Raw genomic sequence first — 72,089 nt, 5'->3', positions numbered from 1 at the left:
CTGTGTGCAACTTGTTACAATTTGTTAATCTCAGCCAGCGGCCGGTTGGTGACTCTTCTACTCTGGTGGTAGTGATTCCTTTCTCGTCCTGGGCGCTTTAAGCACGGTATTCTGGGGACGTAGTGCAGACCGCCGATTCCGGCTTTGGCTTATTGTTGCATCGCTGCATTTGGTTTATCGGACGTCAGGTAGCTTCAGCAACATTATCGTTAGTCATTCGTTAGGCTGCCACTAGTCTGAGTTACCATCTTGTGAAGTGAATGCAAGTTTTGGTAGCCTATTTCATCGCACGCGAAAGTGTTTTCTGCTGGACCTTCTCAGAGGTCGATTCCTGGAGCACCGTCTGTGATCCCATTGGTTCTCGTAAGACATATGTGTTCTAAAACGAGGTCGGATGAGAAGTAGTTCAGTGTAACGCTCCTTCAGTTCACGCTTCTGCTGTTTAATTTGACTCAGTACTCTTTAGGGGACTTACGTACTGGTCCTTGTGTTTTATTATTGTATTATTTATTACAATACCTTGTAATGCCTACATTAAGGATTATATATGTCTAGTTAATAGTTCTGGTCGCCTTCGGGAATAAATCTAGCAGTGTAGTGTTCAGTGGCTGTTAAAGGTTGTGTTACAAAGTTTACCATTATCTTATTTCACCCACTTGGTTATCAGTTGCTTTTTTTTTTTTTTTTTTCAAATTAACCTTTGCTATTGTATTGCTGTTTTACAGCACGTTTCTACATTTTTATATTATTCCCGTTCCTGGCGTGTAAGGCCTTCAGCCGTAATTGTGGTCGCTTGCCTTAAAATTCTAATTTGGTATTTGTATTTATCAGTAAGCCTTCAAAATCTTATTTACTGATATTGCTGATGTCCGATGCCTTCTGCTGTGCTTGTGGCGACTTGCCTCTAATATTTCAATACCTGTAAGTTGTGAACTGCAGCGAGTTTTAAACAGTTCTTAATTTATTGCCATTCCTGGCGTGTGACGCCTTCTGCCCAGATCACAGAGGCTTGGTTTTAAAACATTAGCTGCTGTGTCTGTATTTAATGGTGATTTGCTAAATTGTAACTCACTGAAAACACTATTTTCTACACAGCTGTTTATTACTCCATTAATAATGTGTGGTACTTTTTATTTTTTGTTGAGTCTGGAATTACCGATTTAAAATATATTGTGTGTAACTGTAAAAGGCAACCAGTAGTAGCTGGTTACGGCCCCGTCCACAATCGTAACCGAATCCTGCCTCCTTTGACTACCAGGTTTCATGTAGTCTTTTGTTTGTCTGTGCTTGTACATCACATGTACCGGTTTTCGTCCCATTCGGATAATTCCTTCGTCGTGCGTCTCTTTTCCTTTTTGGGACTCCCGTTGTGATTTCTCCCCAGTTATTAAAATTTCTACCTTTCCAGTATTGTTTGAATTATTCACCACAACGTTTTGCATTGTTTCTGTTAAGTATGATTCAGACGAACTATGCATAAAGCCACCATTTTGGTGAAATGTAGGGTTTTCTAAATGTGTAAGATGATCTACAGAATCAGGCGCCTTGGAATGATCATAAAAAACACCAACTGGTAACATTTTATTATAAAGTGTAACTTGCACACCGGGTGCGATACTGTCTGGCTACATGGTCTGTCAGGGCAGGGACATTATTGCTGCCAGAGATGGCACCCAGCATAAAATCAATCATGTGGTTTTCGCACAGTCTTGTACACGGAAAAGAAATAAAACTTAATTATTTTGTCGGCCGGTGTGGCCGAGCGGTTCTAGGCGCTTCAGTCTGGAACCGCGCGACCGCTACGGTCGCAGGTTCGAGTCCTGCCTCGGGCATGGTTGTGTGTGATGTCCTTAGGTTAGTTAGGTTTAAGTAGTTCTAAGTTATAGGGGACTGATGACCTCAGATGTTAAGTCCGATAGTGCTCAGAGCCATTTGAACCATTTTTCAATTATTTGCTATAGTTTCTGCTGTGACAGTTTTAATGATCAGCACTGTATTTATGAAAAATGACAGTATTTATGAAAAATGACACGTGTCAAGAATCCGCAAACTTGCACTTTACTCATGGTTAGAGCGTGTTGTATTAATGATGTATGGTTCAGTGGAGCATCTAAATTTAACTACCACAGTGCCCCTGCCGTCGGCGCAACCCGACACCCCGATGATATCCGGACACGAAAAACTTGCAGCCTCGCTTTTCTGTGCTCGTCGGGTATTTCTGAGATGGCTGGCGGCAGTCTGTTGCAGAGTCCCTCCGGTTACGACTCTGGCTGCTATTACACGCTACTGGCTGAGGGGGGGCTGAAGAGTCCGTGACGGCTTTTGGCACAAGAAGTGCCGAGTCAGCGCGATGCGCCGCGACGTTGAAATTTGCGAGAGCTCACGCACACACACACACACACACACACACACACACACACACACACAGCGCAGTGCAGGGCGGGGCCGCTAATTCCGGGCTTTGACGGAGAGCAGCAACTTGGGATCGCTGGCAGGCGTGACGTCACACAGTACTTCTCGCTTCATTAACTCCCGCCGGTGATTTCCCCAGCCAGAGAGCGGATCGAGGGTAGCGAGTTAGGCGGTTTACGGTGCTGACGAGTCGATGTGTGCGTCAGTGTAGCTGCGAAACCTCCGCAACTATCCTGGCATGACCCGCCGCAGTGCGAAAAGACTCGTTGGGAGTTTCGATATTGCATACCTGTAACAGGATGCGTATTTGCTGCGAGTTACCTACATCTGCAACTACAATCCGTAAGCTATCGTAAGTTCATGACAGAAGGTACTTTCTGCCATTACTAGCCATTCCTTCTCCCTTTTGACTCACAAGTTCAGAGAGGGAAAAACGACCGATTATATGACTCTGTACGAGGCCCAATTTCTCTTATTCTGTCCTCGCGGTCCCACAAATGTCGGTTCTCCAAATCTGAGTCCCTCCAGGGACGAAGTACTTCTATGACACTCTCGTTCTGATGGAACCTGCCAGTAACAAATCTAGTACCAAGCGACTTCGATGTCTTTGTTTAATCCACCATGGTGGGTGGGGTGTGGACCCTAAGAACACACCTAAATTACAATAAAAATCAGTTGTAGTTGCCACACACTTCTTTATTATCCATTGCTCATAATACATTCACAGTAACCATAATTACACCAAAGCTTGTCTTACAGAACACAAAAATCTTTTAAGATATCTTCCACATATCGTTTTCTTTCAGCCACTTACATTAATTTAAACCATGTCCATGGACATGTAATTAATTCAATATGACTGACAAATGTCACCTACTTCATCACTTACATGGAAACTCTTTTATCTATATTTTCATCACATCCAAATTCGGAATTCAACAGACAGTAATGTTTCAAGGATTCTTTGGCCAACTTTACATAATTTAAAAACAGTATTCATAAAAGTATGCTCGTAAAATATGATTAACATTATTACTCTAGTTAAGAGTTCTGAGTTCAAAAGAGTTTTGAGGTTTACTCGGCCAACTTGTCACTAACTAATACCATGTTCATAGAATCCTGATTCATAAAATACGACTAACATGACTAACTCACATCAAGTTCTGAGCTCAACAAGTCCCAAAGTTTTTTAAAGTTTACTCGGCCAACTTCAGATTAGTTAGAACAATACCACTTGCATATACCAGGTTCGTATGATTTCAGTACCTGAATATAACAAGATCTTCCCAAGAAAACAGGGGTCGCTTCCACTCTACATGAGAATTAGTGATGGTCGAGAGCACACCAAAAGATTTTAACCAATACAAAAAATCCACGAGACAGGAAATGAAATAAAACGGTACTCAACTTTGCACTGCGATTGAGCTTCAGAAACCATAAATCTCCACCAAAAGGATGGAAGTACAGGACAGTAACAACATAACCTGAGATGTGGGGGAGGGGCAGGGCCTTAAATATCACTCTGCCACCGTGGTAGTCCGATTCCAATTTGCTCGTGTCAACCACAGCCAATTATCTGCAACACAAAAGACATCAGCGGAAGACTATATTCTGAGGCATGAGATACACAATCCTAACTGCACAACTAGTTATCAGTATCATTGAATGATATATTCCGCAAATGAAACCAACAGAATTAACTTCCGCGACTTACTTGGGCAGTCGCGGCTCTTCAAATTTGGTTAGCCAATCCCTTAAAACCATCACTAAAATAATGGCATAAAAGTTAGAATAGCAAGAATAATCTCGGTGCACATTTAAAGGCCAAACTAAAATAATGACATAACAGGCAAAATGGGAAAAATATTTCAGCGCAGCCTGGAGCGCTAAACACAGAGTTACGCACTACTTACAAGGGAACCTCCCCATCGCTCCCCCCTCAGATTTAGTTATAAGTTGGCACAGTGGATAGGCCTTGAAAAACTGAACACAGATCAATCGAGAAAACAGGAAGAAGTTGTGTGGAACTATGAAAAAATAAGCAAAATATACAAACTGAGTAGTCCATGTGCAAGATATGCAACATCAAGGATAATGTGGGCTCAGGAGCGCCGTGATCCCGTGGTTAGCGTGAGCAGCTGCGAAACGAGAGGTCCTTGGTTCAAGTCTTCCCTCGAGCGAAGAGATTAATTTTTTATCTTCAGACAATTATTACCTGTCATGTGACGCACATGCCGTCACCAGTGTCGTATAGAATATATCAGACGTGTTTTCCTGTGGAGAAATCGGTTGACCTATGACCTTGCGATCAAATGTTTTCGGTTCCCATTGGAGAGGCACGACCTTTCGTCTACTAATCGCACGGTTTTACGGTGCGGTCGCAAAACACAGACACTACACTTATTACAGTGAACAGAGACGTCAATGAACGAACGGACACATCATAACTTTACGAAAATAAAGAAAGTAAAATTTTCACTCAAGGGTATACTTGAACCAAGGACCTCTCACTCCGCAGCTGCTCACGCTAACCACAGGACCTCCTGTGCTTATACTATCCTTGATGTTGCATACTCAGTTTGTATATTTTGCTTATTATTTTCATAGTTCCATACAACTTCTTCCTGTTTTCTTGATTGATCTGTGTTCAGTTTTTCAAGGCCTATGCGCTGTGCCAACTTATAACTAAATCTGAGGGGGGTGCGATGGGGAGGTTCCCTTGTTAGTCAAACTTGTGGCTACGTGTTTAGCCATTTTTCGTGTCTGTCTTGTGGGCGTCGTTACACTTCCTTAACTGCCGTCTTGGTATGAAATGACGACACCAGATTCAGTGATAAGCTACTGGAACAATTACAAATGGTTTTTAGTACACTGGAATATTTAGTTAATATGAACACCACCCAACAAAGCAACTCGACGACTCCATTCGACCTGTGTAACTCGTAACCAACTCGGCAGAACTTGTCCTTCCAAATTACCCAGTGCTATTCAGAGACGTACAGTACAAGACAATGGAGCAGTACCGGTAGATTTTCGCAGCACTCACTGACATGCACCTTGTGTGTGGGGAAGTACGCTGTAATGCTCTCGTTGTTGAAAGGCTGTACAGAGAACGATTTACTAACAGGCATCATCCGTCACGACGAGTGTTTATTCCTCTCGATCGACGAATGCGGGAGACTGTTTCGTTGGAAAGAAGAAACGAGGGATTTGGCCTCACTTCATTGTGGATGCCCGCAACCATCTCAGTGCTGTATTTCCTGGTCGCTTGGTTGGTGGGGAGATCCTATTCCATGGCCCGAATCCAAATCATTATTTCCTATGGGAGTATGTAAAGTCACTTGTGAATGAGAGCCCAGTGGATACGGAGATGGAATTAGTTGCCAGAATCGTGATTAGAAAGATACCAGAGATCTTAGTCAGGGTGCATTAGAATCATGTTCGCCCATGTCATGCTTGCATTGAGGTTGATGGCCATCAGTTTCAGCACATTTTATAAGATACAGTACAAATGATACGTTGGCCCGCATCTCGTGGTCGTGTGGTAGCGTTCTCGCTTCTCACGCCCGGGTTCTCGGGTTCGATTCCCGGCGGGGTCAGGGATTTTCTCTGCCTCGTGATGGCTGGGTGTTGTGTGATGTCCTTAGGTTAGTTAGGTCTAAGTAGTTCTAAGTTCTAGGGGACTGATGACCATAGATGTTAAGTCCCATAGCGCTCAGAGCCATTTGAACCATTTGAAATGATACGTTGATTGTGTCGTGATGGTATCTGCATTTAAGTTAACAAATGTAGATTTTATTCCTGTTATCTGCTTAAGCTGGCCTCTCCGACTCCAGGTTGCCCGCCTGAAATTTTCATTGGAGCATCCTCTATGTCGTTTTAAATTTTTGCAACGGAAACACCCTCTATAAAAGTACTACCAATGGCATCTACGCAGAAATCAATTTGCATATCCAAACATTCGTTTTATACTGCCTGCTTTATCGTGTATCTACGCTAGAGATTTGATTCGCTCAGTGTAGCACAGATCCGTAATATTTCGTGATATGTTGTAGCATTTCTGTCTCTTGGAGGCCTTACAGTGTTAGGCGCGTTATGGGGCATCTTAGGGACGTCTGACAAGAAGGGGAAGAAAGCCAATGTGCACTCCGTGTGCATACCACGTCGAGTCATTCCAGAAATGGAACGTGTCTTTTCATATGTCGCGAAGAGCACAGGGTGCAGCAAACTGCAGGCGGTGGCTCACGCCGGTACCAATGATGTGTGTCACTTTGGATCGGAAGAGATTCTCTCTGGTTTCGAGCGGTTAACAGAAGTGGTAAAGGCTGCTAGATTTGTGTGCGAGATGAAAGCAGAGCTCACTATTTGCAGCGTAGTCGATAGGACCGATTGCGGATCTCTGGTACAGAGCCGAATGGAGGGTCTGAATCAGAGGCTCAGACGCTTCTGCGGCCGTGTAGACTGCAGATTATTCTACTTGCGCCAAAGGGTGGTTGGGCTGGGTTCCGCTGAATAGGTCACGTGTCCACAATACGCAGGAGGCGGCTACACGGATAGCAGGGGCTGTGTGCCGTGGACTGGATGTATTTTTTTAGGTTGGAGGTTCACGGGAAAACAAAAAGCTGACTTAAGTCATGAAGGGTGCGGACGACGAACGTAGATACAGGAGCCGTCGGTATAACAGTTGTAAATTGTCGTATCTGCGTTGGGAAACTGCCAGAGCTCCAAGTGCTAATAGAAAGCACTGATGCTCAAATCGCTATAGGCACTCAAAGCTGGCTAAAGCCGGAGATCAGTTCAGCCGAAATTTTTGCGAAGAACCTAACGGTGTTCTGCAAGGATAGGCTAAACACGGTTGGCGGAGGCGTGTTTGTTGCTGTCAGAAGTAGTTTCTCTTGTCGCGAAATTGAAGTAGATAGTTCCTGTGAGTTATTAAGGGCAGAGGTCATGCTTGGCAGCCGGCCGCGGTGGTCTAGCGGTTCTAGGCGCGCAGTCCGGAACCGCGCGACTGCTACGGTCGCAGGTTCGAATCCTGCCTCGGGCATGGATGTGTGTGATGTCCTTAGGTTAGTTACGTTTAAGTAGTTCTAAGTTCTAGGGGACTGATGACCACAGATGTTAAGTCCCATAGTGCTCCGAACCATTTGAACCATGCTTGGCAACCGGTACAAAGTAATAACTGGATCCTTTTACCGACCTCCCAATTCATATGATACAGTTGCTGAAAAATTCAAAGATAATTGGACTTTGATTTCAAACACGTACCCGACTCATACGATTACAGTTGGTGGGGACTTTATTTTACCCTCGATATGTTGGAGAAAATACATGTTTAGTTCCGGAGGTACGCGTAAAACTCATCAGAAATTCTGCTAAACACGTTCTCTCAAAATTATTTCGAGCAGTTAGTTCATGAGCCCACTCGAATAGTAAACGCTTGTGAAAACATACTTGTCGTCTTAGCAACAAATAATCCTAAGCTAATAACGAGCATCAAAACGGATGCGAGATTGCATACTGTAACCCCCAAATGCAACAAAAATAAACGAAAAATATACCTTTTCAAAAAAGCAGATAAAAATTCACTTGACGCCTTCCTGAGAGACACCCTCCACTCCTTTGAAATTAACAATGTAAGTATAGACCATACGTGGCTTTGTTTCAAAGAAATACTATCGGCAGCAGTTGAGAATTTATACCAAATAAATTAACAAAAGATGGAGCTGGTCCTCCTTGGTAGACAAAACGGGTCAGAAAACTGTTGCAGAAACAACTGCCAAAGCAGAATTACAGAACACAAACTTCCGAAATTCCTTCACCAAAGAAGACGAAGTGAATGTTCCAGAATTCGAATCGAGAACAGCTGCCAACACAAATACCATAGAAGCAGATATCCTCGGAGTAGTGAAGCAACTTAAGTCACTTACTAAAAGCAAGCCTTCCAGTCCAGACTCTATACAAGTCATGTTCCTTTCAGAATGTGCTGATGCATTAGCTCCACACTTCACTTAGATATACAATCATTCGGTCGAAGAAAGATCCGTACCCAAAGACTGGAAAGTAACACGGGTCATACCAATATTCAACGAAGGTAGTAGGAGTAATCCACTAAATTATAGGCCCATATCATTAACGTCGATATGCAAAAGGATTTTGGAACTTATATTGTCTTCGAACATTATGAATTATCTTGAAGAAAACGGTCTATTGATACACAGTCAACACAGATTTGGAAAACATCGTTTTTGTGAAACACCACTAGGTCTTTACTCGCACGAAGTGTGGAGTGTTATTGATAAGGGATTTCAAGTTGATTTCGTATTTCTAGATTTCCATAAGATAATATCTGGTGTGACTGTTTTTACTACATTTCATGTGAAATTTATACGTCATAATAACGTTGACATAAGTTGAGATCCAAAGATACGATACACATACTTGAGACACCTAAGATACAATCACCTCTGACCATAATCTGTTACTATGTAAATATAAATGATCTATGGTGTGAACTGCAAAAAAATTACAGGAAATATTTACAATATTATATCAAAACGGTTACACGATAAATAAGTCTAATCTAAAAGCCGTAAATTCAACTAAATACTAGGTATTACAATTAAGAATAACTTAAATTGGAAGGAACACATAGAAAATGTTGTGGGGGAAGGCTAACCAAAGACTGCGTTCTATTGGCAGGTCACTTAGAAAACGTAACAGACCTACTAAGCAGACTGCCTACACTATGCTTGTCCGTCCTCTCTTAGAATACTGCTGCGCGGTGTCGTGGTGGTGATGGTTAGTGTTTAACGTCCCGTCGACAACGAGGTCATTAGAGACGGAGCGCAAGCTCGGGTTAGGGAAGGATTGGGAAGGAAATCGGCCGTGCCCTTTCAAAGGAACCATCTCGGCATTCGCCTGAAACGATTTAGGGAAATCACGGGAAACCTAACTCAGGATGGCCGGAGACGGGATTGAACCGTCGTCCTCCCGAATGCGAGTCCAGTGTGCTAACCACTGCGCCACCTCGCTCGGTGCGCGGTGTGGGATCCTTACCAGACAGTGTTGAGGGAGTACATCGAAAAAGGTCAAAGAAAGGGAGCACGTTTTGTATTATCGCGAAATATGGGATAGAGTTGTCAGAGAAATGATACAGGATTTGGGCTGGACGTCATTAAAAGAAAGGCGTTTTTCGTTGCGACGGAATTTTCTCACAAAATTCTAATCACCAACTTTCGCCGGCCGGGGTGACCGAGAGATTCTAGGCGCTACAGTCTGGAACCACGCGACCACTACGGTCGCAGGTTCGAATCCTACCGCGGGCATGGATGTGTGTGGTGTCCTTGGGTAAGTTAGGTTCAAGTAAATCTAAGTTCTAGGGGACTGATGACCTCAGATGTTAAGTCCCATAGTGCTCAGAGCCATTTGAACCAACTTTCTCCTCCAAATGCGAAAATATTTTATTGACTCCGACCTACATAGGGAGGAACGATCACCATGATAAAATAAGGGAAATCAGAGCTCGTACGGAAAGATATATTAATTAAGTCGAAATTACTATAGAACTACAGCACATTGTAATGTTCGGACTTTATATACGCTGATCCTTGAAAATGGAAATGTTTCGAAACAGATGTCGTGATAGTCAATAAATGTTTTAAATGTCCACCCCCTGTAGCTCAGTGGTCAGTGCGACAGAATGTCAATCCTAACGCCCTGGGTTCGATTCCCGGCTGGGTCGGAGATTTTCCCCGCTCAGGGACTGGGTGATGTGTTGTCATAACCATCATCATTTCATCCCCATCGACGGGCAAGTCACCGAAGTGGCATCAAATAGGAAGACTTGCACCCGGCGAACGGTCACACGACCTTGAATGATTTAAATAGTGGTACTGGTAACTTATTTACAATGTTGTTTCAAGATGTATAATTCACTGCAGGCCCAATCATCAAGGAAAGGTTTGGGTTTGGCAAATGGCTGGAGAACGTTACGTGCCATCATGAAGGAGGTAATGTTGTTAGTGAGGGGGGTGTTTCTCGCTAGTGTGGTTTGCACTTAAAGAGAACGCTGATTGCTGAAGCATACAAACACACTTCACTTTGCTGTGCAGTGTGTACAGCAAAGGAGCAGGCCGGAGACGGCGCTTCTTCTTTTCAGCATGACAAAGCACCAAGTTATAAATGACCATCTGTGAGGCAATGTTTTGTGGACAATACCGTTCCTGAAGTATCTGTCCAGAACCGCCCCCTGGACTCGATGGCCGCCCGGAGTGGCCGTGTGGTTCTAGGTGGTACAGTCTGGAACCGAGCGACCGCTACGGTCGCAGGTTCAAATCCTGCCTCGGGCATGGATGTGTGTGATGTCCTTAGGTTAGTTAGGCTTAAGTAGTTCTAAGTTCTAGAGGACTGATGACCTCAGAAGTTAAGTCGCATAGTGCTCAGAGACATTTTAGCCGTTTGAGGACTCAATGGAACGCTAACGGAATGAAACAGAACGTCGATTTCACTGTAGAGCGCAGCGTCCAATATCAGTAACTCTCGTTTTGGCTCTTGAAGAAGAAAGGACTGTCATTCCATTTCTAACAGCCCTACCACACCAAAGGTCAAAAATTAATTATGATTGTAGCGTTGCTCCCGCTGCTAAATATTGCATTTTCGGGAAACAACATAGTTATATTATGTGGCAGGTGTCATTAAAGCACAGTTAATAACGTCATTTCTTGAAATAATGGATAAAGTAAGCACTCATCTTTTCGTGTTTCCCACGCTGGTCTCGTTGTGAACTCATGGCTCAATGGTCGAAAATCTAGGTGGTGGTGATTCCAAACTTGGATGCAAAGAGGCCTAGGTGTTATTCTGCGATATTCAAAAGTTTTATAGATGTGTTTCACAAACCATTCTTGAAGATTAAACTTTTGCAAGTTAGGACAATGGTGATGTAAAAAAGTAATCAGCACTCCTAATTTAAGTTACACTTCTTTTTTTAATTACTTTTGTTGCAATATCACGTAACTCGCTCCAAAACATCACTTCACAATATAAAACATACTTGAAAATATCTTCCTCACTGTTAAAGTTCGCATTTCATAAACTGACTACAATTTGCGTCTTTTTAACATGACGACCAAAGCTGGACTCTCTAATAAACGCTTACGCGCCCAAAAAATCAGAGTTACAAGTGCGTCAAAGATCATAGTGACAAAAGAAAGAATACACATAAGAATAATATCATTGCAAAATATACATATCGATGTATCGAAGTACCTCTACATTAATGAAATCAAATCTGAATGTTGTCACAGAAATATGTTAACTATTTTACAGAAACACAGTAGAATATTGATGGTATCGAGAGGTCGAGGTGAGGTGCCGTAATGGTTACGTAATTCAAGTACCATTACACACTCCATTAAGGCAACCCAGCGAGAGTGTCCTCAGCAGTGTCCAAGTCGTCATAAAGGCGAAGGCTGGGGACACCCGATACTAATGGCGACTAACATGTCTCCGGGTACTATACGGATCACACACTCCGTGCAGTGGTAGAAGTTGTGCTACGGTTCCGCCGTATTGTTTCTCGGTTCCCGCGCTGGCGCCGGCTGCGCACCCGGGACCGCATAAAGAGGAACTTTGCGGCCGGCATCAGATGCAGCCTTCCTCCCTCCCTCCCTCCCTCCTCCCACTCATCGATATGCGTCCCCCCCTTCCCTCCCCCGCGGCGGTCCTTCCGCCACCGCAGATCCCTGCAAAGCCCGCGACCGCAACTTCGCTTTCAGCCGCGCGCCGTGTGTGACATTAAGATTCCCCACTGACTGCGCCGCTCCTCGCAGACTTCTGCAGCCTCCGCGGAAACTTTCCCTCTCCTCCAAAAAGAGAGTCCTCCTCTATTCGGGCGCTCCCTGGCTGCTTCCCCGTGGTATCAGCAGCTGTCGGCGCTTCTGTTCTGACGCATGTGATAAAATGTAACTTTATTATATTGTAACCAGTTTCGGTGATCAGTACAGGATCTTCAGGCCTTAACTGACTTTGAAAGGGTTAACTCAAATCTCGGCTGAAGCATTACGTGCCATGCATATTACTCGGCACACTTCGCCGCTTCACTGACGCAAGTTGTAATCCTCTGCCGCTAGAGGGCACCGAATTGCAGCTTGTAACATGGCGATGTGTAACGTCCCGGGTTCGATTCCCGGCCGGGTCAGGGATTTTCTCTGCCTCGTGATGACTGGGTGTTGTGTGATGTCCTTAGGTTAGTTAGGTTTAAGTAGTTCTAAGTTCTAGGGGACTGATGACCATGATGTTAAGTCCCAAAGTGCTCAGAGCCATTTGAACCATTTTTTTATGTGTAACGTAACTACGAGGGTGAGTCAAATGAAAACCTTAAATTTGTAATAACATTTCGAAATTTCGCGCCGTTATCCAGTAAATTGGTAAGGGTGCTACAAACAGCGTGCAGAATGGCCTGTAGGTGTCAGCGTAGTGCAGGTGCACACATACCGTCGCACTATCAGTATAAAGATGGCCGCCCCACTTGCTACTTGCGCCAGGGAAGAAGGGCGTTCTGTTATTCGGTTTTTGCGTAGTGAAGGTGTGAAACCTACTGAAATTCGTCGACGAATGAAGGTTCAGTACCCTGATGCATGTTTGTCGGAGCAGCAAGTCTACGAATAGAGTAGTAAGTTCGCAAATGGTGTCACTTCAGTGGAAGATGCTCCTCGTCCAGGTCAGGCGCAACGAATTGTGTCTCCACAGAATGCAGCAGTTGAAGCCATGGTGAAGGAAAATCGCCGTGTGACACTGAATGACATTGCAGCATGTTTATAGATTAGTCGTGGGTCAGCACACCACATTGTGCATGATGTGCAACAACCACAGACCTGCATTCTGAGTTTCTTCGTCATCCACCATACTCACCAGACCTTGCCCCAAGTGATTTCCAAATGTTTGGACCACTCAAAGACGCAATGGGAGGAAAGAAGTTCCGTTCTGCTGAAGAGGTACGCCACGCGGCGCATGAGTGGTTGCGCCGACTACAAAAATAATTTTTTTGTAGAGGAATTTATGCACTTAGTAAGCGCTGGAGGACTTACATTGAGCGTGGTGGAGATTATGTTGAAAAGTGATACAGCACAATTAATAATATTTAAAATACACTCCTGGAAATTGAAATAAGAACACCGTGAATTCATTGTCCCAGGAAGGGGAAACTTTATTGACACATTCCTGGGGTCTGATACATCACATGATCACACTGACAGAACCACAGGCACATAGACACGGGCAACAGAGCATGCAGAATGTCGGCACTAGTACAGTGTATATCCACCTTTCGCAGCAATGCAGGCTGCTATTCTCCCATGGAGACGATCGTAGAGATGCTGGATGTAGTCCTGTGGAACCGCTTGCCATGCCATTTCCACCTGGCGCCTCAGTTGGACCAGCGTTCAGTGCTGGACGTGCAGACCGCGTGAGACGACACTTCATCCAGTCCCAAACATGCTCAATGGGGGACAGATCCGGAGATCTTGCTGGCCAGGGTAGTTGACTTACACCTTCTAGAGCACGTTGGGTGGCACGGGATACATGCGGACGTGCATTGTCCTGTTGGAACAGCAAGTTCCCTTGCCGGTCTAGGAATGGTAGAACGATGGGTTCGATGACGGTTTGGATGTTCCGTGCACTATTCAGTGTCCTCTCGACGATCACCAGTGGTGTACGGCCAGTGTAGGAGATCGCTCCCCACACCATGATGCCGGGTGTTGGCCCTGTGTGCCTCGGTCGTATGCAGTACTGATTGTGGCGCTCACCTGCACGGCGCCAAACACGCATACGACCATCATTGGCACCAAGGCAGAAGCGACTCTCATCGCTGAAGACGACACGTCTCCATTCGTCCCTCCATTCACGCCTGTCGCGACACCACTGGAGGCGGGCTGCACGATGTTGGGGCGTGAGCGGAAGACGGTCTAACGGTGTGCGGGACCGTATCCCAGCTTCATGGAGACGGTTGCGAATGGTCCTCGCCGATACCCCAGGAGCAACAGTGTCCCTAATTTGCTGGGAAGTGGCGGTGCGGTCCCCTACGGCACTGCGTAGAATCCTACGGTCTTGGCGTGCATCCGTGCGTCGCTGCGGTCCCGTCCCAGGTCGACGGGCACGTGCACCTTCCGCCGACCACTGGCGACAACATCGATGTACTGTGGAGACCTCACGCCCCACGTGTTGAGCAATTCGGCGGTACGTCCACCCGGCCTCCCGCATGCCCACTATACGTCCTCGCTCAAAGTCCGTCAACTGCACATACGGTTCACGTCCACGCTGTCGCGACATGCTACCAGTGTTAAAGACTGCGATGGAGCTCCGTATGCCACGGCAAACTGGCTGACACTGACGGCGGCGGTGCACAAATGCTGCGCAGCTAGCGCCATTCGACGGCCAACACCGCGGTTCCTGGTGTGTCCGCTGTGCCGTGCATGTGATCATTGCTTGTACAGCCCTCTCGCAGTGTCCGGAGCAAGTATGGTGGGTCTGACACACCGGTGTCAATGTGTTCTTTTTTCCATTTCCAGGAGTGTATATTTAAGGTTTTCATTTGAGTGTCCCTCGTAAATGGCTAACATCTGTTGTAGTGTTCTGACATAGGTGTGAGAGGGAGAAAACGGGTTACTGGCCAGTCTGCGCTCCCGAGCGGTACAGAGCACAAGGCAGGAGGACAATTCACAGTGAAGGCACTTGATTTTCTTCTGTCTGAGCCAACAACACTGGTACAGGCATTTACTAGAAATGCAGGTGGTGAGACTCGGTAGGAAACTCTTGGACAAACAGGTTTTTGAAATAGTTGTTTATTACAGACAGGACTAACTAATACACCGGAGCCTAGTTCAAGAGTTAGAAACAGCATGAATGACACTGTTACAACAGAAACCAGTGTAGAAGTCCCAGGACTGGATGCTAACACAGTAGCAAACACTAGCAGCATCTTAAGGCAACAACTTAGTTGCAAAACAAAACATACTGAATGTGACACTATTTACTGAGGCACTCCATGCGAGAGAGCAGCCTTAGATGGAGCTGCACCGAGGCTGGAGTCGATGGGCGCGGATTCGGCGCCCAGATCGTCTGACTCAGATCTCCGCCAAAATGCGGAATCTAGGGGTTTTTAAAGAGTCGCGGGGGGGGGGCGATGTTTTTGCCACTTGAAGCCACCCAGCCAGTCGCGCAGGTCTCTTGCAGGTGCCTGCCAATCACGATTCAATTAGGTCCCCTCTACTACTCCTAAGGCGGGGATGCTAATGCAGTTGCACTAACTAAGTCCGTTTTTGGTATCATTATTGTTCAGCTGAATAAGGCTTGCAACGTTATTGTTATACGTCATTTAGCCCCGACCCTCGGGCTCCCCGGAGTATGGACTGCTAGGCCAACAGTTTTTTTGGCGTGTTTGCTCTTTCTAACCGTTGTGGGCCTACTGATGTTGCTCTTCTCAGGGCTGGTATCAAGCTGGCTTTATACGCTAGTACGTGCCTGTTGGTTACGAAGTTCTACGGTGGCAACCTACCACAGCGTCTAGACGACATATGAAGTTACATTTTAACTCCTTGAAGAGTAACTAGCGTCCTGGGACCGCGTCTGGGGGCGTCTGCATTTTCGCAACGCTCTCCCCTTACGGTTTACTGCATGTAACAATATCTCTCCTAGTTTCGTCTGCCCTCAGCATCGTCTCTGCTTCCGCGCCTTGGAGCGTCTGTCCTCCTTTCTCACAGCTTCAAGATAACACTACAATAGCAAGGAATAATCAATATATTACACTATGAATATTGTAAGAATAAGCGAGACCTACAGCCGTCATTATGTTGTCATTTATCTGTGGCAACCAGTTTCGGCCCTTCAGTGAACCATCTTCAGGCCTTAATTGATGCTGAAGGGATTATCACGATCCATATATACGATGCATCAGTAGCCAACATTGCTGGTTTACTCAGACTGCAACTGTGACGCTGTCTCTCCAACCATTAACCATCAACTGTCAACATTTGACAATTGCTGGTTGGAGAGACGCGATCACAGTTACGGGCTGCGTAAACCAGGTATGTTGACCACTGAAGCATCGTATATATGGATCGTGATGACCCTTTCAGCATCAACTAAGGCCTGAAGATGGTGCACTGAAGCGCCCAAACTGGTAGCCATACAATAAATGAAAACTCTATGAATGTCGGTGGTTGCAGACACAATGCCGCTTTTACAGTATTCTACGGAAGCCGGCTCATAGATACTGACCACTGATGGGACTATGTACACGACTGCAGCTCACCCCCTCAGCATCAGTTCAGGCCTTAAGATGGTGTACTCAGTCACCGAAACTGGTTGCGGTATAGTTATGTGTCATCAAAACGACGGTTGCAGGTATTTCATTACGTAAGTGAATAGATGATGTCCCTGAGACCATCAATCACATACATGGACATGAAAAAACATTTGTTCTGACATGCGAGCGAAGAATGCTGAGAAAGGTGTTACATACACTTCTTATCAAAATTGTACGGACTTTTATTTGAGACAGGTAATGGGTTTCTCCACTCTCTGCCTTAATGCTGGCTTGAACCCTGCCGGAGACAGTTTGAAATGTTTATGGAAGAATGACAGCCCACGCTTCCTCAAGATTCAAAACCAGAGCAAGTAGACATGTTGGACGCTGGAGCCTGGAGCAAAGTCGACGTTCTGAGTCATCCCAGAGTTACTGCATTAGGTTCAGGTCGGGAACCTGGGAGCCGAGTCCATTTCAGGAATGTTATCGAGCACAACCCGTTTCTTTCCAGACGCTGATCTATGACAGGAGGCGTTGTTATGCTGGAACAGTCATCGCCTCCGTGCTGTTGCTGTACTCTAAGCAGTACACAATGCGGAAAATGTGTCCACATCATTTCCCACTTAGCATTTTCTAAAGCGCAAATGGAGGGCCATACCCTACCCTAACACAAAGTCCTCTGTACTTCACTTTCGCACTATCCCTGAAGTCAAATGGTTCAAATGGCTCTGAGCACTATGGGACTTAACATCTGAGGTCATCAGTCCTCTACAACTTAGAACTACTTAAACCTAACTAACCTAACGGCATCACACACATCCACGCTCGAGGCAGGTTTCGAATCTGCGACCGTAGCGGTCACGCGATTCCAGACTGCAGCTCCTAGAACCGCTCGGCCATATCAGCCGGCACGCCTGAAGACAGGTAAGGTTTGAAAGTACAGTGTAATAGCTTCTAAACTCTGTTTATACGAGCGTCGTTCAAAAGTGATGCCCTACATTTTTTTTCTCAGAACACATTTGTTGTTAAGAGTCCGAACACCAACATGTCTTGTCCATGTCCAATTTTTCTACGTTGTCTCCATCACGTTCTATGCCCGTACGCCAACGTTGCGGAAGAGCACGTAGTCCCTGCTGGTAGAACTCTTGTCCTGTACGCATAGCCATGTTTTCACTTCATGACTGACACTATCGTCATCTTCAAAGTGTGTTCCCCGTAAAGAAGCTTTAGGCTCCAACAATTCACATGAAATGGCCTTTCTTTGAATGTTGTTGTCCGCTGTGAGCATTCGTGGAACACCTCTTAGAGTATCTGAGAGTCTCGATCATTGCAGACGCACTTCCAATGCTGACCGACAACTGTAGAGCCAATTGTGGAGTTGTGATGCCCCGGTCGACACGAATAATGGCATTTGCGAGATTCAGTATGTCTGGAGCAGTGGCTGTGACAGGACGTCCCGAGCATGGCTGATAATGGAGCTCTGTTTCTGCATTTCCCGAGGCTGTAACTTTCTTTACCCATCGCCCAACTATACTCTTATCAACTGCAGCATCGCCATACATTGTACACAAATGTTTATGGATGTTCATCACGGTTTCTTTTTTTGCACACAAGAATTCAATAGCTGCTGTCTGAGGAATCGGTAAAACCTATTTTGACATTGAAATAATACATCAGTTCCCTTGCGAGAGAGAAACCCGTTTTCAATGAAATTTACGTATGCTGTTCGACTGAAATACAAATGACTGATGGCCCTGAGTGTTGTCAATCTTTATCTTTAGTCTTGCAAACAATGACTGTACCAGCGATGTTAATTTAATTGCAGAGAAAATGGATATATAAATGAACGAGTCTGATTCTTATAAAACTGCTTCAAATCTCACTTCCCTGAAATCTTTTACTGGTATTAAGCCTCTGAACTGATACTGATATTATTTTCACAAATACATCTTGCCAATCACTGTTCCCTACAGTGGACATGAACTTCGATAGTAATTAAATTCATCGGCCTACCTGTGAGCGTGAAACGCTCCTCTGTTCTGCAGCCTGTTACTATTAAGGTAACGACCAGACTGTCAAAAATCAAATGTCATTTACCGAACTTAAAATGTGCAATGCGGGACAGTATCTCATCAATTTTTACAAAACTGCTTCGACAGCAGATAACTTGCGACGTGCAGTGCGAATGTGCAAAACACATGCAGAAAGGTAAAGAATGAAAAATGGGGAATAAATGAGAATAAAGACTCCAACTACAACTATGCTTCATTAAGCCAGAACAGCAATTCACGCTTTCATAAAGTTCTCGCAACTAGACAAATCAGCAAAAATATTTCTTAGTAATTTTCCTGTGTACAATTACTTTCCTGGCTCAATGGCTCTGAGCACTATGGGACTCAACTGCTGAGGTCATTAGTCCCCAATTACTTTCCTGGACACTTGTTTTAATTATAAGACAAAACCAAATGCTGCATTATAATATTTCTACAATAAACTTTAACCATACACACTGGTTTAACAATAAGAAACTACACAATTACGAATGCATAAAAAAGCTAGATTATCTTAGAAGACTTCTCTTCTGACATTCTTGAATTCATATCATCTCAGTTCCACAAACTTTTTCCTCAGAGTGTATTAAGACAAAATCCTTTTTGAATAATGCTCTTTGCACTACATGGCAGACCAGCTTCCATCCTTTTCATACCAAGTCCGTTGGTAGACTAACACACACTACACACTGCTATTCTGACAGAGTAAAACTAACTTCTCTGACCAAGATCCGTGGTCTCAGGAGGAGACTTCCAAAGAATATGGCTATATCGTTACTACAGAGGTTGAGCGCATTTATCAAATTGGCAGCTTCATTCACATTTATGGCCAAAACTATGTGAAAATCGTAATGGCAATTTGAGAGTCCCCTTTCAGGATCTTCGGGAATTTAGCAAACCCTTATATCGGATTGCCTCGTACGGTACGACTCATCACTCCAGATCACTCGTTACATCCACTATCCTGTGGCGTAGGTCTTTACACACCCTCTAGCATTCCTTAGAACTGGATAAGGAAGTGCGTGGCTTGTGGAAAGCTGCTGTACGTTGTACAACCGACACATGGCCACTGTGTTAGGTGGACTGCTCATAGCGCTTTGGAGCTTGCGAGTGATTCTTTCCACTAATTTGATGCAAATTTTAGAACTACCACCCGCAGTTCACGACTCTCCCTGTTCGTCAGGATAGGTCTCAGTTTTGCTGTGGCTGCCCCTTCGTGTGTCTGCTCACAGTTGCCAACAGTCACTTTGGGCAGCTTGAGAAGAGATAAAATGTCATTCACCAATTAGTTACTCGGGTGACATCCAATGACCAGTCCTCGTTCGGTGTCACAGAGCTCATGTCACAGACCCGTTCAGCTGTTGCCGCTTCTCCGCTGACCAACCGTCTCCTTCTGTAGTAGCGGGTTCCATGTACGCCCCTAGTTGCGTCTCGTGGTCGGTTGCGCATTATATAGACTTACGTGCATGCTTTTGGTCAGTTGGTGCATATACAGCCAGTACCAGGAGATATTTCTGTAATGTGAACGTATGGGCTAATGCGTATAAAACATTCCACGTATCATGTGTCCAACTTTTATTGGTTAAGGGGAGCAGGAGGTACCTATGCTGCCCATGTTAAAATCACTAAGTTTGAGGAACATTTATGAATAAACTACCAAATAGAAAAATTTGAATTTTTTTTTACATATAGAGTGGTTTAGTATTGCAGTTATGACAGAGGGATTTTGGAGTATCTTTTCTAGTTTCCTTCCAATTATTTTTTTTATTAATGACCCAATTTTTTTTACAAATAATTGCTTTATAATTAAACTGAAATGAAACTACTGAACATATTGCCAAATGGCTGTGTTACAATGTAAGTTTGACCACTAGGAGTGCTTTATAAAAATTTCATCTCTCTAGCTTGAGTGGATTTTGAGAAAATGTTGCTTATATTCGAAAAACTCTAATTTGCGGGAAATGGCTATCAGAGTTTCTCAATACATTCCTGCACTATAGGATGGATTATCAGGGTCTTCTTCTTCATTCTCCGAAAGCTTCCTCTTCTGTCTTCTTTTCTGGCCTGTTGTTCCATCATACTTCATATGCCTTTCTCTTCTTTCTGCTCCTCTTATTCTTTCTCTGTCAATATTTCTTAGTGCTCGTACAGTGTTCACCCCAGCTGTAAATCCTAATGCCTTCAGAACTTCACACTTCACACTGTTCCCTTGGTTGTAGGTTGCTATTGTATCACAAATGCCAAAGTGCAGTGTTTTTATGCTTACAAACACCCTTTTAGGAATCACTTTCCAAATCAAATTGTTTATGCTCTCATTAGGATTCTGCGTCTTTCCTTGTAGACGTTTGTGTAACAATTCTGGCTGTGCTAAGTCATGAAAAATGGGTTTTATTGTTCCCTCCTGATTCTTGTACATACTGCATATTACCCGCTTTACACAAGAAGTATAATACTACCAACAACAGGCGCAACACTGAACTAATTCGAAACGGTAAACAGCAAAGAGACGATGTTCCGCGCTCTTATTCATTGTAGTATCGCAACTTGGTATAAGTGTTAATTTTCTTTTCCCTACGTTCTTCCTCTTCTTATATACACGGTTACTAAAACGTGGCATCGTAACCAGAACAAAAGTGTACGACAATATTAAATGGAGCAAGATGTTAGAAATTCTGAGGAAAATAGGAGTAAGCTGTAAGGAAATACGGGTAATATTGGCCACAGAAAACAATGTAGCCAACCCTTGCACACTCGCTGTATGCGTAACATAAGGCGCTATATGCGTAACAGGCCGAGAAAATCCCAAACAGTTCGCCAGGAAGTCACGAGAGGGTGTTAGATTCATTCAGCGGCCGCCCATTTCCTCTGCAGGCGTGGGCGAGTAGAACAATAATTCAAAGTTTACATTAAAGAGGAATGTTCCAATTAATTTTCGGTAGCAAAAAAAATTGTAATTTTTTGGCTTTGACCACCTCCGGCTCCCCTTAAAGAGATACAACTGTTAAAATGTAAGCCAAAAGTAGTGTCAAGCAAAGGCGGTTGAGTAGGTTCAAAGTTTATTCCATGAAGCTTCGGGATTGCAGCCGGGTTACGTCGGCGTCTTACCACAGAATTTCGGCAGGTAACATTTCAGCCATCTTTATGAGAGCATTTTGCATTGGACTTTGCTAGCTCACTTTATACCGAAAGATGGTGGGGAGACGCATGCGCGAAGGCAGCCGCTACATGAGCTACCTCTGCCGAGTTTCGTTCCCTCTTCGCGCAGGCGGGCCTGATGTGCTGCAGGCGCGCTCTCTGTCGGAACGCGCACTCGCGGAGTTAAAATTCAGATGTCACAGTTAATAAAACTAAATGTCGCTAATCATGCCGTTACTGATAAAATGTTTTCTTTCTGAAGAAGTTAAATAAGTCCCCAGGTCCCAAGCCTTATCCAGTTGAAAGCTTCTATCACGATCTTCAACCAAACGTATTTCAACCGATTCCTTAATAACTGAATCCCAGAAGGATCTTGTCAAGGGTGAGACTTTTGTGACAGAGTAGTCAAGGAGTGTCCTGAGGAGAGACAATGCTCGGCTATCGGAGACGTACTGGGCTGCGAAAGGCGAGTGTGGCGGTCGTGCTCAACGCACGTTTCACGTACTGTGCGTGTCGTTTGAACAATGTAGGCTTGGCCACACTGGTAAGGTATTCTGTAGGTTCCAGCTTTCCGAAATCGTTCTTTGCCGAACCGAGAAGACCACAAGTCTTTGTAGCTGGGTGGAAGATTACTTCGACAAAATGTTTCCTTAAGATTCTGCCTAATTTCGACGAAATATTGCCGACATATGGGAGGAACGCCTGGACTTTAAACCCTCTTTGTCCCCTTGATTTTCTAGGGCGCTGCAGTCATGGACTGTGCGGCTGGTCCCGGCGGAGGTGCGAGTCCTCCCTCGGGCACGAATGTGTGTGGTTGTCCTTCGGATAATTTAGGTTAAGTAGTGTGTAAGCTTAGGGACTGATGACCTTAGGAGTTAAGTTCCATAAGATTTCACACACATTTGAACATTTTTTTTCCTCTTGATTTCGTGAGTGGTCACGTTTCTTCCTCCTTAAAGCTGTGCTGCTCTTACGTGGGGAATATCCATTATCTTTGAAAGCAGATTGTAGGTGTTCCAGCTCCTTTTCAAGGCTGTCTCCCTCAGACACAATATGTGCCTGGTGAACCAGCATTCGAAGACTGCCTATAGTTTGTGAAGGGTAGCGGCAGCTAGACTACTGCAAATACAGGTTTGTATGTGTGGGCTTAAAGTAGACGGAATGCCTCAAGGATCCATCCACGTTCCGATTTACTAAGACGTCCAGACACGGTAGACAGCTGCCCTTCTCCGCTTCATGTAAAATATTCCCGTGGATACGATTCATATGCTGCAAAAATTATGACATTTCTTCTTCACCGTGGGGCCACACTATAAAAGTATCATCTATGAGGGGCGTTTGAAAAAATAAAAACTACTTACGTGTTTGGGGTAAACCTTTTATTTTTCGACATAGTCTCCCTTTAGACTTATACACTTTGTCCAACGCTGCTGTAATTTGTTGATCCCTTCCAAATAATAGGAATTGTCCAAGTCTCCTAAACAGCTATTAGTTGCTGCAATCGAATAAAATCTTTGTCCCGCCACCCATTTGTTCAAATTGGGGAACAAATAGTATTCCGAGGGAGCCAAGTCTGGAGAATAGGGGGGATGTGAAACGAGTTGGAATCCTATTTCCATTAACTTTGTGACCACAACTGCTGATACGAGGTGTGTGCTGGTGCATTGTCGTGATGGAAAAGGACTTTTTTGCTGTCCAGTCGCCGGCGTTTTTCTTGCAGCTCGGTTTTCAAACGGTCCAGTAACGATGAATAATATGCACCTGTAATAGTTTTACCATTTACCAGATAGTCGATGAGGTTTATCCCTTCTGAATCCCAAAAGACAGTCGCCATAACCATCCCGGCTGAAGGAATGGTCTTCGTCTCTTTTAGTGTCGGAAGTTCCATGCGGCTTTTCGCGGATGATGCTGTAGTATACAGAGAAGTTGCAGCACTAGAAAATTGCAGCGAAATGCAGGAAGATCTGCAGCGGATAGGCACTTGGTGCAGGGAGTGGCAACTGACCCTTAACATAGACAAATGTAATGTATTGCGAATACATAGAAAGAAGGATCCTTTATTGTACACTCCTGGAAATTGAAATAAGAACATCGTGAATTCATTGTCCCAGGAAGGGGAAACTTTATTGACACATTCCTGGGGTCAGATACATCACATGATCACACTGACAGAACCACAGGCATACAGACACAGGCAACAGAGCATGCACAATGTCGGCACTAGTACAGTGTATATCCACCTTTCGCAGCAATGCAGGCTGCTATTCTCCCATGGAGACGATCGTAGAGATGCTGGATGTAGTCCTGTAGAACGGCTTGCCATGCCATGTCCACCTGGCGCCTCAATTGGACCAGCGTTCGTGCTGGACGTGCAGACCGCGTGAGACGACGCTTCATCCAGTCCCAAACATGCTCAATGGGGGACAGATCCGGAGATCTTGCTGGCCAGGGTAGTTGACTTACACCTTCTAGAGCACGGGATACATGCGGACGTGCATTGTCCTGTTGGAACAGCAAGTTCCCTTGCCGGTCTACGAATGGTAGAACGATGGGTTCGATGACGGTTTGGATGTACCGTACACTATTCAGTGTCCCCTCGACGATCACCAGTGGTGTACGGCCAGTGTAGGAGATCGCTCCCCACACCATGATGCCGGGTGTTGGCCCTGTGTGCCTCGGTCGTATGCAGTCCTGATTGTGGCGCTCACCTGCACGGCGCCAAACACGCATACGACCATCATTGGCGCCAAGGCAGAAGCGACTCTCATCGCTGAAGACGACACGTCTCCATTCGTCCCTCCATTCACGCCTGTCGCGACACCACTGGAGGCGGGCTGCACGATGTTGGGGCGTGAGCGGAAGACGGCCTAACGGTGTGCGGGACCGTAGCCCAGCTTCATGGAGACCGTTGCGAATGGTCCTCGCCGAAACCCCAGGAGCAACAGTGTCCCTAATTTGCTGGGAAGTGGCGGTGCGGTCCCCTACGGCACTGCGTAGGATCCTACGGTCTTGGCGTGCATCCGTGCGTCGCTGCGGTCCGGTCCCAGGTCGACGGGCACGTGCACCTTCCGCCGACCACTGGCGACAACATCGATGTACTGTGGAGACCTCACGCCCCACGTGTTGAGCAATTCGGCGGTGCGTCCACCCGGCCTCCCGCATGCCCACTATACGCCCTCGCTCAAAGTCCGTCAGCTGCACATACGGTTCACGTCCACGCTGTCGCGGCATGCTACCAGTGTTAAAGACTGCGATGGAGCTCCGTATGCCACGGCAAACTGGCTGACACTGACGGCGGCGGTGCACAAATGCTGCGCAGCTAGCGCCATTCGACGGCCAACACCGCGGTTCCTGGTGTGTCCGCTGTGCAGTGCGTGTGATCATTGCTTGTACAGCCCTCTCGCAGTGTCCGGAGCAAGTATGGTGGGTCTGACACACCGGTGTCAATGTGTTCTTTTTTCCATTTCCAGGAGTGTATGATTATATGATATCGGATCACACACTGGTAGCAGTTACTTCTGTAAAATATCTGGGAGTATGCGTACGGAACGATTTGAAGTGGAATGATCATATAATATTAATTGTTGGTAAGGTGGGTGCCATGTTGAGATTCATTGGGAGAGTCGTTATAAAATGTAGTCCATTAACAAAGGAGGTGGCTTACAAAACACTCGTTCGACCTATACTTGAGTATTGCTCATCAGTGTGGGATCCGTACCAGATCGGGTTGACGGAGGAGATAGAGAAGATCCAAAGAAGAGCGGCGCGTTTCGTCACAGGGTTATTTGGTAAGCGTGACAGCGTTACGGAGATGTTTAGCAAACCCAAGTGGCAGTCTCTGCAAGAGAGTCTATCTGAATCGTGGTGTAGCTTGACCAGGTTTCGAGAGGGTGCGTTTCTGGATGAGGCATCGAAAATATTGCTTCCCCCTACTTACACGTTCCCAGGAGATCACGAATGTAAAATTAGAGAGATTCGAGCGCGCACGGCGGCTTTCCGGCAGTCGTTCTTCCCGCTGACCATACGGGACTGGAACAGGAAATGGAGGGAATGACAGTCGCACGTAAAGTGCCCTTCGCCACACACCGCTGGGTGGCTTGCGGAGTATAAATGTAGACGAAGATGTAGAGATCAACAATGTAAACAATGGGTTACCATTCTCCCTTGGTAACCCATTCCTTAGACTGATGTTTGGTCTCAGGAGAATAGTAATGTATCCATGTTTCATCCACACTGACGAAACGACAATTAAACTCCTGCAGATTCTTCCTGAACAGCTGCAAACCATCCTTGCAACACTTCATACGACTCCGTTTTTGGTCAAGCATGAGCAATCGCGGGAGCTCTCTTGCGGATAGCTTTCTCGTGTCCAAATATTAAAATATTAATGCAAAATATTATTCAACTGTTCATTGGAGATGGCCACAGCACTTGCAATCTCACCCACCTTAACTCTTCCGTCACCCATCACCATATCATGGATTTTATCAATGATTTCTGGAGTCGTAACCTCAACAGGGCGTCCAGAAAGTTCAGCATCACTTGTGCCCATATGGCCACTCCGAAAATTTTGAGACCACTAATAAACTGTTCTGATCGAAGGTGCAGAGTCACCGTAATGTTTATCAAGCTCCTCTTTAGTCTCCTGATGAGTTTTGTCTTTCATAAAGCAATGTTTAATCACCAAACGAAATTCTTTTTCGTCCATTTATTTGATAATCACTGGACTTCCTTGATTCACACGAATACCAAACCCAAAGAAATAGACCAATATGGCTGAAACTTGGTGTGCGTTCTTTCCAAAGATGCTACTAACTAAACATGACCTCGATAAGTGCCGGTGGTCCCATCTCTCGGACTTTGCACGGACGTTTCAAACGCCCCTCGTACATACTGCTAGAAGGCTTTTGGTTTACGTTCTACCGAATGAAGAGCCCTATCCTCAAAGTCTTCTATAAAAAATGTCTGCTAGCAGAGAGGAGAGAGGACTGCCCACGATAACACCTCCAAGTTGCTCAAAATATACACTGTTGAATAAAAAGTAGGTTGAGGGGAGTAGATGATGAAATAGCGACGGAATATCGGGTTTCATCAATGAGACGGACCCTTGTAAAGAGTGAGACGACATCGAAGTGTACTAATGGAATCACAAGCTCTAAGTTGATTTTCATAAATTCGACTTTCGATCTCAGTACACTTTCGAATTCCCTTGACACCACGTATATGGAGTCGTCCTGTTGTTGATTTATGAGGTGCAGTGCTATTCTCGTTTTTCGTTTTCGTTTATAGACTTCGCCCTTCAGCCCCGTCTGAAGGGGTAACCTCCTGGGTCCTTGGTCGACTCGCAAGACGCACTTTGTCAGGTCGCAGTCGGCGCCAAAGCGGCCGGCAAGTTGTCGCATTAGCGCGGCCACCCAGACCCTCTGCTGATGCGGTGCTTAGGCGCCCGTCCGCGGTTGGGGGCGACGCTAATCTGTTCCGCTAGGAGTAGCGGGCGTGAAAGGGGAGGGGTGTTGGTGGGCGACGAGAGCGCCGAAAACAAAATTCCAGCGACGGGAAACTAGATTACTGGGCAGCGTTGGTGAGGGGAAAGTCATCGACCTCCAGACTATCTGAAAAATAGAGAACTCTGCTAGTTACGTGATTATCCTGCAATTCGTACTGGAGTGTTTGGTAGAGGGCTCATAGATACAATTTCAGACTTTCGAAAAGCTCTGTGGAAAAAAAAAACGAACACCTAAATCTTTTCGTGCGAGCTCTTACTTCCCTTATTTTATTACCAGAATGGAAGGTGTTCCTATCGTAACACAAAAAGTCGAATATCTCCTGAGCAGAAGTAGGGATGTGAAAGAAGCGAACTAGCTTTTCGCATTGTCTAGCAGCTTCAAGGAAATTGAACTTAAAACATCTTGGCATATTCGCGCTTTTTTTACTTATTAGTGTTAGTATCCCTGAAGAATCTGTTACGCCTGCCTAATATCGTGTAGCGCCGCTGCGAGCACGCAGAACAGCCGCAACACGAAGTGGCGTGGACTCGACTAATGTCTGAGGTAGTACTGGTGGGAATTGACACCATGGATCCGCAAGAGTACGAGGGGGTTGGATTTCTTCTGAAGAGCGCGTTGCAAGGCATCCCAGATGTGATGAATAATGTTCATGTCTGGGGAGTTTGGCGGCCAGCGGAAGTGTCTAAATTCAGTGTGTTCCTAGAGCCAGTCTATGTGAGGTATCGCGCATGCCGTTGTGGCCGAGCGCTTCTAGGCGCTTCAGTCCGGAACCGCACTGCTGCTACGGCCACAGGTCCGAATCCTGCCTCGGGCATGGATGTGTGTGATGTCCTTAGGTTAGTTAGGTTTAAGTAGTTCTAAGTCTAGGGGACTGATAACCTCAGATGTTGAGTCCCATAGTGCTCAGAGCCATTCGAACCATTTTGTGGGGTATCGCACTGTCCTGCTGGAGCTGCCCAAGTCCGTCGGAGTGCGCAGTGGACATGAATGGATGCAAGTGATCAGACAGGATACTTACGTACGTGTCACCTGTCAGAGTCGTATCTAGACGTTTCGGGGGCTCCATATCACTCCAACTGCACACACTGCGCACCATAACAGAACCTCTGGCAGCTTGAACAGTCTCCTGCTGATATGGAGAATCCATGGATTCATGAGGTTGTCTCCATACCCTACACGTTCATACGCTCGATGCAATACGAAACGAGACTCGTCCAACCAGGCAACATGTTTCCAGTGATCAACAGTCCAATGTTGACGTTGACGGGCCCAGGCGAGGAGTAAAGCTTTTTGTCGTGTAGTCATCAAGGGTACTCGAGTGGTCCTTCGGCTCCGAAAGCCCATATATCTCGTTGAATGGTTCGCATGCTGACACTTGTTGATGGCACAGCAGTGAGATTTGCAGCAATTTGAGGAAGGGTTGCTGTTCTGTCACGCTGAACGATTCTCTTCAAACATCGTTGGTCCAGTTCCTGCAGGAACTTTTTCTGGCCGCAGCGATGTCGGATTCCTGATATTCACAGTACACCCGTGAAGTGGTCGTACGCGAAAACCCCCATTTCATCGCTACGTCGGAGATACTGTGTCCTAAGATCGTAATACAGCCGGGTAATCGATAGTCCTGCCAAAGAGCTGGTGTGCTAGAAAAGGCGCACCATGGCTCAATGTACAATGGTTACCCAGAACGTAATTGACCGCATTTTTTTCTTCAATAATTCTTTATTGAAAATAATGAGAATTACACACACGAAATAATGGTGTATTATCTACACACGCTATTTTTCCACGTAATGTCCATCCCTTCCTGTGGCCTTCCTCCAGCGAGAAATAAGGGCGTGTATGCCCTGTCCGTACCAGTCCTCGACCTGGTGGCGGAGCCAGTGCTTCTCTTAGCAAACTTCCTTTGCTGATTGACAGATGCAGCGCCAACTACTGTGTCGTAGTGCGTCTGTCCTCGTGAATGACGACATCAGCTCGCTGCAACATGTGGGGTGTGACAGCCGTGGATGGTCTCCCCGACCGCTGCAAATCGTGGAGCTCCGCCGAACCGCCTTCTGATGACCTCACCCTCCGTGCCCAGTGACTAACTGTACTTCTGTCGACAGCAGATGCTCCATAGACTTTGCACAGGCAGTTGTGAATATTCCCCACAGTTTCTTTCTCTGCAGTGAGAAGTTCAGTGGCAGCACGTTGCTTGTAACGTACGTCACCCACAGACGCCATTTTGAAACTGTCCTGCACCTACGCTATCCGTCGGAAGTGCCGGAAACATGGCGCGCTCTTTCAGAAGACTTCAAATAATACGTACGTATTCGTAGCATTAGTTTCGGTTGAGAAAAAAAAATGCGGTGCATTACTTTCTGGGCAACCCTCGTATAACTACGACATGGTGGCTTGTTAATCTGTGGCTAGTACACTCAGACAACTGCAGTTCGACTTGTGGCGCAGTTAGAAGGCCAAAGTGAAGTTTGTGTGTTGCCCTTATCTCTGATCACCGCCATCCAGAGATATTGAGTAATAATCATCGTCGTATAACGTGATGATAGCTGAGACTCCGGGAGGCGTTACAGATTCCCAGCCTCCGCGTCGACCACTCGAATCGGACGCTTCCTCTCCGCCCTCCCGGAGCGCTGCTAATCGCCAGGCATTTGTTACGCTTAATGAGCGACCCGACGCTTGCCCGTCCGGACGACCAGAGATAATACGTGAGCCACTTCCTCCAGAGATTCTCGCCGTCCCCGTCTGGTGATGTAGTTGGCCCTTCCTTCTGCGTCTGCCACATCCGGATCGTAATGTGCAGTTTAGCCCATATCTCGTGCTGCTGCTTCATGGGCCGGTGTGTCATTATGAGAAACAATAGCCCAAGAGGAAAATATGCTTATTGGTGTCAGAAAAACAATGCTGCGCTATTGTCTGCAAGTTAGAATGCGAAAATAATTAGCTAGACATTCTATAGGTCATTTGCACGATTTCTGTAGAAGCTACGTGAAATGAATCTGTTTACAGTTTTGTATATATGATTTGTTTATGCGTATGGCTGAGTGATGGCTATTTAGAGCATATTAAGAAACACGAGGGAGCGCTGAAAAGTAATGTCTACGTATTTTTTACTCTGTTCTCAATATCGGTTGATGTATTACATGTCATATATACACCATATACTGACCATTAACAGGAGCAATTGGAGCAATAGTTCTAGTATCAGGATTAGCAAAATGATTCCACCTATTTAACATTAACTTATTTATAATCGGATTAGGAATTACCCTACTAACTATAATCCAATGATAACGAGATGTAGTACGAGAAGGGACATACCAAGGGCTACATACGGGCCATTAAAATTGCTACACCAAGAAAAATGCAGATGATAATTGGGTATTCATTGGACAAATATATTATACTAGAACTGAAATGTGATTACATTTTCACGCAATTTGGGTGCGTAGATCCTCAAAATTCACTACCCAGAACAACCACCTCTGGCCGTAATAACGGCCTTGATACGCCTGGGCATTGAGTCAAACAGACCTTGGATGGCGTGTACAGGTACAGCTGCCCATGCAGCTTCAACACGATAGCACAGTTCATCAAGAGTAGTGACTGGCGTATTGTGACGAGCCAGTTGCTCGGCCACCATTGACCAGACGTTTTCAATTGGTGGGAGACCTGGAGAATTTGCTGACCAGGACAGCAGTGGAACATTTTATGTATCCAGAAAGGCCCGTAAAGGACCTGCAACATGCGGTCGTACATTATCCTGTTGAAATGTAGGGTTTCGCAGGGACAGAATGAAGGGTAGAGGCACGGGTCGTAACACATTTGAAATGTAACGTCCACTGTTCAAAGTGCCGTCAATGCGAACAAGAGGTGACCGAGACGAGTAACCAATGGCACCCCATACCATCACGCCGGGTGATACGCCACTATGGCGATGATGAATACACGCTTCCAATGTGCGTTCACCTCGATTTCGCCAAACACCGATGCGACCATCATGATGCTGTAAACAGAAAAGGATTCATGCTAAAAAATTATGTTTTGCCATTCGTGCACCCAGGTTCGTCGTTGACTACACCATCGCAGGCTCTCGTGTCTGTGACACAGCGTCAAGGGTAACTGCAGCCATGGTCTCCGAACTGATAGTCCATGCTGCTGCAAACGTCGTCGAACTGTTCGTGCAGGTGGTTGTTGTCTTGCAAACGTCCCCATCTGTTGACTCAGGGATCGAGACGTGGCTGCACGATCCGTTACAGCCATGCGGATAAGATTCCTTTCATCTCGACTGCTAGTGATACGAGGCCGTTGGGATCCAGCACGGCGTTCCGTATTACTCTCCTGAACCCACCGATTCCATATTCTGCTAACAGTCATTGGATCTCGACCTTTATCAAAGTCGGAAACGTGATGGTACGCATTTCTCCTCCTTACACGAGGCATCACAACAACGTTTCACAAGGCAACGCCGGTCAACTGCTGTTTGTGTATGAGAAATCGGTTGGAATCTTTGCTCATGTCAGCACGTTGTAGGTGTCTTCACCGGCGCCAACTTTGTTCGAATGCTCTGAAAAGCTGCGTATCACAGTGTCTTCGTCCTGTCGGTTAAATTTCGCGTCTGTACCACATCATCTTCGTGGTGTTGCAATTTTGATGGCTAGCAGTGTAGTACTCGGTCGAGTTTCCCACTTCGCTGATGTGCGTTGTAACCCTCTAGCGCTAGAGGGCTCCAAATTGTAGCCTCTAACATGGCGGTGTGTGATGTGACTATGTCGGTGCGTGAGGAATAGCGCGCTTTAATCGAGTTTTGAATTCGAAGAGTTCGTACACACATGGAGGCCCCTGTCCTTCAATATAACAATGCTAGACCACACACGACCGTTGTGGCACCTGCCACAACCTCACGCGGTGCGATACCATTGATCGGTCATCCGAAATTCAGTCCCGACGTGATCGGCCGTCCTCCATACAGTGCCGACTTGGCCTCGTCCGATTTTCATCTGCTTCGGAAACTGAAACAAACAGTACCTTGCAGGGCTTCACTTCGATAGTGACGAAGCTGTGGAAGCAGAGGTGAGCTTGTGGCTCCGTCGCCGCGCGCTATTAGACGAGCGGTCTAAGGGGCGGCAGTCATGGACTGTGCGGCTGGTCCCGGCGGAGGTTCGAGTCCTCCCTCGGGCATAGGTGTGTGTGTTTGTCCTTACGATAATTTAGGTTATGCAGTGTGTAAGCTTAGGGACTGATGACATTAGCAGTTAAGTCCCATAAGATTACACACACATTTGAAAATTTTTGTGGCTCCGTCAACAAAGTGTAACATTCTGCAGTGACGGTATCAACAAACTGGGTTCTCGTTGGGAGGAATGTGTTTTTCGTCAGGACGATTATGTTGACAAATAAGCACGTAGACATTAACATCAAAGATAAAGCATGTTAATTAACTTTGTTTTATTTAATGAGAGTTTTGACATTAAACCTTGGAGTTATTTGCCGGCCGGAGTGGCCGTGCGGTTCTAGGCGCTACAGTCTGGAGCCGAGCGACCGCTACGGTCGCAGGTTCGAATCCTGCCTCGGGCATGGATGTGTGTGATGTCCTTAGGTTAGTTAAGTTTAATTAGTTCTAAGTTCTAGGCGACTGATGACCTCAGAAGTTCAGTCGCATAGTGCTCAGAGCCATTTGGAGTTATTTCTTTTCAGCATCCTCGTAACATGAACAATTTCTGCTGCTTATGATCCTGCAGTTCACTGCCATATCGTTTCATATCTGATGATGGTTCATGACATTTTGAAAACGATCCTATGTTACTGTAAATACCTTGCGGTCTGCGATTCTGTTTTAAGCCCCTTGGTTCTTCTGGGCTGTCAGTTGCTCAACAGTTGCTTGTGTATTCATTCGCCCGGACATATCATCGCAGCCGTCGTTCATCGCTGTCATCTATGGCCCGAATAGGACCATAGTTGCCTCGGCGCCAGTTTCACACAGCGTCTTTTTGCCATGCGCGATATACTTTAACCGTGGCGGCATGCGAACAGTCAATAAACGTAGCCGTTTTGTTAATTGTTTCATACTTGTCGCCCAGATCAATGATTGTGCCTTTTTGGGCTTCAGATAAATCATTCGATTTGCGCCATTACGACAACGACACCACTGATACAGCTGCCACATGCCATTTATGAACAGGTAGTTACTGCGCATTCATAGGCAAAGGTCACATTAATGTGATCGTATCGAGTACTTCGGTGTGTTGAGGAGTTGACAAACCCCGAAGCAGAGGTTTTCCATCGACACGCGACAGTAAATGCTCGCGCGATTGTGCTTCAAGTGCAAAGTAAAGTTCCGTATTACACTAACTAAATCGCGTAACAGAAATATCTAAACTCCATTGGTTGTTGATGGCACTGAACTCACATGGGCGGTTATACAATGATTTTTCTAGTCAACACGTTGTTCACAAGAATAAACTGAAGATGGTTCAAAGGAAAACGAGACAGATTCGACATGCAGCTTTTGTCTGAATAAATGTGTTACACGATAATCCTTTAAACGCGAGGCTACTGCTGAGTGCCAATGGTCTCCTCTCTCGTAAACGAAGCCAAGTGTTTGTCCACATGTTTCCTTCGTACATTAATTAAATCGATTCACTGAATGAAATAAAAGCACTCCTCAACATTCTAGAGACTGAACTAAATGAGTTTCTCCTACTCAAATTACACTTGTCCGCACTAACCGAAGCATGAACATTTTCATATGCGATGTGGAGAAACAAGTCCTATAGTTCAAGTGTCTGGAACACGTCTCTTCGTTTTAAGACGGCCGTTCTAGGTGACAGTGCCTGGAGGGCGCTTTTTTTTAAATAGGGGTGGGGGCTGGACGCTTCGAAGCGCCGGTTACTAAGCAATTACCGCAGTGATTCGTCGGGAAAGCACTCACCCGAATGTTCTAGAGAAAGCTCCCAGTATCAGAAAGTGGGAAGCGCCCTGATTCATGGATTAAGAAAACTAGGAGTGTCCTCTGGCAAAAACTAAAAGAATTGGTACTATAGCACTGCCCACACAAGAAAATCTTTGCTTCCCTAACCAATCTACTTAGACACAGAAGCTCATCGAAATTTCCTAACCAGTCGTGCGGCTGGACAGCATAGGTAAATGGCATCTGGCACACACATGAAACCAGTGTACACTTGCACATTCCGCGTTCCTTTCACGAGACGTAAGGACACATAAAAAATCGTCTCTGCTATTTACTTATGAATATAAATCAATTAGTAATGACAGCAGCCTTCCACACTGCCTTTCATTTTAAGTAAATAACAAAGTTCACGACAGTGTCGAGAACATCGGCTGTTAGCCCAGGAGTGACCTAACTCTTGTGCCTGAGAGTCTGCAGAGGGCTTGTGGTGTTGGGAGGAGGGAGGATACTGGAAATGGTCCGCGGTGTGCGGCTGAGGGTAGGTAGAGCAGGCGCCACCGCAGGAATTGGCGACCGGCGCCCCGTATCGGCGTCCGATAGGCATTCCGCACACCGCGAGTGTGTGGCGGGCTGCCTGCTCGCCAGGGGCGCCCTGCTACCGATTACCGATGGCGGGGAACGAACTGCCAAACCGGCACATCGAGGGCTTCCTCGAAATTTATCACCTGTACCGAACTTGCAAGAACAGACCTCCCCGTAGACGTCTGCAAATAAAATGGATGCTAGCATTTTCTATAATTTCCACACAGCACTAATGCCCAATGACCCTATCCCTTAGAGTGTGGTTATCACTGAACTTTTCTGGGAGAGATTAAGCGAATGAGTGCACAGTGTTACTATGGTCTTCTCTCTAGAGACTTCTTTGAGGCAATTTCCAACTGTGGTCCATCTTGTGCTACTTTCTTTATCTTTGCATAGTTATTGGAACTTACACCCATTCGAACCTGCTAGCTGTAGTGAAACTTTGGATGTCCATCGACAGTTTTTACTCACCACACTTAATTATACCGCCAAACAGGCGATTCTTTCAAGCTTCAGCCTGTGTCCTATCAATTGATCCCTTCTGACAGCTTCAGTCTGGAACCGCGCGACCGCTACGGTCGCAGGTTCGAATCCTGCCTCGGGCATGGATGTGTGTGATGTCCGTAGGTTAGTTAGGTTTAAGTAGTTCTAAGTTCTAGGGCACTGATGACCTCAGAATTTAAGTCCCATAGTGCTCAGAGCCATCTAATTTTTGAGATACTTATCTAGCACCACATTTGAGTTCGTGCGTTCACCGTCCACGTTTCTCTTCCCTTCCCAGAGATACATTTTTTAGAAAATTGCTATCAACACTTAAATTTGTATTCTGTGTTCTTAAATTTACCTTCTCAGAAATGATTTTCTTTTGTTTTTGCTAGTCTACGATCGATATTTTTATTACTTCGGCGATCATCACTTACTTTGCTGCCCAAAAAACAAAAACAATAATAATCATCGTCATCGTCATCATCGTCATCTTCTTCTTCTCCTCCTCCTCCTCCTCCTCCTTCTGCAGTTCAGTTACTCATTTTATGGTCATCTTCTATAATACGTTTTCTTTCCATTAGTTTTGACCCTTTTGTCCTCTTCATCTGTAAATACCCTATTTTATTGTTTGTAGTTTGTCTGTTTTTGATTTAAGTCTTATTTCTTCATGTTTTTTCATCTTCTGTAAATTTTCTGTTTTGTTTGGCAAATCGTCCAGGGTTATTTCTAGCTCTTTCATATGCTCCATGATTTCGTTTATCCATCCCACTTGTTGCTTCATGTTCCAAAGTTTCTCTATAATTTTTGTTGGCAATTCGGTTTGTGGTGTCCTCACAATGTGAACCTATTACATTAAAACTCATTTTACTAATCCTCTCAGCATCGCTTGATTTCATTCGACCGCATTTTGTCACCCATGTCTTACCATTGTTTGTATACACATGTTCAACATTCTCTCAATTCCGGCATCGAATAATTCCATGCGACTGCATTTCTTTACCTAAATTTTACCGCTACTGGTATTCATATTTTCAAAATTCTGTCTATTCCACTTAACCAATTCTTTTCTGTATTTGATAGAATAATAATGTCAACATAAAGCCTGAGAATTTCTTCTTCAGTGCAATATCCCTACCACTGGTCTATTACACGCTCTCAGAGTGTATTGTAGCCTCCTTCCTTACGAATTTCTTCTTCGTACACATATTAGGCCACCTGTTGGTAACTGCTCCTCCTATTGACAGCTCTGGTCTTTCCGGTTTTTCTTGGCTCTCTTATTGTAAATACCATCAGTCATACTCTTCGCAGTGATATGCAGAGTATGGACGTAGATGTAGATCAAGTTTTTTTCCTTCCTACTTGTTCGCTTCGGACCTCCAGTGACTTAACGTTGACGTCGCACTGAATCATTATTCTTCTTGATGCAATAATGGATCAACGAAGAATCATTATTCCGTTGCTATATGGTGATGTTGACGATGGTGATAGTGGTGTGACACTAATAATCATAACTGTATTTCCTGTTTAAGGTTCCCTTCAGAAACCGTATGAACAACGTTGAGTGCCTCTGCTCATTTTGGTAGCCCAGCAGACACCAGCTCTCTAACACCACTGCAGGCTGCAGCTGTTGCGTGGCGGAGTTTCTTTCGTGTTGTTTTCCTTTTAACGTAATTTGGATAATGCGGCTAAAATCCGATAAATGGGGGATTCCTGTGGCCGAGGAGAGCGACCGCTTGGGCGCAGAGGTTTCTGAGGAGCAGAATTCAGGGCGAAACATCCGCAGACGCCGACCGCAGGAGACACAAAAAATGCCCGCAGTAGTCGGAAAATTACGGAGGTCTGCTCTCGCTATTCTTCACGTCTGCGTGTAGGTTTATCTCGGTGCGTGTTCTGTGTGTTCTGACAGCACTTTTCGAGATGTGTTGGTCAAGGTAGCAAACTTGCGAAAATCCTGTGTTATTGTTATTTATCGTATGACAAAAAGAAATACAAATACACAACACATGTGGGCAAATATGAAGAATCATAACTTAGTACTATCTTATCTCTCCAGGTCTAGTTTTCTGAAGGATTCAACAGCTTCATCCGATACGTGTGTATGTCCATTATAATTCCTCTGTACGCTCGGACAGTCACTGACGATATGGTGGGATGGCTGTAAAAACGCACTAGCTTCACAATTTCCAGAATAGCGCATCCCAACTTGTACATTACATAACCACATTTGCCTTGTCCAGTTCAAATACGGTTCAAGATCCTCCATTGTCGTCTGCACAGATCGAATCCTTGAATTCTTGTATCCGTAGGAAAGGGTTCTCGACTAGATGTTCACTGACTGCAGATGACTGCTCTAGCTGTATTTTCCAAGAATGGTTGGCACTGAAAGAGGACCCAGCGAAGTTGTTTGCTGTGAGGCCACGACAGTTCGCACGATTTCATGCGCTGTAGTTCTGCTTGTGTAGTATGTCTGTAAGTGGGTAGCTGAAGATTCTTTTGAGTGTTGTTGCATGCCTTCTGGAGAGCTTCTGATATTATTACAACTGGAGGTGCGATATTGGTGAGAGCAGGAAGGTGTTTGTCCTCCGAATAAGTCCCGTATTCCCTGAACGAGTTGCATCTCCACAGAGTAAGCACTACTGATCCACGTCGAACAGCAGTATGCAGCAACAAAATGTGATAGGGTTAAGGCTGTGGATCTTAAAACGTGAGCATTGGCAGCGCATGAGGTACCAGCAAATTTTTGAAGAACGTTGTTTCTCGTTTTGACTTTAGCAACCCCATTTGAACGATGCTGCTTGTAAGTTAGACATTTAATTAGTATTATTCATAGCCGGCCGCTGTGGATGAGCGGTTCTAGGCACTACAGTCTGTAACTACGCGACCGCTACGGTCGCAGGTTCGAATACTGCCTCGGGCATGGATGTGTGTGATGTCCTTAGGTTAGTTAGGTTTAAGTAGTTCTAAGTTCTAGGGGACTGATGACCTCAGATGTTGAGTCCCATAGTGCTCAGAGCCATTTGAACCATTTTTTCTATTAAAATTGTCTCCACGTTGTTTTGATGGCTTCCCTACACAACAGTGGACCATTATTATAAAAGTTAGTCATTGCATTGGTACATGGACAGTAGCTCTACGGTGATCGATAGATATCTTTGCCTTTACAGACGGCAGATCGATTGTTGAGTTTTTGCTTTGACGTGATTTAACTCTGTACAGCACGTTTAATCTTCGACTATGCCCCGTTTCACAGTATTTATTTCGCTGCTCGACGTCAGTCCTCAAGACTGAACATTGCCAAGGGCACGTCTCAAGATCTGTATAAATAAGGAATACCAACAACCGCATTTTTTATAAAATATATTAATTACGTGACTAGGTTTGACATTACATTAGTGTCCTCTTCATGCCTCTATGCAAACTAAATAGCAATATCCAACAATCGTTGCTTCGCGACAGGTACCATGCATATTCACAGGTCCCATGGATTTTTGTTTACACCATGTGTGCTCTCCAGACATTAATAACAAATGCCTATAGTTGGGCATTAGTTCTTCGATGACTGCAGTGCGCACAATCATACAAATACACTACGTGATCAAAAGTATCCGGACACCTGACTGAAAATGTCTTATAAGTTTGTGGCGACCTCCATCGGTAATTCTGGAATTCAATACGGTGTTGGCCCACCTTTAGCCTTGATGTTAGCTTCCACTTTCGCAGTCATACGTACAATCAGGTGCTGGAAGGTTTCTTGGCGAATGGCAGCCCACTCTTCAAGGAGTGCTGCACTGAGGAGAGGTATCGATGTCGGTCGGTCGGTCGGTCGGTGAGGCCTGGCACGGAGTCGGCGTTCCAAAACATGCCATAGGTGATCTATAGGATTCAGGTTAGGACTCTGTGCAGGCCAGTCCACTCCGCCACATGCCGAGCTTTATGAACAGGTGTTTGATCGTGTTGAAAGAAGCAATCGCCATCCCCGAATCGCTCTCCAACAGCGGGGAGCAAGAAGGTGCTTGAAACACGAATGTAGGCCCGTGCTGTGATCGTGCCACGCAAAACAACAAAGGGTGCACGCCATCACCATGAGAAACACGACCACACCGTAACACCACAGCCTCAGAATTTTACCGTTGGCACTAGATGCGCTGGCAGATGACGTTCACCGGGTATTCACCATACTCACATCTGCCAACGGACGCCACATTGTTTACCGTGATTCGTCACTCCACACAATGTTTTTCCACTGTTCAATCGTCCAATGTCTACGCTCCTTACACCAAGCGAGATGTCGTTTGGCATTTACCAGCGTGATGTGTGGCTTATGAGCAGCCGCTCGACCATGAAATCCAAGTTTTCTCACCTCCCACCCAACTGTCATAGTACTTGCAGTGGATCCTGATGCAGTTTGGAATTCCTGTGTGATGGTCTGGATAGATGCCTGCCTATTACACATTACGACCCTCTTCAACTGTCGGCGGTCTTTGTCAGTCAACAGACGAGGTCGGCCTGTACGCTTTTGTGCTGTACGTGTCCCTTCACGTTTCCACTTCCATATCACATTGGAAGTAGTGGACCTAGGGATGTTTACGAGAGTGGAAATCTCGCGTACAGACGTATGCCACAAGTGACACCCAATCACCTGACCACGTTCAAAGTCCGTGAGCTCCGCAGAGCACCCCATCCTGCTCTCTCACTATGCATAATGACTACTGAGGTCGCTGATATGGAGTATCTGGCAGTAGGTGGCAGCACAATGCACCTAATATGAAAAACGTATGTTTTGGGGGTATCCGGATACTTTTGATCACATAGTGTAGAAATCCATGAGACCAGTGAACATACATTGTACCTTTCCTAATGCAGCGTGGATTAGATGTCACCATTCAGTCTGCTTAGAGGCCTCAATATGGCACTATTGCAATGTCGAAACTGGTTGTGGAATGTTCGTTATTACGTTATTTCTACAAGTCTATGACCAGTTGCAGTCCAACGTCCATGATGGAGCACCTGGACATCTGAAGATGTCCGACAGGGAAAAATTTCACGTACCACGCCCTACAGCTCGGTGGCTTCACCAGCGACATATTTGCGCTATTTTAACGCAAAACATCCCAATCTTTTTACCCAGATTCCCTTTGTAGTTAACGCTTCGTATTCAGCATCTCCCTCTCACGGCAACTGGCTATATCTGTCACTCTCTCACTGTCTCCTTTTTCTCCCATCGGCACTTTCTCCTGTCTGCGTCTTCCACGGTCACTGTCTTCGTCCCTTTCTCTCACTTTTCCTTACCACTCCCTCCTTCCACTGTCTCATCACGGTTTTGTCAGGAGCCGCCTAGGAACAAAGCGTGCTTTTGTAACACGCCTAACGCCCATCCTACACCACAAATAAAGCAAAAGAACGAGCTGGTTTGAGATATAGTACATGTAGTAGAATTACTTCAGACAGTTCTAAGGGGAATAGATTAGAAAGTTGTAATGGGACACCCTCATTTGACATTGTCGTTATTGTTGTGGTCTTCAGTCCTAAAACTGGTTTGATGACGCTCTCCATGCTACTCTATCCTATTCTTCATCTTCCAGTACCTACTGCAGCCTACATCCTTCTGAATCTGCTTAGTGTATTCATCTCTTGGTCTCCCTCTACGATTTTTACCCTCCACGCTGCCCTCCAATACTAAATTGGTGATCCTTCGATGTCTCAGAACATGTCCTACCAACCGATCCCTTCTTCTAGTCAAGTTGTGCCACAAGCTCCTCCCCAATTCTATTCAATACCTCCTCATTAGTTATGTGATCTACCCATCTAATCTTCAGCATTCTTCTGTCGCACCACATTTCGAAAGCTTCTATTCTCTTCTTGTCCAAACTATTTATCTTCCATGTTTCACTTCCAGACATGGCTACACTCCATACAAAAACTTTCAGAAACGACTTCCTGACATTTAAATCTGTACTCGATGTTAAAAAATTTTTCTTCTTCAGAAACGCTTTCCTTGCCATTGCCAGTCTACATTTTATATCCTCTCTACTTCGACCATCATCAGTTATTTTGCTTCCCAAATAGCAAAACTCCTTTACTACTTTAAGTGTCTCATTTCCTAATCTAATTCCCTCAGCATCACCCGACTTAATTCGACTACGTTCCATTATCCTCGTTTTGCTTTGGTTGATGTTCATCTTATACCCTCCTTTCAAGACACTGTCCATTCCGTTCAACTGCTCTTCCAAGTCCTTTGCTTCTGACAGAATTACAATGTCATCGGCGAACTTCAAAGTTCTTATTTCTTCTCCATGGATTTTAATACCTACTCCGAACTTTTCTATGGTTTCCTTTATTGCTTGGTCAATATACAGATTGAATAACATCGGGGATAGGCTACAACCCTGTCTCACTCCCTTCCCAACCACTGCTTCCCTTTCATACCCCTCGACTCTTATAACTGCCATCTGATTTCTGTACAAATTGTAAATAGCCTTTCGCTCCCTATAGTTTATACCTGCCACCTTCAGAATTTGAAAGAGAGTATTCCATTCAACATTGTCAAAAGCTTTCTCTAAGTCTACAAATGCTAGAAACGCAGATTTGCCTTTCCTTAATCTTTCTTCTATGATAAGTCGTAGGGTCAGTATTGCCTCACGTGTTCCAACATTTCTACGGAATCAAAACTGACCTTCCCCGAGGTCGGCTTTTATCAGTTTTTCCATTCGTCTGTAAAGAATTCGGGTTAGTATTTTGCAGCTGTGACTTGTTTAACTGATAGTTCGGTAATTTTCACATCTGTCAACACCTGCTTTCTTTGGGATTGGGATTATTATATTCTTCTTGAAGTCCAAGGGTATTTCGCCTGTCTCATATATCTTGCTCACCAGATGGTAGAGTTTTGTCAGGACTGGCTCTCTCAAGGCTGTCAATAGTTCTAATGGAATGTTGTCTACTCCGGGGGCCTTGTTTCGACTCAGGTCTTTCAGTGCTCTGTCAAACTCTTTACGCAATATTATATCTCCCATTTCATCTTCATTTATATCCTCTTCCATTTCCATAATATAGTCCTCAAGTATATCGCCCTTGTATAGACCCTCTATATACGCCTTCCACCTCTCTGCTTTCCCTTCTTTGCTTAGGTTTCCATCAATGCTCTTGATATTCACGCAAGTGGTTCTCCTTTCTCCAAAGGTCTCTTTAATTTTCCTGTAGGCAGTATCTATCTTACCCCTAGTGATATGCGCCTCTTCATCCCTGCTCAGCCATTTTGCACTTCCTGTCGATATCATTTTTGAGATGTTTGTATTCCTTTTTGCTTGCTTCGTTTACTGCATTTTTATATTTTCTCCTTTCATCAATTAAATTCAATATTTTTTCTGTAACCCAAGGGTTTCTACTAGCCCTCGTCTTTTTACCTATTTGATCCTCTGCTGGCTTCAGTATTTCATCCCTCAAAGCTACCCATTCTTCTTCTGCTGTATTTCTTTCCCCCATTCCTGTCAATTGTTCCCTTATGCTCTCCCTGAAACTCTGTACAGCCTCTGGTTTAGTCAGTTTATCCAGGTCCCATATTCTTAAATTCCCACCTTTTTGCAGTTTCTTCAGTTTTAATCTACAGTTCATAACCAACAGATTGTGGTCAGAGTCCACATCTGCCCCAGGAAATGTCTTACAATTTAAAACCTGGTTCCTAAATCTCTGTCTTACCATTACATAATCTATCTGATAGCTTTTAGTATCTCCAGGATTCTTCCATGTATACAACCTTCTTTCATGATTCTTAAACCAAGTGTTAGCTATGATTAAGTTATGCTCTGCGCAAAATTCTACCAGACGGCTTCCTCTTTCATTTCTGAGCCCCAATCCATATCACCTACTATGTTTCCTTCTCTCCCTTTTCCTACTCTTGAATTCCAGTCACCCATGACTATTAAATTTTCGTCTCCCTTCACTATCTGAATAATTTCTTTTATCTCATCATACATTTCTTCAATTTCTTCGTCATCTGCAGAGCTAGTTGGCATATAAACTTGTACTACTGTAGTAGGTTTGGGCTTTGTGTCTATCTTGGCCACAATAATGCGTTCACTATGCTGTTTGTAGTAGCTTACCCGCATTCCTATTTTTTTATTCATTATTAAACCTACTCCTGCATTACCCCTATTTGATTTTGTATTTATAACCCTGTATTCACGTAACCAAAAGTCTTGTTCCTCCTGCCACCGAACTTCACTAATTCCCACTATATCTAACTTTAATCTATCCATTTCCCTTTTTAATGTTTCTAACCTACCTGCCCGATTATGGGATCAGACATTCCACTCTCCGACCCGAAGAACGCCATTTTTCTTTCTCCTGATAACATCATCTTGAGTAGTCCCCGCCCGGAGATCCAATTGGGGGACTATTTTACCTCCGGAATATTTTACGCAAGAGGACGCCATCATCATTTAATCATACGTAAAGCTGCATGCCCTCGGGAAAAATTACGGCTGTAGTTGCTTTCAGCCGTTCGCAGTACCAGAGCAGCAAGTCCATTTTGGTTAGTGTTACAAGGCCAGATCAATCAATCATCCAGACTGTTGCCCCTGAAACTACTGAAAAGGCTGCTACCCCTCTTCAGGAACCACACGTTTGTCTGGCCTCTCAACAGATACACCTCTGTTGTGGTTGCACCTACGGTACGGCTATCTGTATCGTTGAGGCACGCTAGCCTTCCCACCAACGGCAAGGTCCGTGGTTCATATTACCTTTCTTTATAGAAATATCCGATGCCAGGTATATTTTCGAATCTCCTATTACGTGAACATGAGTTCGGCTGTTTCATTGAAAGAATTTCATATGATTTTTTTATACGATGTGTTGTATTTCAGGCCAAAATGTATAAACAGAAATTGGTTTGTTATAATTGACATTTACTAGCTCTGTCCGTATAACTAAAATTATTCTTCTTTTAGAAATATTTGAAATTACGAAAAATCTGGCACACTTGAAATTCGTATTATTAATTGCACAATCTAACGCTAATTATTAAATTTATTTCTGGATTCATTTAAAAAATAATGATATAAGTAGGTGATGATTCTTCTTTTGTCAAGAAAGCTTATATACTCTTTAGTTTTCTAAACTCTTTGGTATATTATTTGTACCGTAGACTGGGCGAGTAGTAGTGGGCATGCCTCTGATGGAAACGGATGTGCTTTTAATTTTGGCAATAAATATGTAATTTTAGGGTTTATGAAATGGAGATTGTGAAATCAGTGTGTTATAGAAGAATGGGATAAAATAAGAAAAGGTCATAGAAACAGAAAGTGTTTCATCAATTACTATGTCAACTGGAACCCACAGACTAAAAATTGCAACCTCAAGAATGTACCGCTAGATGACCTGCAACCAACAACGAGAAAATGAAGATACTCAAAAAAATAAATTTGATATATCTTAAGCCTCTCGAAGCTTTTGATACTAATGAATAGACTGAATATTTACGGGTGATGTGTGGGAAGGTAAGACTGCAAAGTGAAACACTAAGAGTAGTAGATCAATTTTTCAATTTGGGCAGTAAAATGTCTGACGACAAACGAGGTAGAGAGATTATAAAATGAAAAACTCGCAATGGCAAAGATACTATATCTGAAGAAGAGAAATTCGTTAACCGCGAGTATAAATTTAAGTGTATTTTTCCTGAAGGTATTTTTCTGGAGAGCAGCCTCGTATGGAAGTGGAACGTGAACGATTTTCAGTTCAGACAAGAAGAGATTAAAAGCTTTTGAGGTGTGGAGCTACAAAGGAAATCGTGTAATCAATAGGGATATACTGAACAGAACCGGAGAGAAAAGTAGTTAGTGGCGTATCTCGAATTGACAGGACACATAATGAGAAATCAAGGAATCATGATTGTAGTGCTGGAGGAAAGTGTGGAAGGTAAAAGTAAAAATTGCAGAGGGAGATTGGCGGAGTAAGCAGGTTGAAGTAGGCATAGGTAGCAGCAGTTACTCAGAGGTGAAGAGGCCTGGGTGGACAGCTGTGTTAAACAAGTCTTCGGACTGAAGACCACATGTCCGAAAGAGAAGATACTGCCCATTCGTATAGCTGATTCGCCCCGATGGGCAATGAATCCACCACCTGCAGTGCGAGTGTGCACAGTTACATCCGACCTCCTGAGGGAATCTCAAAGTGGTGAGCGTGGAAGCCATGGAATGGGACTGCAGATAAGTGGTGTTAGGTGGTAATGAGTGCCTATATAGTCCGCGCGTTTTTGATAAACACTGTGTGCGGATGGCGCAGTGATTAACGCAAGTGCCCAGTAAGAAGCAGAAGATCAGTTTCAATCCCGGTCCGGCACACATTTTCACTCATCGCCACTGATTTCGGATGAAGTCCCGAAGCAGCTGACATCAATAGTTCCTCCCCTACCTTTCCTTTCCTTTCTCGCCCCTACACCTTCATAATCCGCCCCTGGTAGCTGAATGGTCAGCGCGACAGACTGTCAATCCTAAGGGGCCGGGTTCGATTCCCGGCTGGGTCGGAGATTTTCTCCGCTCAGGTACTGGGTGTTGTGTTGTGCTAATCATCATCATTTCATCCCCATCGACGCGCAAGTCGCTGAAGTGGCGTCAAATCGAAAGACTTGCACCAGGTGGGCGGTCTACCCGACGGGAGGCCGTCGTCACACGCCATTTCATTTCACCTTCATAATACAAAACAGAGAAATTCAACAGCCCAGAGATGACGTCGTTGGCGTCGCCCTGGAAACAGATACAGAGAATAATATCGTCGTCGTGCTGTTGTTCCATTGTTTTCAGTGAACCCGTACACGACTTGCATATCGGCCAGGTCTTCATCAGTAAACCTATGCATAATGCTGCTGTGTAACAATGCTGACACACAACTAACATCGCGGAAAACAAATCCCTAGACAAAACCGAACAGTACTGTATGCTAGCTTGAGGGTGAAGAATGAAGTTGACACTATTCATAGTAACTGTAGTACGTGAATGGAATAAGCTTGTTTCCATACCGCATACACGGCGCATACAGTCGACATTTACACTGTTACGAAAGTGCTTTCAGTGCAATACTAGAACAAAGAGAAGTGATGTTACGATATCAAACGAAATGCAATTACACTCTGGAAAGCCACCAGAGACCGCAGGTTTCTCACGCGAAAAATATCAGGAATATCCCAGGAATGCAGCAACTGATCCACGGTTTCACTCTGTGTATACTCTGCCAAAAACGCAGTGAAACACCCTCAGAGGCGAGACAATTTTATTGACAAGTCATCATTGTAGGAGTATATGATAACAAACTGAGACCAAGTGAAACACTTACAGCGCAGTAAAGGGTTCGTAAACAGTCGCATCGATACACATTGTGTACCTATCTGGCGGAAACGTAAGCTTGTATTCTCGCATGCAAACAAACAGAAAGGAGTAATTACATTTTCCTGGAGATGTATTGACATGTATCTTCGACAAGGACAGAGGCTGAAGAAATGAATTAAAATCAGTGCAAAGGCCGGGACTTGAACTTGGCTCTCCTGCTTGCTAGGTAGTTGCGATGGGGAGGGCACTGGACTAGGGTAGTCCATGCAGCTGTGTTAGCCACAATGCCAGGTGCCAGGGCGGTGAAGTGAATAATACATCTGCCTAGCAAGCAGGAGACACGAGTTCAGATCCTAGCATTTGCACCAGTTTTAATTCATTTCTTCAGCTTCTGTCCTAGCCCCTCAGTTAAAGACAGCGGTGACACATGCCAGAAGGGAAGCCACCAGCATGATGCTGGGTGGACAACATGGCAGTGGACCTGGACTTCGAGTTGGACTTCGAAAAGCACTGGAGTGATGAGACAAGAGGCAGAAGAGAATCGAGTCATAAAGGTGTCGAATGGCATCCTGTAATACATTGTCCCCAACATCTTGCTCCTTTTGTAGCAATTTCGCAGTGGATCTTGGAGGCCCTGGAGAACAAGAATCTTTCCGCTTCACCCTGTCCCATACGTGCTCAATTGGCGAGAGATTTGGTGATCTTGCTGGCCAGGGAAGTCGTTGTACACCCTGAGGAGCAAGTGGCATGGCAGCAGCCTTATGTGGACGTCCATTGTCCTGCTGAAAAATCACATCAACATCATATCGAATAAATGTTAATAACAACCTGTGCAATGTAGCTGGCACTCGTTACTTGACCCTGCATAAACACCGAAGTTGACCGCGAGCTGTAATTGATCTCCCCACACACCATGAAATATGGTTTGGGACCTGCGTGGCGTGGTCAAATGCGCCATGGAGTAGGTTGCTCAGCAGGTCTATGCCATACACCTGCATGTCAGTCACTCACAAAATATACTCTCGTCACTGAAGACAACAGAGTGCCATTCGTCTCTCCAGTCAACTCTGTGACGACACCAGAATAGCTGTGCTTGGTCGTGTCGTGGTGTCAGCCCAGGTGATATTATTCAAGCTGCAGGCAGATGGTTTTCCAGAGGTCCCTGATGCCCCGGGAATTGGAACATGGGCCCAGAATCCATGACGTTCGGTTCGCCATTGCGACATCTACATCTACATGGTTACTCTGCAGTTCACACTTAAGTGCCTGGCAGAGGGTTCATCGAACCATTTTCATACTACTCCTCTACCATTCCACTCTCGAATGGCGCGTGGGAAAAAGTTACACCTAAATCTTTCCGTTCGAGCTCTGATTTCTCTTATTTTATTATGATGTTCATTGCTCCCTACGTAGATGGGTATCAACAAAATACTTTCACATTCGGAAGAGAAAGTTTGAATTTACGTAAATAGATCTCGCCGCAAAGAAAACCACCTTTGTTTCAGTGACTGACCCCCGAACTCGCGTATCATATCAGTGACACTCTCTCCCATACTGCGCGATAACACGAAACGAGCTGCCTTTCTTTGCACTTCCTCCGTCGTCAAACCCACCTGGTACGGATGCCACACCGCGCAGCAATATTCCAGCAGAGGACGGACAAGTGTAATGTAGGCTGCCTCTTTAGTGGGTTTGTCGCATCTTCTAAGTCTTCTGCCAACAATGCGCAGTCCTTGCTTCGCTTTCCCCACAATATTATCTATGTGATCTTTCCCATTTAAGTTGTCCGTAATTTTAATTCCTAGGCAATTAGTCGAATTGACAGCCCTTAGATTTGTGCGATTTATCGTATACCCAAAATTTATCGGATTTCTTTTAGTACCCATGTGGATGACCTCGCACTTTTCTTTGTTTGGTGCCAATTGCCACTTTTTGCACCATACAGAAATTCTCTCTAGATCATTTTGTAATTGGAATTGATCGTCTGATGATTTTACTAGACGGTAAATTACAGCGTTATCTGCAAACAATCTAAAGGGTCTGCTCAGATTATCACCTCGATAATTTATGTAAATCAGGAACAGCAGAGGGCCTATGACGCTACCTTGAGGAACGCCAGATATCATTTCTGTTCTACTCGATGATGTACGGTCCATCACTACAAACTGTGACCCCCGTGAGAGGAAATCACGAATCCAGTCACGTAACTGAGACGATTCTCCATACGCACGCAATTTGATTGATCGTCGCTTGTTAGGAACGGTATCAAAAGCGTTCTGGAAATCTAGCTACTTCCACAACGCGTCGATGTTAACGTGGCCGGCCGATGTAGCCGAGCGATTATAGGCGCTTCAGTCTGGAAGCGCGCGACCGCTACGGTCGCAGGTTAGAATCCTTGATCGGGCATGGATGTGTGTGATGTCCTTAGGTTAGTTGGGTTTAAGTACACTACTGGCCATTAAAACTGCTACACCAAGAAGAAATGCAGATGATAAACGGGTATTCATTCGACAAATATATTATACTAGAACTGACACGTGATTACATTTTCACGCAATTTGGGTGCACACATCCTGAGAATCAGTACCCAGAACAACCACCTCTGGCCGTAATAACGGCCTTGATACGCCTGGGAATTGAGTCAGAGCTTGGATGGCGCGTACAGGCACAGCTGCCCATGCAGCTTCAACACAATACCACAGTTCATCAAAAGTAGTGACTGGCGCATTGTGACGAGCCAGTTGCTCGGCCATCATTGACCAGACGTTTTCAATTGGTGAGAGATCTGGAGAATGTGCTGGCCAGGGCAGCAGTCGAACATTTTCTATATCGAGAAAGGCATGTACAGGACCTGCAACATGCGGTGGTGCATTATCCTGCTGAAACGTAGGGTTTCGCAGGGATCGAATGAAGGGTAGGGCCGCAGGTCGAAACACGTCTGGAATGTAACGTCCACTGTTCAAAGTGCCGTCAATGCGAACAAGAGGTGACCGAGACGTGTAACCAATTGCACCCCATACCATCACGCCGGGTGATACGCCAATATGGCGATGACGAATACACGCTTCCAACGTGCGTTCACCGCGATGTTGCCAAACACGGATACGACGATCGTGATGCTGTAGACGGAACCTGGATTCATCCGAAAAAATGACGTTTTGCCATTCGTGCACCCAGGTTCGGCGTCGAGTACACCATCGCAGGCGTTCCTGTCTATGATGCAGCGTCAAGGGTAACCGCAGCCATGGTCTCAGAGCTGATAGTCCATGCTGCTGCAAACGCCGTCGAACTGTTCGTGCAGGTGGTTGTCGTCTTGCAAACGTCCCCATCTGTTGACTCAGGGATCGAGACGTGGCTCCACGATCCGTTACAGCCATGCGGATAAGATGCCTGGCATCTCGATTGCAAGTGATACGAGGCCGTTGGGATCCAGTACGGCGTTCTGTATTACCCTCCTGAACCCACCGATTCCACAATCTGCAAACAGTCATTGGATCTCGAACAACGCGAGCAGCAATGTCGCGATACGATAAACCGCAATCGGGATAGGTTACAATCCGACCTTCATCAAAGTCGGAAACGTGATGGTACGCATTTCTCCTCCTTACACGAGGCATCACAACAACGTTTCACGAGTCAACGCCGGTCAACTGCTGTTTGTGTATGAGAATTCGGTTGGAAACTTTCCTCATGTCAGCACGTTGTAGGTGTCGCCACCGGCGCCAACCTTGTGTGAATGCTCTAAAAAGCTAATCATTTGCATATCCCAGCATCTTCTTCTTGTCGGTTAAATTTCACAACTGTAGCACGTCATGTTCGTGGTGTAGGAATTTTAATGGCCAGTAGTGTAGTTCTAAGTTCTAGGGGACTGATGACCTCAGCTGTTAAGTCCCATGTGCTCAGAGCCATTTGAACCATTTTTTTTATGTTAACGTGCGCCTGTACTGCACAGAAGTCCAGAACCTGGGAATGCTCCACAAACCTATGTTGAAAGCAGCGACACACCACCTATGCATTGTTCCCAACATGTACAGCAAGCTCTCGATATGTTCAACCAGCTTTCTACAGGCCCATATTGCGACACCATTCAGATGGCTTTTCAGCAGGAGCACATACTCGTCGGTGGGGCATGGGTGTACCCTAGAATGAATGCTGCACCTCTAAACTCGGCACAGTTACTGCCTGCAGAATCGAAACAAAGGCTGCACAGACAGGCCTCCTGAGTGACACATGATTGCCGATGACGGCGCAAATGAGTCACTAACATTACAACCCTTCGGTATGCACTTGTTATACGCTGCAGCCACTGAACCCGCTCGTTGCGAGTATTTTTTTCCCCCGGCAGAGTACAGTACACAACACGGAGTTTTCCAGTAGCCAGGGAGAGCGCTGGTCGGACTCCAGTCGAGGAATCTGTGCCTCCGCGGACGAGTTAGAGAGGCGGACAATGAAGCCACGGCCGGCCAGGGGGAGGGGGAGAAACGGGGATTCCCAGCTGCTGAGATACGGCCGCGGGCGCAGTTAATTGGCCCCCGGGGGCGGCGGGGGCGGAGGGGCCGGTCTCCGGCGCTGGGGACAGCCTTTTGTTTTTGCAAGGGCCTCGCAGCTGCGCCTCGCAAAAACCGGCTGTTTCCGCAGAGCCGGAGCTGCACAATGCGCCCGCCTGTTGTGGGCCAAAGTGCCGCCCTTATCTGCGAGAGGGCTCGCTTTCGATTCCAGGGACACACTGTCGCGGGTTCAAGGGTCGCCCCGGCCGTGTTTTGCTGTTACGACTATCTGGCTTCGCCCCAAGTGAGATTACGGAAATGTACGGGCAGTGTACTGCGTATGCGGTGCACGAACGTGAGAACAGTCGCTTGCACTACTTATATGATAAAATAGGGCAAAACCGAATACCTTTTTTTTTAATTACATAGATTATTTTCAGCTATCAAAGAATCTTAAAATTAAGATTATTCAGATCTCTTATATATTGATCAACATGATACAAGTCGGGGTCAATTTAAAATAAACCATCTCATCACAAAAAATAACAGTAATTACGCACAAAATATGAAAATTCCTGGCAGATTAAAACTCTGTGCCGGACCGAGACTCGAACACCGGACCTTTGCCTTTCGCGGGCAAGTGCTCTAATAACTGAGCTACCCATGCACGACTCACGACCCGTTCTCACAGCTTTAATTCCGCTAGTACCTAGTCTCCTACCTTCCAAACTTTACAGAAGCTCTTCTGTGAACCTTGCAGAACTAGCACTCCTGGAAGAAAGGATAATGCGGAGACATGGCTTAGCCACAGCCTGGGAGATGTACCAAATATGCGGCTTAGCCCCATCTATGGGGTAAAATGGGTTACAGAATATGAAAAAATGAATGGAAAGAACTCCTCTTAGAAATTTCATTTCTGGGGGCTGCATTCTACTTTCTTGGTTCTTAGTATCTGTCCACGTTTCATTGTGCGAGGGGGGGGATCGTATACCACTATATACGAGAAAAGTCAAGTTGTTGTTATCAAGAAGCTCGAAAACTTATGGACTGTTTTACTTCAAATTTTTACACGGAAGTCTAATAAACAGATGGACGAACACTTGCTAAATATCTTTTTAAATGACACATGGCCAGATTATCTGTTAAAGGCGACTACAAGAAAGAAAATGCTGTGCTGTGAAAATCTTCAATTTCGTTTCCCTTCTCCAAGTCAGTTTTAGCTAATATATATAGTCAGTTCCACAAGAAAGTGTACGCCAACATCTGCATGAAATAAAAAACGTTATTATAAATGTACGTTTATATGAAAATATATGTTTTTACTAATTGCACAATTGCCTCATAGTAAATACAATGCCCTCTCTCCGGCAAATCATTCACATTTCAAACCTCTAAACATCGTTTGACCCACTTTCTAAGAATTTTAGCAGCAGCTCCATATGAAAGCTTTGGCCCCTTTGGATAATATACAAGGGACTCTGGCTCGTAGCGCTTCAGATGTTTTGCACTCATTTTAAACTGCAAGCGACTAAAACAAAACATTCAACCCTCACACTGTTCATGTACACACTCTGCAGAAGCGCATTGGTTACACAGATCCGAGACCTCTACCAGAGATGTCGCTGTGGGCGTTACAATTAAAATCACGGCGTACACTTTTTTGTATATATATATATATATATATATATATATATATATATATATATATATATATATATGTCGTATAACGCAACTATGTGCTGTTTATTTTGGGATGATAGGGCTTGCAGTGAAATATTTGTCTTTAAGGAACATTGTAAGGTTATTTTGACAGCTGCTTCGTAAGATTTCTGTTTTAAAGTACGTATACGTTGTCCTGACGTATATACTCGTATAATATCTTGTGTGACTATATCTGGTTACTGTTCTTGTTATACGGGGTGTTCAAAAAGTCTCTCTGCAGTGTCGTATGATTGTTAGCCGCGCGTGTCGTATGCCGCAGTGAATATACTGAAATGAAACTCAGTGAAATACAAGTTATTAATTCATTGAATGTTCATTTTTACTTACAGATTTTCACATTAAATGTTCAAAGTGTCCTCCCTGTTGTTGAATACACAATTCAATTCGTCTAATCATGTTTCCAAACACAAGCTGTAACATTTCTTCTGTAAGAGCACCATTGAAAGTGGGTATTGCAGTTTTCAGTTCATCGATGGATTTTGGACGGTTTTTATAGACGGTTGCTTTCGCTGCACCCAGAAGAAAAAGTGAGTCGATGTTAGGTCAGGCGATCGTGGAGGCCAAAGTCCCTGTGAAATTACGCGATCACCAAAAACATCAGCAAACAGTGGCATTGAAACGCGAGCTGTATGCGCGGTTGCACCATCTTGTTGAAAATAACCGTTCACTATTTCACTTAACACAATTTCTCCTATGAATGGGTACAGAATACCCACTTAAAGGGAAGTAACCTAGGCAGGGGAACAATCAAACGGAACGCGCGGCTAACAATCATACGGCAGTACAGAGAGACTTTTCGAACACCTCGTATTTCACACGAAATTCTAAAATATCGATTTCAAGTCGGTTTTGTCGTATTTCATACCCTGTGGCGTATTTTGATATAATGTTGTAAACAGTTCCTGTAAATTTTTGAGAGCCCACACCATACTTATACGCAGTAAAGGACTGTGTGTTGTTTTGTTTTCTTCCTCGCAGTCGGTTTTAACTGAAAACAGGAAAATGAATTCTGTGGCTTATTAGGATACTGCTGTGGAATCTGAATCATCTGAACTTTCTAAGCTTACCCGTTTGAAGATCAAAGCTATACGAAATACTCTCATTGAAGCTACTATCCCGACAGAGTCAGCACTAGGAGAGGTGTCTCATACCCCTACACCAATGATCCCAGCCGATTTACCTATCCGTTTTAAGCGACTAAGGTTCCCATTCAAGGTGTTGCTCGCAGTAACAGAAACAAGACTCGAGGTTAGAGAGAGGCTGAGGAGGAGATGGAGAGAGAGAGAGGGGGGGGGGGGGCGGGCTGGAAATGGACATAGAGAGGGGAAGGAAGAGAGAGATACAGAGGGGGGGGGGGGGGGAAGGAAGAGATGGAGAGAAATTGGGAAAGAGTGAGGAGTTGATGGACACGGAGAGGAAGGTGGAGGGGGAGATGCACAGAAAAGGGGAGAGCAGGAGATACATCTAATTCCCATATACATTTAGCAGTTGCGAGGCATTGCCGGTTTGCCTAGTTACCTTACAAAACTTGATTTCTGTGTCTTTTGTATCATTATTTCTCAATGTTTTATTGATTGATCAGCATATCATTTGTTATTTGTTGTCGATGTCGAGTTCATTATGGTAGCTTACAATATTTCCCAGGTAACTGATGTGACTAACTTGTTCAGTTATTTTGTTGTGCATTCCTCAGCGGTTTTCTCGCTTTGAGAACTATCAATTTTGTTTTTGGGATGGATATTTTCATTGTTTACAAATTTGGTTAAATCTATAGGTGAAACTTTGTAGCGAAGTTTCACTATCGTGTACGATTACAGGGTCTCTTGCTAAAGGCATTGTATTAGAAATTATATGATTAATCTCCAACCTTCATTAACTCGTTGTTTCCATGCCTTATTGATATCCTCAATGTATACACTGCGATTCAGCTGTCCCTGCCCATGGGTTTTATGCAACCCACAACGTCTTCAGTACCACACACACTATTCTTATATTCTCTTCCTCGCTATGCGCAAACTATTAGTCCTAAAGTAAAAATGAACAGAACCTTTTTGTTGAAAATTTAACGTAGTTAAAATTTGTACTGAGATATGTCTAGCTAGAGGCCGTAGTTTTCTAATTATTCAAGATTTTTCTGTCGCTGTTCACACTCGCGCAGCGTCGTCTGGTTATCCATTGTTTACAATACATTTTCAGTCCAAAACTAGAAAGAATCAATGTGGCGGTTGCTCCGACCTACCACGTGGAGTGAAAACAAGTGCACTAAGTAACACATAGAAAATAAATAAAATTACCCCAAAATATTACTGAAAATGTAAGAGGAGATTAAAACACATTTGATGAGAGGATTTCCATTAAGCGGAGAGCAATAATGATGACCGTGAGCGTAAGGCCCATGGTGCTGGCGTGACCAAAGTCCAAATTTAAAGTTCAACTGAAATGTGAATAAACTGTCAAAATAAACTCCCTTACGGGGGTTTAGTGGTTATCTTGCATCCGATTTGAACAACTGGACTTCATTACTGAACAGATTTCACTCACTCTAATACCTTTGTTACTTTAGCAAATCGAGAGCTGGGTCTCCACGTCTGTCCAGCGCCGCGACCCAGGAACAAGTACTCGACCTCACACCTCGCCTAACCGAACTTCGTTCAAACGGTGGTGGGGGGAAGATTCGCCAACCTAAGAGAGCCGAACCGCAAGACTTTGCGAGCTCTTTGGCCTGAATAGCCCACTATCTTTGCTAAACTTGCTCAGGTTTAGGGGGGTTGGTCCTGTTCTACCACAGAACCATTCTACACATACACAGCTACGACCTCTGACCAAGCTTTCTGCTACATCATTAACTATGTCAGTCACAGAAACCAGGTCGCATAAAGGAATGGCAACTAGGAAATGTGGCACACATAAAATGAATTAATGACTGAATAAATAAATAAATAAACACTTGGTCCATTCTCTTCTGTATCTTACCCTAGTAATTACTTCTGCTGAATAAAAAAGCACTCGCAATAATTCTCATGTGCCAGTATTTATTCAAGAAAATATGGAACGGGACAAGTTCCGTTTCAGTGAAATATTTTTTTTAATTATCGACTTATTAAAGCACTATAACTAATTTTGATTACATTCTACAACCATCCTCCGATCGTTCAAACCGTAAAAAGAGGCGAAAGTGCGGTAAAAATTACCATCATTAGCTGAAGTCAAGCAGTTACAACATGACTATGACATTATGTAGTTACAAACCTCATTGTGACCAAACTAGGTTGTAAATCACAATCTCGCAAGATGACGGTAATAATGAAGGCGAATAGCCAGTTGGATTTGTAAAAATTCCATCAAAAGCCCATTATCTGCATTTGTACAGTGGGTATTGTACTGAGCAACGATTACGAGAATTGCCAGCTGTTCCATAGCCGGGCTTACAAACGAGTGACCCTGTTTGGCGTACAAAGTCGTCATTTTTGTAAAAATTTGCACAAATTGAAGAATTAAGTGGAAGAATTAAGTGATATGCCAGAAGCGCAGCCAACGTCAAAACTAACTGAGTTATGCAAGGGTTCCTGCTGACCCACTTCGGTATTGTGCCAGGCTTCTTTGAGTTTATGGAATTTCACTTTCATTCTTAAACTTGCGGAGATTTGATAAAAAATGAGTACTTTATACTCCAAGCAGGGTCACTCCGATGTAAACCAGACTATGAACAGCTAACAGTTCTCGTAACTTTTGCATACACTGTTGTTCTCACTATAATACCTGCTGTACAACAGCAAAAAAAAAAAAAAAAAGAGTTTTTGATGTAGTCCTTACTAATGCAACAGACAACTTGATAGTGGTGTCCCTGCTAACCACCCCCCCCCCCCCCTCTCTTCCCCCGCTCTCCATCGTTCATTTGGCATAGGAAGTCAAAACGATAAAAAAGTCGATTTTTTCAAAAATATGTTCATTTCGTATCATACATATTCCTGAAGAGTTTGATATATGAACCTGTATGTTTGAGGAAACGTAAGACATGTTATTTGCTCTTAGTAGTGCCAAAGTGGAAGCAATCAAACCTGGATTTAGGACAATGAAAACTGAAATATCCTGTGGCGCCTTCAGTCGGCTAGTTGGACATTATACCCTACCTTAACAAAAAATCACAATTAATAACTGGTGGGATTATTTGTGACCGGGAGAATAAGAACTCTGCAGAAAATTTGCACTCTTTATTGCCTATTAGCTAATAACTTGATCTTTTGTATGGCATTAAATTAAATGTAGGGAACATAAAACCGGTAAAGACAAGACGCAACGAAGACAGTACACATTTCTTCAGCCCTTATGTCCCAGCATCTTTTCCTCTCTAATCTTACTACAGCTTTACACGGCGTGCTTTCCTTCTTGCGAAAGGATCTATTATCCCATTGAAGTTCGTGAAACGTTTTGCCACATGAAAAACCTAAATATCGTTGTATAATTCTGAAAATGCTGTTAATACGAATAGTACCCAAGACTGGTGTGATTTCTCGATTTGATTACGCCTGTTTTATTACTGTCTGCTGGATAAGACAAAATAGGCCTCTCTAATATTGCAACAATCGTAACACACGCCATATAAACGAGACTATTTCGGCACAACTGGTCATTTGTATGTACCTCATTTACATAAATAAAACGACAGAATATAATTCACGAAGTACCTATATCAAATGCCTATTAGGCCTGCTAAAGAAATATTCCTCACAGATTAAAACTGTGTGCCTGACGGAGACTCGAACTCGGGACCTTTACAGTATTCTTCCATCCTGCACTGCTAGTCTTGCAAGGTTTGCAGGGCAGCTTTAGTGAAGACTAGGTGCTGGCTAACTCAAGCTGTGATGACGGGTCGTGAGTCGTGCTTGGGTAGCACAGTCGGCAGAGCACTTACCGGCGAAAGGCGAAAGTTCCGAGTTCAAGTCTCGGCCAGGCACACAGTTTTAATCTGCCAGGACGTTTAATATCAGCGCACACTCCACTACAGAGTGTAAATTTCATTCTGGAAAAACTTTTATCTTAGGAAATATTTTCACATTTCACTCATATGCTCCAGTTCCTCAAACATGAGATCGAAAAGTAATAGTACGAAATTTGTATATAAATTTGGAATCGTCATATTCTTCAATATCATCCCCGTTTCTTCTGCTTCCTCGTTCTAAGAAACAATCTTGTCATCATTAATTCTGTAACTATTCCTGCCGTTGTCAAAATTTATTCTCCAGTTAACTTCACCAACACTGGCAGAATCATCGGTTTAGCTACCCCGCATTTTCTCAGGTTAGGCATTATTACGTGTTCATAAAACGCATTTTCCGCCCTATACTGAGAACGGAACTTAAGAGGGGACTTTACAAAAATTTTCTGTCAAAATTTCATTTTGTTGGATATACCGAAAAGATAACACTTAGTCTATTTTACCTGTTACTCTTGTTAGTCATTTGTTTCCACTCTGGTAGTCTGAATCCATTGACTTCGCTAATAATTATAACAACGCTAGTCACTCGCACATCCAATCAACCAAATAAAGAAAGAGTGATTGTTATTCGCCCGTTCGGGTTTATTTGGGTCAATTTGTACAGCCCCGGCTCCTTTCGTTTGCGGGAATGCATTTTATTTCTTGATGCGCGAGAATTCCCCTGGAAGAGACATTACGTATACTATGCACGCATTCAAAAATCGACTTAGGATTAGTTGAGAAATAAACCTAGAATGTGTTCAAAAACCTTTGAAAACCAACAGGGATACGTTTCAAAATCATAGACCAAAGTGCCCTAGATGCTAGGCGCTTTTATGAGACAACGTTTTATTCTTCAAGAATTTTGTACCCCCTGAAATTAGCAGATACCCCGGTTTGCCCCACACTAATCTTGGACTACAGTATGGGGATCCAGATGTCATTCAGTTTCAAGCCCTCCTCCTTCCTAGTGAAATTACTGGGGTGTTCCACAATCTCTATGGCCTCTATGCATGGTATCCGCTTGCGGCTCCCAATACTTGAGTCCTGTGAAAGTTGATGTCGTTGTCTCCTGGCTGCAAAGAATCTTCCGCAACAGCTAATCTGTCAGTCCCCCCCCCCCCCCCTTCTGCAATTGCCGTTATTTCTGTACTACTCACGTACACCTCCCCACAAGTATACGGAATCCCTTAAATTACTATTTTTTCCAGAGTTTTGCGAACATTTTAGGCGAACACGTATCTTCCGGGTAAATATGCCGATTAACGCGATGTTCCTTCTTTGTCAAGGAGGAGGAGGGGGAGGGGGAGGAGGAGGGGGAGGGAGGGGAAGATTGGTGTTTACCTTCCCGCCGACAATGAGTTCATTGGAGCATAGGCTCGGATTAGAGAAGGATGGAGAAGGAAAGCGGCCATGCCCTTTCGAAGGAACCATCCCGGCATTTACCTGAAGTGACTTAGGGAAATCACAGAAAACTTAAGTCAAGATGGCCGTATGCGGGTTCGATTCTCGGCTAGGTCGGAGAATTTTCTCCGCCCAGGGACTGGGTGTTGTGCTGTTCTCATCGTCATCCTATCATCGACTGGAGGTCGCCGAAGTGGTGTCAAACTGAAAAATACCATGGGAAGCTAGTTGTTTGGTGGCCGGTACTCAGATTCTATAACACAAACTGCACACGTATTTTAATAGGGTTCTTTATTCATAAGAATAAGAAATTTCTCATCTTTGAGCTAGTCCACGTGGTAGAAGCTCTTTTGTAATAGTGCACGTTAGCCTCACCGCTGCTAATTACAAGTCCCCTATGTACACTACTGTGGTCGCTAAGTGCTGCCTGAGATGGAGACTCTGACTGCGCCTGCCGGTGACTGGGCTGCGACTTAGGACCGGATGCGGTGACTCACAGGATGACTCACTGGCACTGGGTCCTCCGCACCACGGTGGCGATCTAAATACTGTCGGTGGAGAGAGCGTTGGCGGCGCGTTGCCTGCGAGTCTGTCTCTGGCCTCTCTACTGATAGGCGCGTTCGTGGTGCCTGCTATCGATCTTCTCGCAACCTCTTTGCCACAAGGTGTGCTGGCGACAGCTTATGCCACCACACCTACTACAAAGAAAACGGTAAAAAAAAAGCTACTAGAAGGGCACAAGGGCGACTGAAGAAGGGACAGATTGAGAGCTGTTGTGGAATATGCTTTGCAGACAGGAGACCACCACATTCAAGTACTGGCAGCCACAAGCAGATACCACAGAAGGCTACATAGAGAGGACATAGTGGTTGTTAAACAAACCAGGAATTTTAGGTAGAAGGAGGGCGCGAAAACGAATTTCAGGAGGAAAGAGGAGAGTGTGAAATTGAATGTGTTGTGGATTGGCAGCAGACCAACCCACTAAATTGAGAGGAAGCCGAAAGGCACGTGTTTAAGCTCACGCAGGCTGGCGTGAGGTCTGGAACAGGACAAGGTAATCAGAACTCAGAAAAAAAGACGCAGATGGTGGAATACTTAACTTTAATCCATTAATGTTGAACGTAGCTCTTATCTGTACATTCTTTACAATATCAATAGCAACTGATAATGACGCCTTGCTAGGTCGTAGAAAATGACGTAGCTGAAGGCTATGCTATCGTCTCGGCAAATGAGAGCGTATTTTGTCAGTGAACCATCGCTAGCAAAGTCGGCTGTACAACTGGGACGAGTGCTAGGAAGTCTCTCTAGACCTGCCGTGTGGCGGCGCTCGGTCTGCAATCACTGATAGTGGCGACACACGGGTCCAACGTATACAAACGGACCGCGGCCGATTTAAAGGCTACCACCTAGCAAGTGTGGTGTCTGGCGGTGACACCACAGAATGATATCTGGATCCCAGTGGTGGAGAAGACGTGTATGAGTAATGATTTTTTCATAATGTGGGGCCACATTCATAACATATTTCTTTAAAATATTTAAAGTGATAAAACACAGCAGTAGGATTTTACCAGAAATAGTGACCCTTAGACAATGTGTCTAATAGTGTACTTTAGATACGACACTATGCCATCTTAGGCACTGTATAACATTAAAACACTTGATAATGGCATTTCAAGCCGAAATCATGATCGTGTAAATGTAACATTGAAAAAAAAGGAGTGTTGGCAACAGCGGACGACGACAATCGACAACGGCCAGTTTTACCCTATCATTCAACCCTTCGCCACTGCACGGGATTACGCGTACATGGGATTGTGCTGCAGTCAGTAGCGAGCCAGGGCGTGGAACGGACACTCGCAGATGGTATGACTCTCCTTGAAATGCCTTCCGCTGGTGGGTACGAAACGTTGGGTTTAAATGTGAAACCCATTCTACCAAGGCGTAATAGCCCGCAATATTTTATCAATATGCCACCTTTTTTCACGTTAATAAACTTTGTCAGAGACGAAGAAAGTGGTATGTGACACATAAAAATCCTAGGATCACTGGGGTCGAACCTAACCAGACCTAACCTACGAGTTCTAGACTTTTCGATTCGTAGTTTGATGCTTAACTGTTGTAAGGAGGCTGTTTAGGTATTTATGTTGGTAACGCCACATAGCGCTCTGTATGAAAATTACTGACTGTGCTGTGTGCAGTCTGTGGCTGGTTTGCATTGTTGGAATATTTGCTATTGTAGTGTTGGGCAGTTGGATGTGAACAGCGCGTAGCGTTGCGCAGTTGGAGGTGAACCGCCAGCACTGGTGGGTGTGGGGAGAGAGATGGCAGAATTTTAGGAGCGGACGATGGGGAATTACGTCCGTCAGAAGAATGAAATTTGTAACACTGCATGTCATGAACTTTTGAACACTATTAAGGTAAATACGTTGTTTGTTCTCTATCAAAATCTTTCATTTGCTAACTATGCCTATCAGTAGTTAGTGCCTTCAGTAGATAGAATCCTTTATTTAGCTGGCAGTATTAGCGCTCACTATATTGCAGTAGTTCGAGTAACGAAGATTTTTATGAGGTAAGTGATTCGTGAAAGATATAGGTTATTGTTAGTCACGGCCATTCTTTTGTAGGGATTATTGAAAGTCAGATTGTGTTCCGCAAAAAAATATTGTGCGTCAGTTTAGTGTTGATCAGAATAAGTAAAGAGAGAAATGTCTGAGTACATTCAGTTCTGCTCAGCTGTTTGAAAATCAAATAACGTAAGGGGTTTACCAACACAGTAATTCACTAATTTTCCAAAGGGGACGTTTCACTGTCAAGTCACCGAATCTTTCTATTCGTTACGTGTGTACTACATAACTACAGTTTACTTACTGGTTATCCTTCGTCTCTTACTTGTATCGCCTGCCACACTGTGGCTCGCTGATTTCGAAACCGCTATTGCCGAGGCCAACCAACATGCCGCATACTGTTTTTATATGTACATGTTTTTTAATTACGCGATATCGCTGCAGCCGACAGCGCCTATCAATCGCGCTGCCAGTCCGCCGTGCGTGTGCGATGCGCCGTGTGGTGAAGCACCCCCCTCCATACACCGCGGCCGCGACCTGCGGTCTGTCTGGCTGTGGCCGGAAGCTCTGTTGCGCCTGGAGCGTCGTCCGTGGCCTCTGCTGCCGTCTGTACCAGCCGTGCTCCCCAGGGAGCTGGCCGTACGGTTCTGTCCGAAATATGCGCAGCTGCAAAATCCCTCTCGCCTAGACTGCCAGTGCCGACCTACTTTCTGAAACTCACTGCATTCTGTTAGAAAACTGCCGGCCGAAATGGCCGTGCGGTTAAAGGCGCTGCAGTCTGGAACCGCAAGACCGCTACGGTCGCAGGTTCGAATCCTGCCTCGGGCATGGATGTTTGTGATGTCCTTAGGTTAGTTAGGTTTAAGGGGCTCCGGAAAGGATCAAAATCATGAAAAGTTCAATTTTTACCTTTTTGCGTTTTCTGAATCTGCAGACTATTGCCTTTTAATAGATGTATAATTTATTCAATTCCGAAGACTACAACTATTTTTAAATTTTTTTTGAAATGTGTTCTACATGGGCGTGACCCACTGTGGCGCTGTTAAACTGCTGTCAAATGGTGTTATTATTAACGTCCGTGTTCATCAGGTACATTTTAGTGATGTGAGATAAAGTATGTGTTGTGGCTAACCTGTGATGGTTCAATATATATCGCTGGTGTGATTGTCGATTGTTTCATGTTTATTTACTCTGTCGTTATCTCGAAAATATTCGTAATTAATTCTGTTTCTTGAGTCTCTGTTTTGTTGAAGTATAATGATGAGTAAAAGTAAAGTTATTAGAAATCCTCTGAAGGCTTTTAAGAAAAGGAGAAATGTTGGAAAGCCAAAGGTATGTGTTATTACTGTAAACAATAAAGACGATATCCAAGTGAGTGAACCTAACCTCTCAAGTACACCTGCCCATAGCAGTCAAAGTGGGAAAGAAAATACTTAACAGAAGAAGCTTGGTTCAATGAGTGAAAACTATGAATGTTTTATGGGCGAATCGGATGTGAATGAAATATTTGATATGTCGGTTCTCAAAGGAATTTTTTCAAACTGTGTAAGATGTATTCATTGTAGTGAAGTTGGTCTGGAACTCTCCATAATAAAGCACGTAGGACTTGCTAGTGAAATACAACTGAAATCTGATAAGTCTTCATACATGACCACCTTTTGGAACAGTGTTGCAGTAACTGCAACTGAAGAAAATGGTAGCAAAATCTACGAACACAACAACGAGCGATGCTTGCTTTAGACAAGGAACGCCTTCGGGCTGCAGACAGGGCTGTAAAGAGTCTAGAAATACAAGCAAGAGTAAACAGGAGGAGGAACAAGAGGAAGCTGGAATGCACTAAAAAGTTAATCCAATCTTTGTCGCTCGATTCCCAAAATTCTTATTTTCTCATACTAATTACATGTTTTCTAAGGATCTTCCAAACATATTTGTTTCAAACTTTCAGTAAATGTTACACAGTACCTTCTGCATAGTTTAACACAGCCTTTTTCCAAAAAAACTGTATATTTTGAATATATAAATAAAAAATGTTGTGAATTTTCATTACAATTGAAAAAACAATCATCTTTAATAACTGAACTAAGATTTTGTAAAATCCCTGTGTTAAGTTGTAGCCCATATTCCAATAAATAATCTGTAAAAAGTTCACCTTCCTACCTCAAATACACTCCTGGAAATGGAAAAAAGAACACATTGACACCGGTGTGTCAGACCCACCATACTTGCTCCGGACACTGCGAGAGGGCTGTACAAGCAATGATCACACGCACGGCACAGCGGACACACCAGGAACCGCGGTGTTGGCCGTCGAATGGTGCTAGCTGCGCAGCTTTTGTGCACCGCCGCCGTCAGTGTCAGCCAGTTTGCCGTGGCATACGGAGCTCCATCGCAGTCTTTAACACTGGTAGCATGCCGCGACAGCGTGGACGTGAACCGTATGTGCAGTTGACGGACTTTGAGCGAGGGCGTATAGTGGGCATGCGGGAGGCCGGGTGGACGTACCGCCGAATTGCTCAACACGTGGGGCGTGAGGTCTCCACAGTACATCGATGTTGTCGCCAGTGGTCGGCGGAAGGTGCACGTGCCCGTCGACCTGGGACCGGACCGCAGCGACGCACGGATGCACGCCAAGACCGTAGGATCCTACGCAGTGCCGTAGGGGACCGCAGCGCCACTTCCCAGCAAATTAGGGACACTGCTGCTCCTGGGGTATCGGCGAGGACCATTCGCAACCGTCTCCATGAAGCTGGGCTACAGTCCCGCACACCGTTAGGCCGTCTTCCGCTCACGCCCCAACATCGTGCAGCCCGCCTCCAGTGGTGTCGCGACAGGCGTGAATGGAGGGGCGAATGGAGACGTGCCGTCTTCAGCGATGAGAGTCGCTTCTGCCTTGGTGCCAATGATGGTCGTATGCGTGTTTGGCGCCGTGCAGGTGAGCGCCACAATCAGGACTGCATACGACCGAGGCACACAGGGCCAACACCCGGCATCATGGTGTGGGGAGCGATCTCCTACACTGGTCGTACACCACTGGTGATCGTCGAGGGGACACTGAATAGTGCACGGTACATCCAAACCGTCATCGAACCCATCGTTCTACCATTCCTAGACCGGCAAGGGAACTTGCTGTTCCAATAGGACAATGCACGTCCGCATGTATCCCGTGCCACCCAACGTGCTCTAGAAGGTGTAAGTCAACTACCCCGGCCAGCAAGATCTCCGGATATGTCCCCCATTGAGCATGTTTGGGACTGGATGAAGCGTCGTCTCACGCGGTCTGCACGTCCAGCACGAACGCTGGTCCAACTGAGGCGCCAGGTGGAAATGGCATGGCAAGCCGTTCCACAGGACTACATCCAGCATCTCTACGATCGTCTCCATGGGAGAATAGCAGCCTGCATTGCTGCGAAAGGTGGATATACACTGTACTAGTGCCGACATTGTGCATGCTCTGTTGCCTGTGTCTATGTGCCTGTGGTTCTGTCAGTGTGATCATGTGATGTATCTGACCCCAGGAATGTGTCAATAAAGTTTCCCCTTCCTGGGACAATGAATTCACGGTGTTCTTATTTCAATTTCCAGGAGTGTACTTTGTGAGGAAAGATGTAATTTATAAGCGTTATTTTAATATTGCAGGTATAGGGCGTTCCGGAGCCCCTTAACTAGTTCTAAGTTCTATGGGACTAATGACCTCAGCAGTTGAATCCCATAGTGCTCAGAGCCACTTGAACCATTTTTCTGTTAGAAAACTAAAAACTGTAGGACTAAATGTGCAACAAACAACTGTTTCACGCTGTGCTAAACAAATACATTAACGCAAGAACCATAAAACACAACAAGAGAAATGACGACAGCTTCTTTTATGCTGACGAAAATGTTACAAAAAGGAGTTCCACAGGGGTCAATCTTGGGTCCAATAACGCTTCATATAAAAGCGTGCGTTGAAGATATACCTTAAGACAAAAATAGAGCAACGATGTACCGCTAATGAATTATTCGAATGGGACCAAAGCCGGCAATTATAATGGACGCTACTGGCCATTAAAATTGCTACACCACGAAGATGACGTGCTACAGACGTAAAATTTAACCGACAGGAAGAAGACGCTGTGATATGCAAATGATTAGCTTTTCAGACCATTCACACAAGGTTGGCGCCGGTGGCGACACCTACTACGTGCTGACATGTGGAATGTTTCCAACCGATTTCTCACACACAAAGAGCAGTTGACCGGCGTTGCCTGGTGAAACGTTGTTGTGATGCCTCGTGTAAGGAGGAGAAATGCGCATCATCGCGTTTCCGACTTTGATAAAGGTCGGATTGTAGCCTCTCTACTTGGAGCGCTCCTCCGCTATAGACACCATTTTTAGGCTACGTATGGCGCCGACACCCATCGGAATTTCATGAAACTATAGGTGCTGAGGCGGGAATATTCCACTACCTCCCACAAGAAATTTCTTATATTTTCATCTGAAATCGGCCGAGAAACAAAAAGTGGTTGCATTACGCCTATAGTAAATTTAAATGACTTCGCACTTTAGAAACATGCGTTGAATATGTAGCAGGTAAATGTTACGCCCCGCCGAATTAGGCGAGGGAATGTCCTTTCAGATTAGCATGCTGCAAAGCAGATGGAGCACACAGTAGGGAATTTTCAGTTGCTGGTAGTCACACTGCCTAAAGAATTTTCTTTAGAACTGTATTCTACATATGTCATTATGCATCTGCGAGTAGTACATGCAGATTAATGGCCATTAAAATTGCTACACCAGGAAGAAATGCAGATGATAAACGAGTATTGATTGGTCAAATATATTATTCTAGAACTGACATGTGATTATATTTTCACGCAATTTGGGTACATAGTTCCTGACAAATCAGTACCCATAACAACCACCTCTGGCCGTAATAACAGCCTTGATACGCCTGGGCATTAAATCAAACAGAGCTTGGATGGCGTGTAGAGGTACAGCTTCCCGTGCAGTTTCAACAAGATACCACAGTTCAGCAAGAGTAGTGACTGGCGTATTGTGACGAGCCAGTTGCTCGGCCACCATTGACCAGACGTTTTCAGTTTGTGAGAGATCTGGAGAATGTGCTGGCCAGGGCAGCAGTCGAACATTTTCATTATCCAGAAAGGTCCGTACAGGACCTGCAACATGCGGTCGTGCATTATCCTGCTGAAATGTAGGGTTTCGCAGGGATCGAATGAATGGTAGAGCCACGGGTCGTAACACATCTGAAATGTAACGTCCACTGTTCAAAGTGCCGTCAATACGAACAAGAGGAGACCGAGACGTGTAACAAATGGCAGCCCATACCACCACACCGGGTGATACGCCAGTATGGCGATGACGAATACACGCTTCCAATGTGAGTTCACCGTGATGTCGCCAAACACGGATGCGACCATCATGATGCTGTAAACAGAACCTGGATTCATCCGAAAAACTATCGTTTTGCCATTCCTATACGCAGATTAGTCGTTGAGTACACCATCGCAGGCGCTCCTGTCTGCGATGCAGCGTCAAGGGTAACCGCAGCCACGGTCTCCGAAACGTCGTCGAACTGTTCGTGCAGATGGTTGTCGTCTTGCAAATGTCCCCATCTGTTGACTCAGGGATCGGGACGTGGCTGCACGATCCGTTACAGCCATGCGTATAAGATGCCTGTCATCTCGACCGCTAGTGATACGAGGCCGTTGGGATCCAGCACGGCGTTCCGTATTACCCTCCCGAACCCCCCGATTCCATATTCTGCTATCAGTCATTGGATCTCGACCGACACGAGCAGCAATGTCACGATACGATAAACGGCAATCGCGATAGGCTACAATCCGACCTTTATCAAAGTTGGTAAAGTGATGGTACGCATTTCTCCTCCTTACACGAGGCATCACAACAACGTCTCACCAGGCAACGCCGGTCAACTGCTGTTTGTGTATGAGAAATCGGTTGGAAACTTTCCTCATGTCAGCACGTTGTAGGTGTCGCCACCGGCGCCAATCTTGTGTGAATGCTCTGGAAAGCTAATCATTTGCATATCACAGCATCTTTTTGCTGTCGGTTAAATTTCGCGTCTATAGCACGTCATCTTCGTGGTGTAGCGATTTTAATGGCCAGTAGTGTACATTATAATTGGCGGCTTGAGTCCCATTCGAATAATTCATTAGTGGTACATCTGTATCACGTCATCTTCATGGTGTAGCTATTTTAATGGCCAGTAGAGCAATAATGGTGGGAAGTGTGGAGGAGGGAGGAGGATTTAGAGGGAGACAGAAGTGGGTGTAGGTTGCAGAGGTTACTCAGAGATGAAGAGGACTGAACTGAACGGAACAGTGTGGAGAGATGCGTCAAAACAGTGTTCCAGCTAAAGACCACAACAACAAAGGTAGGCCCTGAGCGTGTGGAGTAGTGTGTACGAGTTTTTGAAGAAGAGAGCAGGCCAGTGGCTCATGTCGAGGGTCGAGATGAAGGAGCAGTAAGCGGGCGCAGTGGGTGGGGGTGGTAGAGGCAGAAGAGGGTTGAAGGGTGCGTCCGCGGATCGTTCATCTCTGAAGCAGCCATCAATCTCCCGCTGTATACAGCGCCGCCGCCTATCGCCGTGTAACAAATGCGATCACCCTGGCGCCTTGCCTCATACTCGAGCTGAGGGGCCGAAACCGAATTACTGCCAAGAGAGGGCGCAGGAGGGCAGAGGGGCAGAGAGGCAGGATCCTCTGTCTTAAAGCTGCAGTGCTAGCCCTGTCTGCAAGAGTTCACTCGTCCTTAGGATACGCGTTTTGGATTGTACTGTAAGGTGTCGAAGTTGAGTGACTGTATGAAGATAAGACAACATTTCCGGTTGCTGTGATGAATGGCAGCTACTCCTGAAGGTGGAAAAATGCAAGTTAGTGCGGATGAGTAGGAAGATCAAACTGCGTTACACAGTCAAGTCTTTTAAATATCTGGGCGTAACGTTGCAAAGCGATATGAGGTGGAACGAGAACTTGGGAACTGTGGTAGGGGAGACGAATGGTCGACTTCGGTTTACTGGGATAATTTTAGGAAAGAGTGATTCACTTGTGAAGGAGATCGCATATAGAACGCTGGTGCGACCTATTCTTTAGTGCCACTCGACTGTTTGGGATCTTTACCAGGTCTGATTGAAGGAAGATATCGAAGCAGTTCAGAGGCAGGCTGCTAGGTTTGTTACCGGTAGGTTCAAACTACACGGAAGTGTTACAGAGACGCTTCAGGAACTCAAATGGGAATTCATGGAGGGAAGGCGACGTTCTTTTCGAGAAACGCTGTTGGGAAAAATTTAGAGAACTGGCATTTAATGGCGGTTGCCGTACGATTCTACTGCCGGCAACATACACTGGGCGTAAAGACCACGAAGATAAGGTACTAGAAATTAGGGCTTATACGGAGGCATACAGGCAGTTGTTTTTCCCTCGCTCTGTCTGCGAGTGGAACAGGATAGGAAATGACAAGCAGTGGTACAGAGCACCCTCCGCGGAGTATCTATGTAGATGTACATTGAAAGTGAATGCCTATTGCTACATGTGCTCATGAGAATGCTTGAGGCGTGCCTACCGATATCTTTTTCCAAAAAAATTCTATAAAGCAGTGTACTGAAGAGCAGTGTCGAACTTATGTAGCAACGGTTTACTAAGCCTGTCACCGTTTCGATTCCACAAGGTGTTACTCAACTGAGAATGCCATTTATACGTTCACTTATCAAATAGTAAAAGTCTTAAATAATGAAATATTGCCAGATGGTATTTTTCGTGATCTTACCAAGACGCTCAATGATGTAGATCTTGTTAATCTCTTACAAAAACTCAAACCTTATGGAACTGATGGCCTTGTGCATAGCTGACCTGAATCGTACTAAACAAACACAACGCAATATGTTAACTGAATAATTCCAACAATGTCGGAAAGGTGGAAAAGTTTACTGACTCGGGAGAAATCACAAACGGAGTCCCACAGGGTTTAATTTTGGGTCCTCCCCTATTCCTTTATATGACCTTCCACTTAACATAACACAAGGCCGGCCGGTGTGGCCGAGCGGTTCTAGGCGCTTCAATCTGGAACCGCGCCACCGCTACGGTCGCAGGTTCGAATCCTGCCTTGGTCATGGATGTGTGTGATGTCCTTAGGTTGGTTAGGTTTAAGTAGTTCTAAGTTCTAGTGGACTGATGACCTCAGATGTTAAGTCCCATACGGCTCAGAGCCATTTGAATCATAACACAAGGAAAATTGGTAGCTACGTTTTGCACGCGATACGAGTGTTACAATAAATCCCATTAGAGAGAAAGCAAAAAAAAGATGTGGTAAATGATATTTTCCAAAGAATTATAAAGTCGCTGTCAGGAAACTGACTCTCCTTGAATTTTGAAAAAAAAAAAAAAAAAAAAACACACTGCATTCAGTTCAGTACAACAAACACTCATACCGACAATTGACGTGGCATATCACCAGCAGTCAGTAACTAGGGTAGAATGCTCCAAACTTTTGGGTGTACACAATGAGGTCCATTTGAACTGGAAGAAAAATATTTGTCCTCTCCTGCCAAACTGATGAGGAGTCCTTGGGGGATATTGTCCCACTCATCTTTCAAGGCGATTTTCAGCTGCTGCAAGGCTCGGGGAGGGGGAGTTCGTTGTGCGACACGTCTGCCAAGAGCATCCCCGGCACGCCCTATGGGCTTTAGGTCCTGGGAGTACGTAGGCCATTCCATACGTTCAATATCTTGATTTTCCAGTGTGTACGATATCTCGGCGGTCCCGTGTGCATGGGCATTGTCGTCCTTAAACAGAAAGTCGGGGCCTATCGAACCCGTAAAGCGACGGACAGGATCCAGAATAATCTCCATGAAACACCTCGCACCTCGCGCTAAAATATGCACCGGTGTTAGGCCACTGTGCGTAATGCCTATCAATACGATTATGCCTAGGCCATACCGATGATGTTCATGAACATACTGTTAGGTGCAACATGTTCCCCTCCTCTCCACGCTACTGATGGCTAGAATCACTTGCTATAGTGAAGAGGGATCCGTCGGAGAACATCACTCTGGACCACAACCAGCAAGCTCCCAACACCATCGACGACGGCGTGGTTGACCTATAGCTGGTAGGTTGTTGTGTAGCAATTGGAAGCTGTTCTTTAGCAATTGTTTGGTGTTCCTTAACAGTTGTTATTATTAACATTAATGTGTTCATATGTGAGTGTGTTCATTAAAATTAACACTAATCACGTATACTTATCTCGTAAGCTTAATCACTGCACATCATTTGGATAAAAGAATCTTAAACATGACCTATGGAACATGTCACTAACTAACTGACTAACCAACTAATCCTTAATGAGATTAACTGTACCTGCCTCGTAGGACAATGCTTGTAAGTTACTGTCCTAGATCCTACTGAAATTAATTTTGATCCTACAAGAAAGTCATTGAAACACGTGTAATTTAGGCACTAATGTGAGTTGAACTCGGCATTCTCTGAATGCACTGAACTTATTCTGTAGAAGATTAATCTTTAATTTGAATTTACTGACAGAATTACGCCTTGAAACTAAAAAGCCTTTTTTTATTGAACATGTGATTATGCGGCTTGTCTGCTCTGCATCTGGTGAAACGTCACCTTAGAAAAATTATTGAATTACTGTGCTGTTAAACCTCTTACATTATTTGATTTTCAAACAGCTGAGCAAAAATGAACGTACTCAGACATTTCGCTCTATACCTATTCTGATCAACACTAAACTGACACACAATATTTTTAGCGCAACGCAATCTGACTTTCAATAATCCCTACAAAAGAATGGCCCTGACTAACGTTAACCTACACCTTTCACAAATCACTTACCTCACAAAAATCTTCGTTACTCGAACTACTGCAACACAGCGAGCGCCACTACTGCCAGCTAAATAAAAGACTCAAACTACTGAAGGCACTAACTAGTGATAGGCGTAGTTATCAAATGAAAGATTTTGATGGAGAACAAACAATGTATTTACCTTAATACTGTTCACAAGTCATAATATAAATAGCAGTTCATGACATCCATTCTTACAAATGTTTTGTTTCTGATGGACACACGTCCAGATCATCCGCTCTCAAAACTCCGCCATCTCACTTCCCCACATCCACCACTTCTGGCGGCTCACCTCCAACTGCGCAACGCTACGTGCTGTTAACAGCCAACAGCCCAACACTACAATAGCAAATTCCAACAATGCCACCCAGCC

Source organism: Schistocerca americana, chromosome 10, assembly GCF_021461395.2.
Source record: "Schistocerca americana isolate TAMUIC-IGC-003095 chromosome 10, iqSchAmer2.1, whole genome shotgun sequence".
NCBI classification, from domain to species: Eukaryota; Metazoa; Arthropoda; class Insecta; order Orthoptera; family Acrididae; genus Schistocerca; species Schistocerca americana.
The sequence above is the reverse complement of the archived record's forward strand: the minus strand, read 5'-3'. Positions refer to the sequence as shown.